General features: G+C 33.9%; 2 pseudogenes; one reads left to right on the top strand and one right to left on the bottom strand.

The window, feature by feature from the left end:
• Positions 1-50733: 50733 nt before the first annotated feature.
• LOC137223622 (NF-kappa-B-activating protein pseudogene) lies at positions 50734-52628 on the top strand (annotated as a pseudogene).
• A 3293-nt stretch (positions 52629-55921) lies between these two features.
• LOC137223149 (short/branched chain specific acyl-CoA dehydrogenase, mitochondrial pseudogene) lies at positions 55922-57089 on the bottom strand (annotated as a pseudogene).
• Between the last annotated feature and the right edge of the window lie 15000 nt (positions 57090-72089).

Here is a 72089-nt window from a genome sequence, read left to right as displayed (position 1 = left end):
TCTGGAGATTTATTCAGGTTATGTGTGCATCAATAGTTAGTTCCTTTTTTTGATAACTAGTATTCCATGGTATGAATATATCATCGTTGGTTTAATCATTAACCTGCTGAAATAGTTTGTTTAACCATTAACCTGCATCTGGATTGTTTCCAGGTTTGGGCTACTACAAATAAAGCTGCTTTACACATTCATGTACAGTGAACATGAGTTCATAAGTTTTCATTTCTATGAGATAAATCCCCAGAAGCACATTGCTGAGTGGTATAATAATAGCATATTTGGTTTTTAAGAAATCATTAAATTGTTATTCAAAGTGACTGTGTGATTATACATTCCTACTAGCAGTGTATGAGTGATTCAGTTTCTCTGCATCCTTATCAGCCTTTGGTGTTGTCACTATTTTTTAATTTTAGTTATTCAGATAGGCACTGTAGATTATAGTTTAAACTTGCAATTCCCTAGTGGCTAATGATGTTGTTATTTCATTGTGCTTATTTTCCATCTTTATATCCTTGTTGGGCATATTTGTTTGGGTGTATTTCTGGGTTCTCTTCCATTAATTTATCTGTTTACCCCTCTGTCAGTACCATATCATCATGATTACTGTAGCTATATAAATGTCTTGAAACCATATAGACTGATTCCTCCCCCTTCAATCTTCTTTTTGAAAATTGCTTTAGCAATTCTAATTCCTTTGTTTTCTATATAGATTTTCAAATTATATTTTTTATATCTATGAAAATATCATGCTTGGATTTTCATAGGAACTCTATTAAATTCATATATACATTTGGGAGGATTGACATCTGTTCTATGTTGAGTCTTCTGATTCATGAACATAGTTGTGGTAGACATTCTAATTACTAGAATTTGTGTATTTTTCAGTTATAAGATTTCCCTTTGGTTTTGCTTTGTATCATCAATTTATTTACTGATAGTTTATTTTTTGCTAAGACTATTTTCCATTTGTTTCAAGCAGGCTCCTAGTTGCTTGTTGAAATATTTTTTAAATGGCTGCTTTAAAAGCTCCCTTAGCTAGTCCTAACATTTCTGTCATCTTAGTGTTGGTATCTTGATTGCCTTTTTTTTCATTCAGTTTGATATCTTTCTGGTTCTTGGTATGATGAGTGACTTTCAAATGAAACCTGGACATTTTGAGTATTACGTTACAGACTCTGGCTTTTACTTAAACCTTCTATTTTATCTGGCTTCTTCTGACACCACTTTGGTAGGAAAAGGGAGTTACCACCTCTTTACTGCCAGTTGGAGATGGAAGTCCACGTTCCCCACTTGGCCACATCTAATACACAAGGGAGATCCTCATTATTCCTGGGACATTTAGTCATTTTGCTGTCCACTTGTCCTCCATTATACTGCCCTGGTTGGGAAAGGCATGTATGCCTACTTACTGCTTCTCATGTGGCCTTCAATGACACATGGGAGGTGAGGCTTCATTATTGCTGGATGGTGGTGAAAGTTCTGACTATCCCCTGGGCTCCCTCTGATACCACTGGGGAAAGGGAGGGGAATTCATTACTGTTGGATGAAGGTTGAAGTCCAGACATCTCACACGGTCTTCACTGATTCCACAAGGGAGAGGGCTCATTAATGCCTGATGGGGATAAAAGTCTTGGCTCTCTTTGTAGTCGTCTCTGCTACCACTCTGGCAGGGAGTGGAGAGGGTGTTGGCTGCCTACTTTCAGCTGAGCCAGTGTAGTCTAGGCTCTTCTCTTGGCCTTTGTTGGCATGCATGGGGATCGAGCCATATGTTTTTCTTGTGACTTTTGCATGGAATAAACTGGTTGTTATCTAAAAGTTTTCTCTTTAACTCATCACTGTGTTCTTCCTTTGGTTTTGAGGTCCCTAGTTGGTCTTTCTACTTATCCAGCTTTCAGAGTCTTCATATGTTTGTTTCATATATATCATCAAGTGTCTATTTAGTGGGAGGATAAAGAAAAGAGCCCACTGGGACTTCCCTGGCAGTCCAGTGGTTGGGACTCTGCACTTCCACTGCAGGGGGGGCACGGGTTCAATCCCTGGTCAATAAACTAGGATCCTGCATGCCGTGTAGCATGGCCCACTGAGAGCCTGTTGCCATGGGAGCTACCAGTGGCTATGGGAGCCTGCTGGTGCGGGTGAAACAGAAGTGTGGTTTCACAGGAGTCCTCTCAAAGCTGCCTGGAGCCATGGGAACTACCTGTGACCCCTGGAGCTGGACTGCTCCCAGGTGGCCTGAGGGCCTCCAGTCACTGTGTCCTCTAGGAGCCTGGGACCAAGGAAGCCCCATGAAGCTGCACGAGCTTCCTGGAGCCGCTGGAGTGGGCACACTGGTGTGAGACGGGAGCCCTTTGGGAGCTACTGGGGCCACTGGACCCAGCAGGCACAGTGAGCCAGTGGTCTGAAGTCACTGGGAGCTGCCTAAGACTGTGTGAGTCAGCTTGGTGCTGGGACAGGTCAGCTCTGGAGTCCAAGGTGAAGTTGGGTGCTCACCACAGGAAGGGTGTCTCCGTGCTAGGCTGCCAGCCCTTTGGGGGCCAGTGATGGGGGTAGGGTGAATCCATCTTCTACTCTCTCAATGTGTCTTTTCTTATTTCTCTGTTTCACTCAGGTGCTATCAACTCTCACCTGGAATCCTTGGCTATTGTGAAGGTCTTCTCCTGCACAGAGAGTTGTTCAGCTTGAGGTTTCTGGGTTCGGGGTGAGTGCTAGCAATTCCTCTTTTGCTGACCATCACCCAAGTGTCTAGTCATATTTTAAAGTAAATCAAATTCCTAGTAGTGTTTGATTAATTACCTTAGGTTTATAAGTGAATTTGGAGGACTTTACCTTTTTACTATATATAATATTTTCCTATCTATGTCGATTTTTTGCAAGTCTTTTTTTCTGACATCATAGTAGTTTTAACATAGTCTTTTGGCATTTGTCAAATGTATCTAGGTACTTCATATCTTTTGTTACTATTGTTAATTGGCCTTTTCTCTGGTATATTTTATGAATGTTTCTACTCATATATAAAAAATATAGCCAATGGTTATGGGGTAATTATTATTTTTCCAATAGCTCTATCATATGTCTGAGTGTTTAGTAGATGATTTAGGAGTGTTATTAAGAAAGTGTTATTATGAAAGATGCCATATAATTATCTGTCCAATCTGTGAGTCTTTCACTTTTAATAGATGAGTTTATTGTTTTTATACTTATTATTAACATTCATGTTTACTTTTCTATTATGGACCTATTTCACTTTTCAAATATATATTTAAAAATTTTTTATTCCCCTCTATAAGGTTACATTTTTTTCTTTTATATTATAATTCTATTATATGGCCTTGCTCTACTACTATCCTCTGCAAAGATCTTGAAGAAATGGCACATTTCTTTTAATTCTGTTGACGACTTTGGAGTTCCTTTCAGAGATTCTCTTATATTTATCAAACTAAGCGCCTATCAAAGACGATATTTTAAAAGGTAACTTTAATGCTTTTTCGAGATATGTTTCCAGGTTTTCATATATCTACTTGACTTTGTTAATTTTATGTGGAGTCATAAATTATGCTATTTGAATTTTTTCTTACATTGCAGATTCTAATTGGTTTTGTATCCAAACTAAAGAAGGTTACATAATTGATGCATTTTCTGATATCACACAAGTCTGAGAATTTCTATGGCTATGCTCACATTGCTTTGGAATCACAAACTTATTTTCAGCACTTTGCAGTTATTTTTAAATTTTTTTCTTACAGTCTGGCATTGCAGAAAAATCAACAATATTCCTTAGATTTTTGTTCCTTTATGGGTAACAATATTTTCTTTCCTGATTTTTATAGATTCTTTCATTTTATTTATAAATTATCCTTGAAAACTTCAAAATGATACATCATATAATACAACTATATTATTTACATCTATCTAAATAATATAGTTTTTGATGATTACATAAGACTGCTTATGCACTTTGCAGAAACTATGAAAATATAGAAAGTATAACGTGAAAATCAAAATCTACCATAATTTCAAACCAAGAGAACACTTGGTCAATAGTATATCCTATGATTTATTTAGATACACTGCTATAAAATAGCTATAACAAATACTGGTTGATACTATCATCCAGCTTGTATTTGATGTTTTTTATAGATCAAATAATAGTTTGAAAATTTCTTTTAAAATTATTGAATAAATAAATATTTTTCAGATATAATTTTATTGTTTAATAATTAAGGTGATTGCACTAAGCTTCAGTGAACAAAGATGAACCTGTCTTTTTCCATACTTATGATTCTGTTCTTAGATTAATTTCATAGAAATATAAATAGGTTAAAAAGCACATTTAAAATATTTGTATGTATGACTGAATTTCCTCCCTGATGGCAGAGACAATATAGAAATATACAAGAGTATCCATTTTCAGGAGTGTTTCTCTTAAAATTAATTTTGAATGCACAACTTACTGTCAAGTTTTGGGCAATATGTTAGGACAGTGTTTTACTTCCTTTCTTTGGCTTCATTTGTATTGCTTCAGCTGCAGTTTATTTCCTTTGCTCTAGAACTTCTATACTGAGATTTTATTGATCATTTGTGTAATCTAAGAAAATACATCAACTACGTAACTTTATTTAATAAATTTGTTGGCTATTAACTGAAAGTATTAAAACCAACCATACACATCGTATAATTATAGTTTAAATTTAGTTTCAAAACTTCATATTTATTTTTCTCTCATTGAAAAATCAAAAGACTTCTCTATTATTTTTTTGTCAGATTTGGGAAATTTTTCCAACTTTCTTTATGGGTAACTTAGTAATCTCTTTCTTAAAATTTTATCAGTATCTGGCCTGCTCTTCACAGACACCATTATAGTTTTAACTCAATAATTATGTTATTTACCTATACAGTGTTTCCTACTTTTAGAAATCTTCCTTTTACTGTGTAGATTTTATAGATAGAATTTTCTTTGGAATTTTGTTTAGATTAGGTGTATGTTTTACTTCATATTTTCCAGGAGTAAATCCATTGCAGATCATGGCATCTTCCATTTTCTTTGGGTCTTCAGTAAGATTGTTTGATGGGTGGAAACGACTAAGCTTTGATGTTATCCGTTCGTACAGTGTGGTCAATACCTGCACTGAACTGGTTTATATATGTATCTAAGGGTCGAAAGGGTTTTTCACTACTGGGTGACATTCCTGACACATTTTATCTAGAGGACCTCGAGCGATGGGGATGAAAAAGTAAAAATTTGACGGTAAATTTCTAGTTCAAAGAGGGAGTATGGGAGTAATAAACAAAAAGAGCTGAATTTATAGGCAACCATGAATGCCTTGGGGGCCCTCTTTTAAAACTGAAAATATCTTTGTGAAATACACAGAACCTGATACTTAACTTCTATTATAAATCCTGAGGCTTTTTTTATTGAGGTTTTTCTTTGCTCTTCACAATACCAAGGTGCCATAGGTAAATTCAACTGGCATGACTTTCTACAGTAGGGGGAAATCTTCGACCGCTGAGAACCTTCTTTAACCAGTCAGAAGAGATGACAGCCCAGACTCCTTACCTCCATCTGTCATCCTTTTAGTTGGGCAGATCAGAGAGCATTTTCAAAAATATCCTCAGTCTTTATTTCGTGAAAAGCTGTTCTGTTTTTTAGATGGTAGAGGGAGAGGGCATCAGATGTAGTGAAATACTGGAGATGGGGTTAGACAGCTTCTCAATGGTTCTATCAAGCTCTTGTCATTGAAATTGTATCAATCACACCAATAGCACCTATCCTAAAGGTTTCTTTTTCCATTTTGATATAGTTTTCTCTCTTTTATTTGTTTCAGTTATTTCTGTCAGTGGGAGTGCCCAGTGAGGGATATAACTACTGTGTTCATTCTAACATCTTGTCTAAAATGCCTATAGATGTTTCTTCAAATGATTATTTGAATAATAAATAACAACAATAAATAAAAATAACATTGTTGGGGACTTCCCTGGCAGTCCAGTGGTTAAGACTTTGCCTTCCAATGCAGGGGGTGGGGGTTCAATCCCAGGTTGGGGAGCTAAGATCCCACATGCCTTGTGGCCAAAAAACCAAAACATAAAACAGAAGCAACATTGTAACAAATTCAATAAAGACTTTAAATAAATAAATAAATAACATTGTTAACAAAATTTACCTTGTACTTACTTCTTAGCTCTCTTTCATATTTTTTATTTTATAACAATTAACATCAACAAATATTACTAAGTTATTATATTTGTGGGTATAAGCTACATAATGACACATATTTTATTGTTTTATTCTTTGTCATTCAAGAAATAAGGAGCTTTATTGGGTGAAACAATTTTCTCAGTTTCTTTTTTGCATTTTCTAAATGTATTTTACTGTTTATTAAGATATAGGAATTGTACCTATTCTCCATATCTCATCATCTGCTTTGCTTTATTCTGACTCATTTTTAAAATCCTGCTAGTACAAAAAGTGGCTTGGTGTCCATACATTTGTTTTCTCCACCTGTGTCTCTATTTCTGCCTTGCAAACCGGTTCATCTCTACCATTTTTCTAGATTCCACATATATGCATTAATATACGATATTTGTTTTTCTCTTTATGACTTACTTCACTCTGAATGACAGTAGAGAACAAACATATGGACACCAAGGGGAGAAAGTGGAGGGGGGGCTGGTGGTGGGATGAATTGGGAGATTGGGATTGACATATATACACTAATATGTATAAAATAGATAACTAGGTAAGAGCCTGCTGTATAAAAATAAATAAATAAAATGAATTTTTAAAAAAGTGGTTTGGAATCTTTAAGTTGTCTCATGCCTGAAACAGGTTAAAAATTAATCTATTTTTGAGTATGGATGACCTTGTTACAGAACACCCTAGTCAATTGATATAAATTAATATCTTCTCTGAAGTTAAGAAAAATAATAGTTAAGAGAAAGCATTAAGCTTAATCAAAGATAATTCTCCTCTAATAGCTTGCTTTCCTGACAGTTATTCAAGTGACCTACAGAGTAAGATGGTGAAGGCCGTTCTAAGTGGACGGTCTGGGGTTATTTATTATTCCTGACTATTAAAACCTTCTGTAATCTATGAAAAGCCTAATGTCATAATTTACAATGACAATCACACTTCATAGAATCAATCTGAAGACCTCAGGTCCTTTCTGAAAATATAATTTTTATTCACCATAAATAAACTAAGATGGGTTAAGTAGCTAGACCTGGATTTCTTTTTTTTTTTCCCAAATGCAGGCTCAGAGTTTAGTAGTAGCCCTTAAAGTAGGTTTATGGGTCTACAGAACTGGCTTCCAGTGTTTGTTAGAAATAAGAACAGCTGAGTATTTTAAAGTGAGACTCCCTAGTGGATATAGTTGCCTGAAAACTCACAATATCTTTGTCTCAGTGTAAATACCACATGGGATAGACATGGTTGAGGTCGAAGATTTACTTTTATTTTTATTCCTAAGCTAAAACAATAAAGAAAATCCATATGCAAAGGATAATTTTAATGACATTTTAAGTAACATTAATTTGTAATATAATTTACCGTGCAGTTTAATATATCTTTGATTCCTTTGTGACTTGTGCTTTTGATGACCATATTTCATTCATGATATAAATGAGAATGATTACTGGTAAGGGACATACATATAAATATAGATTATAATTAAGAAATAAAACCATTCTGCCCAATTTTTTCCTACAGTATAAATATCTTTACCTTGGCAAGAGTGTATAATCTTATTCTGAAGGTTTATGTGACTCTATGTAGATGTGTTAACTAAACCAACGTGCCTCAAAAACAATTCCATGAAATATTAATTCTGTAAGACAGATTATGAGTGAAAAGCAAATTTATAGGAAATTCAAGTTTGAAAAACATGAGATTCAATCATGTGTAGTAGTTTTTGCACTACAGCAAATTTCAAAGACTTTAATCCCCTAATATGTGTTTTTAATTGATAAGAAGGAGAGATGTTTGGAGCATTTTCTAAGATGATTTTATCGTGACATATGACATCTTATTGGACTATATTTGAGAATAAGGATTTAGGCTTGCTGAATGTGTTTCCTCTTTTGAAGAATGCATATATGCCAAATGATCTTTTTGAGAGTCTTCTGTACCTCATTATACCCTTGGAAGAAATCATTTGTATTTTGTCTAGTTTTATATTTAGACTTTTCTTAGTGATTTCTCAAGATAAAGTTTATGAATAAGTTAGAGTATGAACATCAGGGCAAAACACAAATTGGTTTGTTTTGTTCAGAGATGCATTTGCTCCTAGAACAATGCCTGGCACAGAGTAGGTACACAAATATTGTTGGTTAGTGATGGAAATAGTAAGCTACTGCTTTTCGAGGAGGGCTTTGATTTTCTTCATCAACTTCTAGAAAACATTGCCTTCTTGGTCTGCTGATGCCATAGCTGTGCCATGCTGATCTGAAAGCATGGCAGCCAGTTACCTTCTTTCTGCTGCTCCTAGCACTCAGTGTGACCAGAGATGGGGGTGGCCATTTTGAACACATTTGGCTGTGGAAGAATTACCTCTGTCAAAACTGGAAATAGTATGTCCATCTACACTTTCATAACATCGATAACAGCAGCTCTTATTAAATCACTTCATGCCCAATATAAGATGACACAAATAGCATCTCACTGCATTAGCCATGGCCTAGAGTGTCAGCAAGAATGGAACGGTGGAAAATATCACAAAAGTCAGAATAGTAGAAGTCAGTGAACATAAGGTTAACCACTACCTTAAGAGAATTAGTAAGACAATAGAGTGACTTCAAGATTCTCACAGTTACCAAAAATTATATATAAGAAATGAATTTATGCATGTGTGAATTTCCCTGCTGAAGAGTTCATAGCTGTAGAGGTTGCCATGCTGTCTCCTTCTCTTCCTCTCTCCTCTCTCTCAATGCCTGTACATCAGTATATATAAAAAAATATTCACTGGCACTGTCATCCTCATTACATATATATCTCTCACTAGTGCCTTAAAAGAAGATATATATACTAGATATATATGTGTGTGTATACACATTTACATGTATGTTGGTTACACATATATGTATGTATGTAATGTACATATCTCACTTCTACATTCCTAGAGCCTAGCACAATGTTTAACACTAGTAAGTGAAGAACAAAAGTGTAAGTAGAAATTCTAAATTTTCCTGAATTTTCAACAAGATCAGTTACATGTTCTTTAGTTTACAGTTTTCTGGGATAAAATTAAATTTAATTTTAATCACACACACAAATGCATACACACACTCTATCATATGCATGAGCAGAGTATTTATCTCATGGAGATAAATTTCCTCTGTGTTTTAAGTTGGAGATTTTCAACTGAATGTCTCCTTGGCTGTTTTAATGAACGTTGTTAGAAATATGCATCCATAAATATACATAGGAAGGAGTAATATGAATATTTATAAGGAACTGAAAATTTTCTGAATTGGAGGACATTTATTTCTTGGAAATCCAGTATTAACAATAACAACTACTGTTTCTCTTACCTCTTGTTATCTTGTTAAGGGCATTATATAAATATTTCAGGAACTTCTAGGCAAAATACATCTGAAGAAGCCAAACTTTGTTGCACTGACTTTTTTTAAATGAAATATTTGAAATGCTTTTTTTGTGTGTGTGTGCCACAGTACAATGCAATAAAACTAATGTACGTACATAAACCAATTTTGCTCTCAAATATGCATATGTAGAAAATTTGAAAATAAACCAAATCTATTGGAACAGTGTACTTTCAATATGAATTAATTGCTGAATGCTTGGAAATATTCATTTCTCTTGAATTCTTGGAGGATATATACTTAAATCTTCATATTTGAAGTCATAAAATTATTGTTACCTCAAAAATAACTGACAAGTAAAAGCATACACTGGAAACCTCAAGAATTCCCCTATTTGGGACTTCCATGGTGGTCCAGTGGCTAAGACTCTGTCCTTCCAATTCAGGGGGCGCTGGTTCGATCCCTGGTCAGGGAACTAAGATCCCACATGCTGTGTGGCATGGCCAAAAAAATTTTTTTTTAATTAAAAAAGAAAAGTGTTCCCCTATGTGTAATATCACAGGACACATTATTTTTAAAAATCACTTTAAGTCATAAAGTAGAATCCAGGTACTGAAAATTGTACCATAGCTAGAAAGACATAACTTTTATTTTGGGTTGAGTATGGCTGATTTAATCTTTATTTTCAAAACCAATGGCCCACGAAACTGATAGTTAAGAGACATTATTTTTTAATGTTTCTTCAATTGATCTTATAGTTCATTAATTTTTCATTTAATAACAGTAATAGAACAATGATAAGGAACATCTGTGGAATACTTACTATGTGTCAGACACCTGTCTAAGCGTCCTTTAGAAAGTAGAGTTCTTATTTTTCACATTTTATAGATAAGAAAATGAAGACTTGAAAAATTTGATCAGTTTGTCTAACATACCTCAGGAAATTTGGTGTTTTGAGTTGAGATTCAAACCTCTACTTTGGAGTCAGCCTGACTCTGAAACTCTTTTCTTTTCAATTCCTATAACGTGCCTAGATGGCACTTCTGGAAAAAAAAATGTGTTAATGCAAACCAAAACCGGAAAGTCATAAGGACAGATTTCTAAGTGAAAACTAGATGCAGTGAATGAAAATATTTGCACTTATCCCAAATGCCAACTCAACATCTATTTATTCATACTTTTCTATAGTTCTCACAGATTACTTCACTCTGTATGATAGTCTCTAGGTCCATCCACGTCTCTACAAATGACCCAATTTCATTCCTTTCTATGGCTGAGTACTATTCCATTGCATATATATACCACATCTTCTTTATCCATTCCTCTGATGATGGACATTTAGGTTGCTTCCATGTCCTGGCTATTGTAAATAGTGCTGCAATGAACATTGGGGTGCCTGTGTCTTTTTGAATTTTGGTTTTCTGTGGGTATATGTCAGGTAGTGAGATTGCAGGGTCATATGGTAGTTCTATTTTTAGTTTTTTAAGGAACCTCCATACTGTTCTCCATAGTGGCTTTATCAATTTACATTCCCACCAACAGTGCAAGAGGGTTCCCTTTTCTCCACACCCTCTCCAGCATTTACTGTTTGTAGATTTTTTAATGATGATTATGTAAATTTAGAATATTACATTTTCTTTTTCAGTTATATATTCGAACAAGTAAATTTGTCCCAATCTTTCATTTTACTATAATCTAAAATCTCTCTTTCTCACTCTTCATTTTGGAGCTGTTAAGCATGTTTTATTCCTTTGTTAACCTCAAAGGTATAAAACATTTTATGACAATGATTTATTATATATTTATTATATATTATGTATATATTATATATATTGATTCTAATATATCTAGGTGATTATTAATATATTTCCTGGATCATTGTACAGAGTAAATTATTGATTTTAAATGATTATTATGAGTGTTCCATGAAGCAAAAGGACTTACTGGTGTTTATAACAAGTATAACATTAGTAATATGATGTTGGTAAAAAATATGGACCACATTTTAGAAGAAATGTTTCCTTTGAAAAGTTAAATAAGTATATGTATATATAAGCACATACAGTTATATATTGCTATGTATGTATACACATGCATATAGATATGTATGTGTATATACATATAAATATATACAAATGCACATATATGTATATCTAAAATAAGGTGATAACCCTACAAGTATGGTAACTCCTTTGTTTGCTTACTGAGTTATCAGTATGAGGAGACCAAAGTGATCAGGTGCCAGCTGCAGATTCATGTTTAGTGGGGATCTTATTGTGTCTTGTAATGAAAGATTCCTTTCTCTGGAAAGCAGGATATCTAGACCTACAAGGTAAGAAATTGTGAGATCAGAAGTAGAAATTCCTCAAGGGTATCTCTAGGAGTAATGGGAAACTAGATGCATGGAGTCTAACCATTGGTGACACAGTACAATATAATGCCAGATGGTTAAACCATATACCAGATCCTGACACTTTCTTAACCTCATAGTATGTCATCTTTATTTAGCTCCTTAGCTGTACCTTCAAGAGGCTATTCCAATGTTTCATCAGGCTACCATTCTTCTCAGGAATGTGGTATATGGTAAGAACAGTGGATCCATAATCATATGCCTTTGGCCACACTTTCTTAGCCATATAATTGTTCCTTAGTCCATGGTGGTCTTATCTGGGATCCCATGTCAATAAAACACATACTTTGTGAGTTCTTGGATAGTTAGTCTGGCTGAACTGCTGTAGACATGAAAAGCTAACCATATCCAGAATAACTGTCAGTGGTGGTCAGAAAGAACTGCTGCCTTTTCCAGAAGGGAAGAGTGTGATACAAACTATTTTTTTCACAAGTGGCTGGTTATTCTCTTTGATGACAAGAATTCAAAGATGTCTCCCCAAGATGTCTACTCCTAATCCCCATGACTGTGAAAATGATGAGATATCATGCCCGTGATTGTTCCATTGCATGGAAAAAGGAATTTTGCAGAGGTAGTGAAGTTGCTAAATCTTAAGTACCCATGTGTAGTTAATTCATGTGGATATCAGTTATTTACATCCATCAGTTGACTTTGAGTTAATCACAATGGAAGTGATCCAGGTAGGCCTAACTGAATCATGTGAGCCCTTTAAAAGCAGACATTTCTCCTGCAGGTTGCAGAAGGTGGAGTCAGAGAGACTTGAAACAGGAAAACAACTCACATATTTTAGCTGTCTTTGAAGTTGTAGGGGTCAAGTGCCAGGCCTTGAGAACGGCCTCTAGGAATTGAGAAGCTTGACTGACAGCCAGCCAAGAAAAGGTTAGACTCCTACAAACACATGGAACTGAATTCTGCTAACAATTTGCATGAGTTTAGATGTGGATCTTCCCCAGAGCCCCCAGATAGGACCTAAGCTTGGTGGACATCTTGATTTTTGCCTTGTGAGATCCTATAGGGCCTATATAGGGTCTCACACTTGTCTCATGCTTCTGACCTACAGAATTGTGAGGTAATAAATACTTACTCTTTTAAGTCACTCAGTCTGTGGTAATTTGTTATGCAGGAACAGAAAAATAGTATCAATACATTCTCCTTGAGACATGGTGCCATGTTGAGAGCTGTGTTTCCCTTGTCTCCTAACTGTCCATACAAACAGAATGGTCAGTAACTAGATCAGTCTTGGCAAACACATGCTGTTAGGCCTGTACAAGGCTTCCATGACTGCTCCTTGCATGGGGTTTTGGACAATCACATGCGTTGTCAGGACCAGAAAGTAGTTCATATCTCTGAATTAGTTACGTTTTCCACCTGGGTGTTTGTTGGTTATTTTGCAGTTGTTTTATTGTGGCTATTAGCTGAAAGTTAAAAGTAAAAATCTTCAGTTCAAGATGTCCAAGGGTAGAGAACATTGGTAGAAATTACTAATGATACACACACTTGGTTATGAAACATTTACATTTAGTTCCTCCTATAAGCTAGGCAACCAGTGAGTTAATGAGGGTGAGAAGGACAATAAGGACACTGTTGTATTAACAATGGTCGGTCTGCCATTGACTCAGATGCTCTGACTCTCCTGCTGGCAGGTCAGTGACCTCTGTTAGGAAAATTTTTTCTTACAGTCTGCATAAGAAGGTTGGAGTTTTCTCACAGTGTGTGCATCCAACAGAAAACCCAGTTCAGCACAATCCATGAAAGTCCCAGGGAGACTGATGCTTAATGCTTACTCATTGTAGGGCTGGCTGAGTTTCTGTGCCACATTTTTTTCCTGGGGGATCAGAGGTTCTGGTAGCTTGGAGTATTAGCAGAGATCTCTATCAGGGCTTCCACAGGCTTTCTTTCAAACACAAACAACTGGCTTACATTACTTTGTGTTATGGACTGAATGTCTGTGTCCCCCCAAAATTCATATGTTGAAGTATTAACCCTCAGTGTGTTGATATTTGGAGGTAAGGCTTTTGGGAATTAATTAGGTTTAGATGAGGTCATGAGGGTGGCGCCATCATGCTGGGATTAGTGTCCTTATGAGAAGAGAAAGAGACACAAGTGTGTCCTCTCCCTCCAAGGCGTGCACTGAAGAATGGCGGAGCACATAGAAGGTGGTTGTCTACAAGCCAGGAATGAGGCACTCACCATGAACCAAATTTGCCAGCACCTTGAACTTGCGCTTTCTAGCCTGCATAACTGTGAGAAATAAATATCTGTTGTTTCTGCCATTGAGTCTGTGGTAGTTTGTTATAGCAGCCTGTGATGGTTACTTTTTTGTGTCTACTTAAGTGCACCATGGGATGTCCAGGTTAGATGTTAGTTCTGGGTGTGTCTATGAAGGTGTTTCTGGATGAGATTAGCATTTGAATTGGTGGACTCAATAAAATAAATTGCCTTCCCCAATGTGGGTGGGAATCATCCACTCTTTCGAGAACTTGAATAGAACAAAAGGCAGAGAATGGAGGAATGCATCTCTTTTTCTTCCTGCTTGCCGACTTGAGCAAGACATTGGTCTTCCCCAGCCCTTAATCTAAGATTTACATCATTTGCTCCCCTGCTTCTCAGGTCTTTGGACTTGGACTGAATCATATCACCAAGTTTTCTGGATCTCGGCTTGCAGATGGCAGATCATGGGAATTCTCAGCCTCTGTAATCATGTGAGCCAATTTCTCGTAATAAATCTCTTTATCTCTATACTATGTATCTATCTATGTATCTATGTATCATCTATCTATCTATCATCTCCTATTTGTTCTATTTCTCTGGAGAACCCTGACTAATACACAGCCTGATCTAAGATAATTTCTTTTTAGGTAAAATTTTTTTTTTTTTTGCATTACGCGGGCCTCTCACTATTGTGGCTTTTCCCGTTGGCAGAGCACAGGCTCCGGACGCGCAGGCTCAGCGGCCATGGCTCACGGGCCCAGCAGCTCCGTGGCATGTGGGATCTCCCCGGACCGGGGCACGAACCCGTGTCCCCTGCATCGGCAGGCGGACTCTCAACCACTGCGCCACCAGGGAAGCCCTAGGTAAAATTTTTATCAAAATGCTTTCTCAAAAATAACAGGTCCAAAATAAGTTTTAAAGAAATATGATCATGAAATTTTTAATGACAAAATTTTTACAATTTAACAAAGTAGGGGTGAAAATGCTAGTAAAACAAATTCACTTTGCGGGCAAGTGAAGCATAATCCTTTACAAATTCTAATACAAATTACACACATAACAGCAGGGGATGCTCCCTGGCGAGCATTAATGTGTGATGAACCAGTCCTCACACTTCCTGTTCACTTCTTCAGTTCTATCAACATTCCTTTTACCCGGCACCTTGTTTCTTCCAAGCCTTGATAAAAGTCAATCCAGGGATCCAATTGTACTTTTACATCAGAATACTTCTCACTGTCCACAAAATGACTGACCAGATCCGCTGCCCAGAGCTCTTCAACTGTTCTTTTCTCATAATATTCCGTCTTTTAGGGATATCTTTGAGTAGATCTCTAGTGTACCAGCATTCTATCTGTGCCTTACTCCAACTGAGTCAACCCATCTGGGAACTAGGCTCAGCAGTTTTCTCCTCTTCTAGCTCTTTATAGGGAACCACTCATGAGACCATAGGTATAAGTTGAGGGAGAGGCATTGATGCAATAGTGATAGGTGATTTGTAGGTAGAGACGACCTATTTATGCAACTTATTTGTGTTCTTTGGTTTTCCTAGAGGGTAATTCTGAATATGTCATTTCCAGTGATATAATCTTCTGAGGCTGCCCAATTACTTATTTGACTTAGTGTCTCTGCCCAAACTGAGCTAATAATGGGAAGCTTTGGTTTCTCAGTCACTTGATGTTAGTTGCTTTGTCTCAAATAAGACTCTCTATCCGAAGCTCCCAAAGATCTGGGTATTTCTATCTCCCCAGTATGAGTTAGTCCTTTTGGGCCATATGTCTCTTTGGGCAGGACTATGAAAGAACTATACATTCACTTGCTATATTAAAGCGAACAAATAATTTTACTTCTCCTTTAACACTCACATGCATAGATACCATATACTTTTATAATTAGGAAAAAATTATTCTGCTTTATGTATTATTTGGTAGTAATTTGTTTTCCTTAAGTAAATGATATCTGAAAAAGTTTTAACTATAAATAGGTAAAAAGATTTAATCTTAAGGTAAACAATAAGTAGTATAATTATTCTTAAATTGTATAAATTGAATAAGTTACTGATATAATTTAAATAAAAATATTTTGAAATTTAGCATACTAATTTCCTATTGCATAACATTCGTTTCTATTGCTGCTAAAATAAAATATCACAAACTTAGTTGCTTGAGACAATTCTAACTGAATATCTTACATTTCTTTATGTTATAATTCAATACAAGTTTTACTACGCTAAAATCAAGGTGTTGGTAGGGCTGCATTTCTTCTGGAGTCTCTAGGGCAGAATCTGTTTCCTTGCCTTTTTCAGCTTCTAGAGGCCACTTGCATTCTTAGCTCATGGACCTCTTCCTCCATATTCAAGCAAACTAGAGCAGGGAGAGTCCTTCTTATATTGCATCACTTTCCCACTGAATCTTTTGACACTCACTTTTAAGGACCCTTGTGATTACATTAGTTTATATAAAGTAAAAGTGAGTGTAACCGATTGTACATTAGGTTATCTAATGTAAAAGTGAGTGTAACCTAATGTAATCACCTGGAAAATCTAGGCTACTTTTATGTTCTAGGCTCTTTTATATCAGGTTATTAGCAAACTTAATTCCATCTGCAACCTTAACCTCCTTTGGTTACCTAAAGTAATCTATTCACAGATTACAGATATGAGGTAGACATTTTTGGTGGGGAGGAGTGTCATTATTCTGCCTACTACAAACACACACATGATACTGTATAAAATGGGAAATATTTACTCCACAATTATTTTCCTTGCTAGGTTTATTTTACAGTGGAACAAAATCCCATCTGTGACTATATCTGTGAATATATATTTATATATTATATATATAAATGTAGGATATATGTAAATGTAATTCATATATATATGGATATAAAATAATTTTATCATGATCTATGTAATGTTTTATAACTTTGTTTTATTATTTTAAATTAATGAAAATATTATTATATATTCCTAGAGCCTAAATTCAGCACTGAATTTATTTAGACTATAGAAATTGTTGCTCTGATTGCTAAGCATAAACTGTTAGATGATGAAAAAAGGGGATAATTTTGTAATGAAATTCAAATTTTCCTTAGTAGACATGGTTCATGACACATACACACTGTGTACTATTCAGTCAATTGAAGCATCACAATACTTTGAAATACAAGCTTAGCTTGATATGCTAATTGGAATCATCACCAGGTGATACCCATAATATGACATCTTATTATAGAGATTTCTTCTGAACTTGGTGGTTTGAGGCATACCAAAGAAAAACTGAACATATCTTTCGTTGTTATCAAATGAGAAATAATTTCAATTTTCAGGCATTTATTAGTAAAGTGGAAAAGTGTAGTTTCTTATTGGACATAATTATTGAGAAATAAATTTGAGACTAAGCTAAATTGAATGATAGCAAGGTTACAGTGAACTAATGTTATTTTATTCCTTTCTCTTCTCTTGGTTCAAATGATTATGGGCCTAACATGTAGTTTATCCTTGATGGATGAAAGAAGACAGTAAGAGAGGGGATGAGCTAATAATGGTAAAGTCAGTATTGAATCAGAAATATATTGAGATTCTGAGAGAAATCAAGATATGTGTTCCAGTCATTAGAGTTTGTCACTACTGAGATTTGTTGGTTGATGAGCTGTCAATGAACCAAGAGAAAAAGGTTTTATAAGAAGCAACTAGACTTGCAGAAAAAGCAGTTTAATATCCAAAAGACTCTGTATAAAGAGAACTTATAAAGTAAAAGTGGCAATAAAGTTTGTAGACCAGAAGGGATAGAGTTTAACTTAATTCAAAAAAAGACAGCTTCTGTATTTCCCCTTTAGTATGTAAGTTTTTTATAATGACTTTTAAATATGATAATGTCCTTTTTCCTTTTTCCTCTAAGTAAGGAGGCATGTACATGCAAAACATGATAAACTACAGGATGTAATTTTGTCCTCAAACCAGTCCATTTTAGTATCATTAGTCTAAATATTTTCTATGGTCAATTTAAATCAAGTCTCTATTATCCATGGGTCATGAATAATTGAAATTCACAGACTTTCCATGGATTTAACTCTGTTAAAAGTTCTGAAAAATGCATCTAGTGAAACTTACTAGAGGGGCTAAACATGGCTTTGGGTATATACTAAATATTTTTTTAACTTCATGAATAGAGAAATGGATTATTTTTGGTCATCCCACAAAACACTGAAAGTGTATCATCCCCATGACATTAATCAAGTACTAATTCCTGATGTTTCTCTAAAACTTTCTATTATGTCTACTGTTTACTTCACTAAAATTTATGATAGATTCTGAAGACTTGTGTCTTTGTTCACAAAATTATCTGCATGGATCCCCTTTTCTGAAAATTCTTAGAAGTCAGGAACAGACCTATTTGACTGATGTGATTTACTTGTTAGTCTGCGTATCTGAAAGAAAGATGGATTGTTGAAGAACAATCTACATTTGAGATTCTTTGATTTGGGGAACTTTCATTTTGGGAAAATTGGTCATTTTCTTTATTGAATAATTTGTCTTGGAGTACTCTGGGGAGACCACAAGGCCAAGGTTTCCCCAGAATTCATGCTGTTTGATACTTTCCAATGCTTGTTCACAGGCTCTCAAGAGGGAAATATTCTGCTCATCTGGGTCCTAGGCCTTACTCACAACCTTCAAACTTCATGTTTGGTCTGTTTGCTTCAACAGAAACAGTAAATATTTTGATAGGCACTGGGAGAGGATAGCCACAGGGATATGTTGAATCTGCCATCTTTCCAACATTGTTAGCTAGTGAGAGTTGTATAAAAAAATGTGTTTCCACTCATTCTAATAGTAGTTACTTAAGCTATACAGAGGGTCATCTATTTAAAATGGAATTTTGTTTTGGTTTGTTTTCCTCTAGAATCAATAAAATTAGTTAGCTGAAACTTTAAATTTTAGGGTATGTATGACATGGAAAAAGCAATCTCATTAGCAATTATATACATAAAATATAACTTAAAATCAATTTGTTAAATTGTAGCACTTGGTACCTGGGGAAAAAACCTTCCCTTATTTAATGTATGAAACAAAAGTACACAAAATAATTCTGAATAGAGTCCACTGAATAAAAATATCTAATTCACATATATAGTAAAATTTCAAATATTACATTGTGGCAGAAAGATGTAGTAGAAAGGAAATGGAATTTGGTGTCAGACATGTTTGGATTTTATTCACTAACTAGATCTTTAAAGTGTGTAAGGTGTTTAAAATATGAGAAGCTTAAAAATATCTGAGTGAGTGTTACTGTTCAGAGACTAATTTGATTAGGTGAAGTCTACTCTGTGCCGAAGGGTAGTGCTGCATTTGATATCTGGTCAGGCCTAACATTTTGGTCTATTTGTCTACTGAGCAGGTAGTATGGACTCGTCAACACACTAACCATTTGAGATATAAGGAATGAGACTAGGAAAACCCTGCCATTGCAGAGTCTACAATCAAGTTGACAAGAATGGCATTTAAAAATCATATTGATTTGATCTGGATAATTTTATTGGCTGGAGACATAGTTGATTTCCTCCTAGACTTCTATAGTCAGTTTCTAATTTCAGTGTTTTCTTTACCTTTTATAAATCAAAAGTAAATTTTTAACCTAGCTGTGTATGATTTTGAGCATTATTTTGTGCGAGGTATTTGAAAAATGTTGCAATATAAAAAAACTTTTGCGATATATTCATTTTGGCAAAAGTGAAATGAGTTTGAAATAGCTCTTTGGTTACTCCCCTAATGCTTCTTATACAATATAAATAATAATTAAAACTCTTAAGATTATATATTTATGATAATCTTCACAATACTGACAAAATTCAAAGACATGACTTTATGCAGAAATAGATAACAATGGTAAAGTTGTTCAGTGAAACTCAGTGAAATAATACATTCATCTGTGAAACAGAGTATGATAATAAATTTCCTGAAGGATTGTTTTACATTTAAAAGAAATAACCCCAGTATAGTAACTAACACTGTGCATGACATTTTGTGAGTTTTCAATAACTATTACTTTTCTTCAATTTCCACTTATTGAGTAACTGCTGTATATGTGGTGCTATATGAAAATCAGGAAGGTAGCCCAAAGACTATTGAATAGATTGACAAATGGAAATTAAATTATTAGAAAAGTAAAGAGACAGGGAATAAAATAACTAAACTAGTGGCAATTTGGAAAAATTATCATCAAAATTATCATCTCCTTTTCTGAACCAGCCTCGGAAGTCACATAGCATTACACATAACACACTGGATTAACTGAATTCCACCCAGATTTTTTTTTTTTTTTTTTGTGGTACAGGGGCCTCTCACTGTTGTGGCCTCTCCCGTTGCGGAGCACAGGCTCCGGACGCGCAGGCTCAGTGGCCATGGCTCACGGGCCCAGCCGCTCCGCGGCATGTGGGATCTTCCCGGACCAGGGCACGAACCCATGTCCCCTGCATTGGCAGGCGGACTCCCAACCACTGCGCCACCAGGGAAGCCCTCCACCCAGATTTATGGGGTAGGACATAAACCTCATATTTTGATAGAAGTATCGAATAATTTGGGAGCCATTGTTATAAGCTTCCACTCTTTTTTTCTCTTCCTTTGAGTCACCTGCATATTGGTGTCCAGCATAACATTGGAAGTCATATGTAGAATTTGGAAAAGATTACCTTAGTTTAAGTCCTTGAAGAAAACTATGTGGAGGAGGAACTGCTCACTCTTTCATTCCTATAATATAAGAAAAGCATAAATTACCATTATTTGTTAGATAGAGTACATTTTTATTGTATTCTTTATGACAGCCTTTTCTAACACACACACATCTTTTTTTTTTTGCTTCTCAAGAAGTACTCTTTAGTATCATTTTTTTCTAACAAAAAGTTTCAGGTTTATAAACAACACACACTTTTTGTGAAATCCAGATTGAGAGATATGACATACTTAAAATGTATTTAAGTAAACACTATAGCTTTTTGTTAAAATTTAGAGAATTAAAATAATTATAACATCAACTATTTTTATATTATAATATTGATAATTGATGATAATTAACAATTAAATTCTATGAAAGCTTTACTCATTTGATTGTTTTTTTCATTTATGCAGTGACCAGTGTTTTGTTGTTTGCTATAAAATGTACTTGAAAACACAATATACTTGAATGAGATAGAAAATATAAAACACAGAATCTCTATTCAATAGTATAGTATAAAATCAATTTTTGATTCATAATATAATTTTTTCATTTAGTGTTTTGGCTGTTTTACTATTTATATTTCTTTTTAAAAAAATTTTATTTTATATTGGAATATAGTTTATTAACAATGTTGTGTTAGTTTCAGGTATACAGAAAAGTGATTCAGTTATACATATACATGTTTCTATTCTTTTTCAAATTCTTTTCCCATTTAGGTTATTACAGAGTATTGAGCAGAGCTCCCTGTGCTATAAACTATTTATATTTCTATTCAAAAATGAGTTTATATTAAATAAGATGCTAAAATTCAGACATGTCTCCAGTTTTACTTTTTAAAGTGCAATTAAAAATTTTCTGCTTTATTCAAAGAGAAACTATTAGTTAACTCTTATTTGAGTGACTTGGGAAAGTTGGTTAGCCTCTCAGAAGTGTTTCCTTATCAGAATAATAAGGATAATTTAATTAATTTCCTCATAATTTTTGTGAGGATTCAGATCAGTGATATAAAAACAACATGGGTCTAGCACATAGTCAGACCCAATAATTAACAGTCATTTTCTTATTATAGTTCAACATTATTTTATATTTAGTGAGAACCTAAATTATTTAAAATCCTTTGCATATCTCATACACCTATTTTAATTCAGACAATAACTTAGAAGTTAAAAAGCTGTTTTAATCACTAAAAGATAAGTAAAAAAGTCAGGGAACTTAAATCACTTTCAAAAGCAGTAGAAACATGGCTGAAACATAAAATTATTTTTCATTTGTACATTCTAGATCTGCTTCCATTTTGTCAGTTGAAAACATACTCTTTTCTCAAGACCTCTGAAAAAAATAAACCACCCACTAATCCCACAGCAAAATGATTCCTTCTTTGTGAAATGGTCCATAGTAAATAATGGTACCTATCACGTATTAGATAGAATTCTAATTGTGTGTGTGTGTTTTGTACTAGTTTGTAGCCTCTCTGAGATCAAAAGTTGTGCTTTACTCTTATTTTGACTACTATTCTTCCTAGCATGTATGTTCCATATATTAAGTGACCAATACATATTTATTACTTACATTTCTGAAATATGAAGTCAGTCTCCAAAAGGAGAGAGCTATGTGAGGAGAATCCACTCTTAGGAAGTTCTAAGATAATGGAAGGAACACTAAATGAATGACTTCTCTACCTACTTAGACAAATTCGCTGTCATTATTTTTGTAGTGAATATCTGCATGAAAATTTGGAGAGCTTTGTAACAAAACCTTAATTTAAAATGGTTAATTATAGTCATTAAATTCTTATCTGTTTGCTGTGTAATATGGATAACACTTTCTTATGTGTTATGGATAAATGAAAATGTTTGTAAATAAATGCAACCAGAGGGAGTACTCTACTCCGCTGATGATACCCACGAGGATATATCAGGGAGGGATTATCATGCAGAGCATGATATTTTCCAGGGGTCTCTTGAGAATTCTTAGTTATAATAAATTTTGCACAGGAAAAATTCAAGTGCCTTAGTACCTCCTTGACTGCGCTCCCACTTTTTTTCCATATTTAGTCCCTCACTCCAAAGCACTCGCTGCTTAAGCTAGTTATTATTTCTCTATGAAAAGGCTAAACTAATCAATCTACTGGCAGATAATCCTGTGTTGATGAGAGGGGTATTTTCTTCCAGGTCTTTCCTATATAAATGGGTAAGCACTAAGATTGAAAAAAATGCATGGGTCAGTTTTCAACTCTTCTCACTACTCTTATCAACTTCTTTATGATCCTTTCCTCATTAAATTAAAAGGCTCAATTTCTGAAGGCTTATTTAGCTATGAGGGAAAGAAAATAAATTAACTAAGATACTGTAAGGGATAACTCACTTAGTTCAAAGATAATTGCCTCATGACTGATATTTTGCAATCCAAATAGAATTTAACGATGGAAATAAGTGAATAAGATAGAAGTCAGCATAAACCTATAGCCAATTAAAAACAATTAAAGGAATGAATAAGGCATTAAATTTATTCTAAATAAAAGTAAAACTGAGTACACTTACAACTGATAGAGAGGAAGTTGCTCTATTTATTGAACAGAACAAGACATATTAATGACTTATGCATACTATTATATTAAACTGAATTAATGTGAAATTACAGCATATATGTTAATCAGCATCCTTTTCAAACTATAATTTTATAGGAAAATATTTAGATTATTTCCCTTTCTTTTCTGTTTAATGGAAATGAAAAGGATGATTTTTTCTTTTTCTATTGAGGGCTGGTTCAGGCATAGTTGGTCCCCAGTGTAGGTTGTATGTTAAAAATAAAAAATAGTTTCACATGGTAAACCTTTGCCTACTCATTAAATTATAAGTACATTCAACAACAAATTTTTTCCTAGGAAAATTATCAAATTTATGTAAACTTCCTATGAGGAGTTAATAAATACTATCATAATTTTTCTTGATATATTGACAGATAGAAGAAAAGGTTTATGGGAACCATAAGAAAAGATGGTTAAGAAAAAGAGGAGGAAAGTACTAACTTCTGACATTACACAGAGCAAATTTACCTACAAAAAAGTATCAGCTTCAAATATTACAGCTAGTACTATATTCCCAACAAACATTTAAAGTAAGTTAGTCTTCTCTACTTGGGGTCACTCTTCTCAAAATACATTCTGAAAGCAGTGATATCTGCTATAAATTGTAAAAGCCTAAGAGTATCACCATTATTTGGCAATCAGAAAACTGACATAAGAGAAACGATTATCATTAGAATATATATAGTATATGTTATTTAAGGTGATGAAAAATAGGAAGTTTCTTTAATCACGACTTGGACCTTTGAGATTATATTCTAACAATAGAGATATACATAGAAAATGGAGAATCTAGTTATTATCATGATACTTCTGCCTAGACGCCCCTCCATTGTTGAGAACTGGGCAGTGATAAGGGAAAAAAATCAGAAGCAGATGGTGACTCTGCCATAACGATTAACAAAAGGGAATCTATTCTATAATCAACCTATTTTCCTCACAAGTATATATATATATATATATATATATATGTATATATATACATATACAAATACATATATATTTTAAAAATTTATTTAATTAATTTATTTTTAGCTGCGTTGGGTCTTCATTGCTGAGCAGGGGCTTTCTTTAGTTGTGGTGAGCAGGGGTTACTCTTCGTTGCAGTGCGCAGGCTTCACTGCGGTGGCTTCTCTTGTTGTGGAGCACGGGCTCTAGGCAGGCTGGCTTCAGTAGTTGTGGCACACGGGCTCAGTAGTTGTGGCTCGCGGGCTCTAGAGCACAAGCTCAGTAGTTGTGGCACATGGGCTTAGTTGCTCCACGGCATGTTGGATCTTCCCAGACCAGGGCTCGAACCCGTGTCCCTGAATTGGCAGGCGGATTCTTAACCACTGTGCCACCAGGGAAGCCCTCATATATTCTTTAGTTTATTACTTTCTTAATTTATTGAAAAGAAACATTAAAGTACACTTAATATGTGCTGAAAACTATTATAGATACTGAGGAGGCAAAGATGAGAAAGAACCACTTTTTGGTTTTGAGGAAATATTTTCCAAAAGGTGGACAATGAAAATCAGTGGTCCCTGTTGGTCTCTGAAGTGGCTCATAGGTGGCTTAGTTTAAGAGGAAAGGCAAGTAAAGGCAGTTGTTTTACAAATTTGATATGTAAGACTTATCTTAAGGATATTTATGCTTTTAAAGGTGGAACATATGCTACAAAAATTGAATGTATTATCAGTTGAAATTTCATCAATAAGATACAGTTCATCTTAACCAATACAGTTTCATAGCATTTGCATGCTAGAGTTTACACTTTTTAAATTACCATTTTTCATGTATACTATTGTGTTGCTCTAGCTTCTCAATTCACAAAATATTTAAACCACTCCAAAGGTGTTCAATTAAAAATAAAAATACATTTCTTCATTGAGTAGTTATGAATACTACAATTTAGCCATTAAGAAAGTAAAGTTAATGGAGAGCTTAGTGTGTGCCCAGAGGTAAATATTCAACAGTGAACAAGACAAAGTTTCCAAATTCAAGAACCTTATATTCTAGTGGGAAAAACCACAATAACTAGTTAAATAAATAAATATGCAACAACATCTCACATAGTATTTACTGTAGAGAAATGTAAAGCAAGGTAAAAAGATGGTGAGTGATAGAGAATGATTATTTTAAGTAAGGTGGTCATTGGAAGATCTCTAAGTAAAGGTAGTATTTGAGGAAAAGACTGAATAAAATGGAGAAGCAAATCAAATGAGTTTTGAGGTTAAAATTGTTCAATGAATGAAAAAGATTAAGTGAACCATTCTTGAACAGAAACCTGTAACTAAAACATGAATTTTGATATGCTAATGATAAGAAGTCTTATCAGGAACTAAAAACGGAAAGGATATAAAAAAGAAAAATGTCAATAAGATGAAAATAAATATTTTTTAAGAAATGTAACCCATTTAAACATCATCTCTTGTGTTACGAAATTATCTCTAGTAGTCATCAAAATGTTGAGTCATTTTACATATAAGGCATAGAGTGCCCTTTCTAAGAAGTCAAATGAGTTTTTCTCCAGAATACACATAATATATTGCTTTCCAATATTAAATTGTTTAACTTTGTTGTAAATTGTTTCACCATAGTATTATCATTCAAGTATGATATGGAAAGGTGTTAAAAGTCACATTTTTCTTGAAAAGTTTATGAAACTGATCATAACAATTATGTTTGGAGTGAAAAATACAAAGAGCTCCTGGAAATATTTGTTGTCAAATAACACAGTTAGAAGATACATATTTTATTGTCATCAAGAACACAACGAAATGACAATCACACGTGTGTTCTGCAAAATAGCTCACTAGAGAGTTGGAAGAAATTACTAATGACCAGATTATAAACCAGTTTTTGACCCTGACAGTACAGTGCCCAATTAATTATCTCTGTTCACCATTGAAACTTTATGCAATATGGCTTTGAGTTTCTTATTCAAATAAATTTTAGAGCCAAGATTAATTCTCTCTCTCTTTCTCAACTCTGACCCCACAATTTTTAACATAATCATACTTAGACTATAGGGAATTGGTTCCAGTTATATGATCAGGTGGGTTGAGTTAGCCCTAATATATCACATGATTCTTATTCAGACAAGTAATTCCCACCAACAAAGTGATGATAGGATGAATAATATGCTGGGCAGAACAACTGATGTTCTCTTCTTCTACCCCATGACTGCCCAATACATATGCAGCCATCAGTGTGAATGACTGATGTGGTACTATGATAGGTCATCAGTAGGTTGTATAACCACACAATGGTACTTAAAGAAGAACTGCACTTATAGTTCTCAATACTTACATATAATTTTAGTAGGGAATAAGTAGTTTCCCTCAAGAGTGGATAAAAGCAGTATAGGGCAAAAGGGCAGATAGGAACATTAGAAGCCTACTGAAATATTTAGTAATGGTTATTGATATGTATTTGTGAGAATAGTTATCATCTTCTATTCACAATTTTGGGGAAAAAATCCCTGTAATAGTTTTATAAATCTTGAAATCAAATGCAGTAAAGTAAGTATTCTACCTGATATTGTGTATCAATTGAAATTGTAGGAAATTAAAATGTGGCTTCTGAGGAAATGCTCTTTTGAGATGTTGTAGAATAGCAAGAATTCTGTATAAAAATATGTTTAGAAGAGACTGCATGTTTTACTTCCCACTTCTTTAGTGATTAACAAAACCTCTTCATATGGTTCTGCTAAGTAATACAGAAAAGCAATTTATTTAGTTTTTTTACCTAGAATTTCCTAAATGTATTTGCCTAAAAAAAAATCTGTTTTCTGGTATTAAAAGCCTGTGTAACCATGCTCCTTGGCACACAGTTTGGGAAAGACTGTTTTAGGCAATCTTTTGCTTTACTGTAAAATAGGAAATTTGTGTCATCTGTTTTTCTTAACAGTGAAATTGAAATTTTGAAAGTGAAAGCACTATTCAGTAGTGCCAACTGAATTTGGCAGCTAGGATAGTATTTTCATGATGACTTTTGAAGCTAAGAGCTGAGATTTCGCTTGGTAAAATCTTATTTAATCATAATCTCTTAAAGCTTCAAAAACATCTATGAGAGCAAACAAATAGCCACGGGGATTGAAAAATGAATGCTTTCATGTGTGGGGTCTCAGTGGATCCTGTAAACTTTTACAGTATTTTCTTTCTCTAGATTTCAGTGCTCATTGCATCCGAGGAGGAGAAAGAGAGAGAGAGATAAACACATACATATATTTCTAAAATCTGCGACTGCAAAGTCAATTTTCTTTACTCCAATCTATCAGTAGTCTCAACTGTTAAATCTGTTGTTTAAATCCCATATCAAAAATTAGAAAATTAAAGGGCATTTTTTCTGAAGCTGTTGACTAGGAGCACAAACTGGACAGATTGATAAAATCCATTTTAAGTGTGAAGTCTTATTTAGGTACTTTATTCATGTCATTTTTGGTTTTTAGCTCTTTTACTCAGGTGGTAGGCTATAAATATAGGATGATGGCATTGGGGGGTGAATACTTGTGGATACTTTTATACATATTTCTTCATCTCAACAGAGAATACATTATCGCACTGTTTTAGCAAATTTGGACTTTGAATGATTATGCATTTGTGTCATGCATGTAATCACATTAGAGATGTATGTTCTTGGAAAGAATGTACAGGTAACCTTCCTATACATCTCTCTTGCATTACTCCTTTCTAAAACTTCCTTTGGGGCTGGTTATCTGAGGTCACCAGCAAAACATTGTCCCACATTTACTAAGTGATGACTCTGGTATTAATGTCCAGAATTGAGTGCTGATTCAACATTATCACTCAAGACAATTTACTTCATAATTTTGATTCTCTGTTTATATATCAATAAAATGGGTGTGATAAAGAGCACACTATATTGCATTGTTACAAATAAATGGGATAGTATATATAAAGATTTTGAAGAAGTGTATTCAAAACATACGTGTTCAAATAATTGCTGACTATTTTTATTACTGTCTAAAATACCTTTCCCTCTAGCCCCTTCTCATCCTTTTAAACCCTACAAAACTAAACTACTAAAAAGTCTTCCAAACTTTGTTGTGCATCAGAGTCATAAAAAGGACTTCTTGTTAAAAAAAAAAAAAAAAGCACAACAAAGCAAAACAATACAAAAACAGATTCCTGATATCTATCTATAGTCTTCCTGAAGCCAAATATTGAAGTGGGGTTCCTCGCCATATAGATTTACATCAAGCTTTCCTGGTGTATCTTACGCAAGAATGTGAAGTCTGGTTGTATTTTAAATATGTTTTATTGCCAAGTTATTCTCCTACTTCTACCTCCAAATACCTTAAATATACTTCCTTATTTTCATATCCCTGGCCAGTAGTTTTTCTTTTTATGGATTCTTTTGTTCCCCTGCCTTTGCTTAAAAAAATGTCATAGCAGGTATAGTTTTAAAAACACTTAAAAATATTTGTTATATATAGTATATAAACTAATATATTTACCTATTTTTATTCAATAAAATTTTCTCTCTGATCAATATAGATACTATGAAAATTTTCCCATGCTGTAGGTTGACTCTTACTGTCTTCTGTTTCAAATTTTTATAGCTTACTGTGAAGGCTTTCTTTGCAGAAGTCATCTTAACATTATTTCCCATTATCCTTAGGTATAGATTTTGTTTGTTTTTTCTTTTTTTAGCAAAGCAAATCTTTGCTTTATCTAGAGCATAGATGATTTACTTCATCCTCCCAAACTATACACAACTTCTTCTTCTTCTTTTTAAATTAATTAAACATATTACCTCTTTAAAAATATGACTGAAGATTTTTCTTATTGAGATGTATGGCTTGCAGCATGAAGCTTCATGGAAGTAGAAATGATTTCGAGTACTCTGCTTGAGTATGGTGGAGTACATAAAAACTTATGTCATACTTTGGTAATATAACTTTAATAAAAAAGGCTGAGGTGTCACATGTTATTGGGTAATAGTCTATGTTAATTTTTAACTTATAAGTATTTAATCAAAAACTGGAAATATCAGATTATGACTTGGAACTAATCAAGGTAGAATCATTTAAGTGAGATGCAAAGAGAAGTTGCTGAAAGAAGAAATCACAAGTGAAAAAGTATGAAAGAGCATAATATGTTTCAGATATTCTCATTTTTTCTGAAATATGGAACACTGAAATCTTACAGAAGAGTAGGGTAGAGGGAATACAAGAGATCGGGACAGGTCCAAAATTCTGTTTGTATGCTCGACTAAATAATCCTAATCCAAGAATTAGAGCAGAATATGAGGTACTGGCTGCAGAGATTTTACTAAAGTAACCCTATGGATAAGTCATCCAGTGCAACTGAGGTAGGAAATGGTACAGTGAACTTTGGGACTCTTAATTCACCATAAAGTAGAATGATGGCAGTGGTTGGAGATTTAAATGAAACTGAAGACCAAGGATTTGTAATAGCACCCACCAATACAATCATAATTTTTCTCCAGCAGTGAAAACTACCTGGATTTTCGTAGGATGACTAATGGCCTCCCAAAATATCCAGGTCCTAACCCCTGGAATCTTGTAGCAAAAGGAATTTTGCAGATGTGATTAAATTAAGGCTCTTGAGATGGTGAGATAATCCTGAATTATCGAAGTGGGCCATAAATATAATCAAGAGTGTTTTCATAAGAGAGAAGCTGAGGGTGATTTGACTACAGAGACAAAAGACAATGTAGGAATTGAAGCAAGATATTATGCTGCTGTCTTTGAAGATGAAGAAAAGAGCCATGAGCCAAGAAATGTAAAAAATGTAGCTGAAAGCTGGAAAAGACAAGGAATTGATCTTCCCAGACTCCCCAGAGGGAAACTGGCCCTCCTGTCACTTTGATTTCAGCCCAGAAAAACTGATTTTGGATGACCCTAAAAAGTGTGATTGTTTTCAAGAGAAGTATGCTTGTTTTAGGTACCAAGCTTTGTGGTAATTTGTTAAAACAGGCATGAGAAACTAATGTACTTTTTTTTTTTTTCCTAAATAGAATAAGAACGGGTATTGATTGGATTCTGAGGAAATAAGGCCACCCACTAGTGTGGATGAACAAGAAGCTTAGGTATTTGAAGTTATCAGTGTGAGAGAATTGAACTGATGGCAAAATAAGGTAGTTTATTCAGAGTAAGTTGAGACTAGTAGCTAGTGCTGTGCAAGTGAGACTCAAAGAGAAAGGAAAGGCCATGCATTAGAAGATTTACTGAGTTGAAAGGAGGTTAAATGAAAGTAAGAATTGAGAGATCTGAAGGAGTAAATTTTTATAGTAAGAGTTATTAGAATTTTGGAACCCACAGATGGAACACAACATGAGGCAATGGAGAAGTGCTGAGGCTCTCAAATGGAGGAAGGTCAAGGTACTGAGAAGTGAGTATTCTATTCTTAATTCTTTTCTCTCTTTTTCCTTTCAGTTCACCCTCAGATAACCTCAAACTAGCAAAAAAAAAATTGTTCAATGACTAAAAAGTGGAAGCTGTGCATTTGGCTCTATTTATTCACTTATTAAATGTTATTTAAGAGTCTTTGGGAATTATCTATGTTTTCTCATGATAAAAAATGACTGAAAAAAAGTATTTGGGATAGTAAATTCATAAATATACTAACTCTATCAATTTGTATAGGAATACAGAAATAACTGTTGCTCTAATTGTAGGTATAGAGTGTGGTGTTACTTTACTAATGCAATTCATTGTATGAGCATTCATTTTCCTAAAGCTGGAGTGTTCTCTTTTTGTTCCTTAAGGCAATAATATCAGAAGAAAATTGGCATCAGTTTCCCTTTCTTAAAATATATTAACATATGAAAAAGAGATTGAGAGGAGACTAAAGATTTATGAGACTAGAAAGATTTATAAAAGATCAGCAGGAAGTAAATAGTACTAAAATAAGCCATTTAATAAAAAGAGTCCTCTTAGTCTTTCTAGCCTTTTGAGTCCAATTCTTTGTGACTCATCCTAGTGATTCCTTCAAGGGTAAGTTATTGTACCCTGGACACACAACTGAATGGCTCTGGGTCAGGAAGTTCTCATAATATAGAAAGTTCTACGCCACATGTTATACATTTCTAAGTTTTTAGGTAGTCTTCTTCCGGTCATATAGGTATCTACTATATTGCAGTTCTCCTCAGGTTATGGAACTTTGCCTATAGATACTGTGGGGTTATTTACAAAATATCAAATAGAATAGTAAAACTTAGCAATAGTACTCCTGGAAAATAATAACACATTTCCTGATTTTTTTTTTTAACAAATGAGGCTTACATTTTAATTTTCACAATAGAGGGAAATAAGCTACTCTAATTTAACCCATTCTTAGGTTATCTTTCCGTATCTAGTTTGAGAAGGAATTGCTCACCATATACAATTAGCATTGATTTCAAAATTGGGAGAGTTCCTGTTGTTGACACATTTCACAGGGAATCTGTAAGAATTTATGTATGAATTGGTACACAAGTTTATGTCCTTGATGAATGAGTAGGGAATAACTGGAAGGATATTGAAAGACAGAAAAGTGGAATAGCAGAGAGTAGTAGAGAGATGACAAGACTCTCAAAGAAAGATATTTTGTAGAAAATGTAATATTCTGAATGTAGGAAGTTAAAATATTATAAACCCTACTCTACACTTCATGACACATAGGGTACAATATTTAATATAAGCATAGAGAAATAAGTTTAGATAAATAATAATAATGACATTAATACTAATTTTACGCTTGGCACTGTGCTAGGAGATTAGCGCTTATCTCTTAAATTCACCAACACTAATGAATTAAGTGTTATCATTATCTGTATTTACAGATTAGGAACCAGAGGCTCTTAGATTCTGTTGGCTGCCAAGATACAAGGGCAAAAAAGTGACAAACTTGACAGGCAAATGCAGGAAGTGTGCCCACTAGCTGATTTACTTACCTTTATGTTACTACTATCAGTCACTATGCCAAGCATTCCATTTAATTACCAGTATTTGAAATAAAAATATGTAAAAATGTAAACATTATGTAGATAGATAACTAAAATTATAGACATATGACATTGGTCCTGAATTTATATTATTTCTTCTTGGCATAAGATTTGAAGGAGATTAGGTATTAAATGTTCCTTCTAGATTTGCTCAATATCCACATTGGTGGGATGGCTTTTTAGAGATAAGAAGTGCAGTTTCATAGACTGATTCTCTGACTGATCTTGAAAATCCATTAATGACATAAATTCTATTAATTCCACATACTCATTGAATGAGAAAACTGGACCCAGACACATTTTAGGTTTGAAAAATTCAATAAGAATAGAATGTTTTCCAATTTTGCCAACTGCATTTTATAAAATCTCTATACATGTAAATACACACACACACACACACACACATATATACACATATGAAAGTAAATTTAGATTCTGTTTTTTCCCTTGCATTTCCATTCTCACCCTTTGATTTATGGATTGAAAAAGAGCCACAAGGACATTGCAAGGGAAAATATCCTCTTGGTTTTCCTGGTTTGGAACAGAAGTTAAAGTATAGTAAATCTCATGAGAAAGTCTGCTTTGTGACATTTACAGCTCAATTTTACTGATTCAGAAGGTTTGAATAAGCTTCAGATAAGCATCCAAACTTATCCAGGGTGAACTTGAATTCTGAAACTTCTAAAGCTCCATCATTGGTAATCTGACCTTACTTGTGAAGATGCCAGCCATAGCATCCCAGTGGAAATCCTGGTTTGCCATTGTACCTCACAGTCAAGGATGAATAAGGTCATGTATTCACCACTTTATTAAAAATATGACATAAGAGCAGGCTGAGAGGAAAACTCCTTAAGAATCAATGATGGAAAGAAGTGTGAAGATGTCTTAATAATGACTAGGTAGTATAAGGTCGTGCAGTTCATCTAGTACATTTCAAAACTATTTATTAGATAAAGTAATAATGATACCAATTAGTTAAATGTAATTTTGTCAACAGAATTGATATTTTTATGTGTACAGACCAATAATGTCAGTACATCAGTACTTGGAAGAGCAGATATGCAGAATAATAAAATAATATACACACTAAAAATTATTTAATTTTATACATGCAGATAATTTCAATGAATATTAAATTAAAATACTTAATGGAGCCTCTCTCTAATATAAATGTATATATGTAATTTACAGTATCCTTTGCATAAGAATGTTTCAGAACAAGTTGAGGGGCAGTTTGGTTAGGAGTAATTAAATATTTGTATAAAATTTGAGGTTTATGTCCACCTTTGTAATGGTCTTCACAACTGAACTTATTTAAAACCCTCTCAACAGAGAAAAGTCAACAGATAAAGCTGTTTCAAATTTAAGTTCTTAAACTTTGGTACAGCTGAATGAAAAATAATTTCTTTATTTTTGATTTTCTGTCTTTAAGTTCATGTAAGAGTAAGAAATAAAAAGAGTAAATCATCCACAATGGCTTAGTATGTCTCTTTTAATTACATTTTTCCCATATACTAATTAGTTTTCTAAAAGTTGCTTAGACTAATCTCAGGAGCTCAGAAACAATTTTCAGTCCACACTTTTATTAAGCTCAATCTACTGTATGCAACTTTTAAATAGATTTATAGGAATTATCAAGTGAAGAACAACTTAATGTGTGCATGTTCTTGTCTCTTTATTTTCTCTTTGAAGGAAAATCTTAGAATCCTGCTATTGTTTTCTTCCTAGTGTAGCAGACTAACATCTATGCAGTTACACAAACCTGCAAATTATTTTTTTTTTCTTGTGAGCTAATTGCTTCAAAATTATAGTGGAAAAAGATTTCAAAATCTAAATATAAAGCAATGATGGGCAAAATTAAACAGTAAACATTCTGATTAACCTATAAAATTTAATGAGTGTGTTTTGATAGAAAATCTTGAAAATAATGCAAGGATATAGAACTGTTGGCAAATATTTACTTTAATTAATGAATTTCTGTAATTGATAGTTGTATTTCACATTAAATGATTATTATTTAACCCACATTCATTTTCTTTTCTGCTTTATAAATGAGAATACCCTTAGGAATCTGAAGAAAAGTAAAACTGAGTTGAATTATGCTCCTTTCACAGACTAAGGGAAAAAATGAAAACATACAAGTTTAAATAACAGTATTATTTTGATATATTTGAAACAGAAAAAGTCAGCAAAAAACTGTAGTCCTTGGAACAAACTCACTTGTGGGACTTTTACTGTCTGGACCATGAATATTAGTTAGATGTCATCTTCTATCGTTTCTTGTCTCCAATTTCAAGTTTTCAATAATGAACTGTTTGTACTCACCCACACAAATGTGCCCATACAGAAGTATTTTTCTAGAATGTTCCTTTGCCTTTCTGTCCCAGCTAGTCTTACTGTACATATTATTTCCTTCCAAATGATTTTTTCAAATCTTTAAGCCACTTTGTAAATAATTTTTATACAGCTGACTTTTCCTTGTTTAAGATTTCCTGTCTTCTGGATATGGAGTGGTCTTTTTAAAACACAAGTATAGTCATACCTTTACTTATAATTAAACAAAGTGGTAACAAACTGGAAGCCACTTGAATATTCATAAAGGAATGGTTTAATTAATTATGCTAATTATCTAATATGGAACAGCATGCCACTATTTAATAAAATGGTCTAGACATTTCTTAAGTATTAACTATTTACCTGGAATGATAGTTATAATATTTCATTAAATGATGAGCACCAAGTACAGAGCAATAAGTGTAATATTAACTTTTTAAAACAAGCATATGTGTGTTTATGAGCATAAAAAAAAAGTTAGAAAATATATTCACCAGGTGGTGGTTACCTTAGAAAACAGAGTGTGAATGGTAGGTATGGAGTTAGGGTATTATTTTGTCTTCCATGTACAGAAGACAAGTAACCTCTAAACCTAAAGAAAAAGTTCTACATAAATTATTCAAAGACTACAACTTGTGATCTGAGATTTTCAAGGCACCATTACAGAATAAAAACAAAGAAAACCATACCTGGGCACATCATAGTCAAGTAATATAAAACTCAAGATTAAAAAGTAAAAATCTTAAAAGCAACCAGAGACAAAAAGACATTACATAGAGGATGTAAAGATAATGGCTGAATTTTCACTAGACAACATGTGTAACAGAAAATGGTAGAATCACAACTTTAATGTGTTGAAAGGGATCAAAGTCCTGTCATTGAAAAATTCTATATCCTGCAAACATATCCTTTGGAAATGAAGGTAAAATAAAGGCATTTTCCTATAAAGGAAAAGTGAGATAATTCTTTGCTGGCAAATCTGCACATAAGAAGTACTAAATGAAGGGATTTCGGCTAAAAGAAAATAGCCAGGTGAAAACTCAGATCTATAAGAAAAAGTAAAGAACACCCAAAATGGTAAATATTACATAGTGATATGCATAATGTAGATTTTTTCTCTATTCTTAAAAATATAGTACTGCTTTCAGAAAGAATTATAATATTGTATTAGGTTTGTAACATATGTTGATGTAATATGTATGACAAAGTACTATGAATAGAGCATATTAAAACTGCTTTTGCAAGTTTCTTACATTTTACATGAAATAGTACAGTACTAACGTTAAATATATTATGATAAATTAAAGATGCATATTATGATTCTGAGAGCAAAATCTAAAAGAAATTGCCCAAGTGTAAAGCTAAGAGATATGAAAATGAAATAACAAAATTATGTTAAGCTCTGAATATAAGTCTATAAAATATCTTTTTAGTATCAAATAAGTAAGAGATATATCATGCTTCTCATTAGAATCTCATGAATAATATTATGTACCATTCATTGTGATGTTTCATTAATATTTCCATAAAGAGCCAAGAAAAACTGCATAGAAATTTAAAGTACAAAGGCAAACTTTATAAAAATATTCCATTTTTCTCAAAGTAAATATACTGTATTATTTTAAAATAATATAAGTATATAAATTGTATAAAACAAAGTCAAAATTAAAAATTATTATTTTTTTCCAATCTCCCCCCAGAGATCACTGCTTTAAATGTTTGGCAAAAGGGAGGGTTCCTTATGACTTCACAATATACATGGTAGAAGATCCACAGAAAAGACTGGGATAACACAAGAAAACATACGTGTTTAAGAACAGAGGGAATATTATGGAACAAGAGAAGGGAAACACAGGTTGTCATTCAGGATATGATGAAAGAAGTTGCCACTTAACACTTTAAAAATCAGCCATTTGGCTCATAAGGAGATATGGTTCCTATTGGATTTCAAGGGATAGTGTACTTGCCAATAAAGCAAGAGCAGAAGGCACCCATAGACTGATCCTAGGAAAAGGTGAAATAACCAATGTGTTATAGTTATGCTCTATCTGTGGGACACCATATCATGAATTTAAATTTGTTGGAATGGTAGCTAACTCAAAGGAGTTACTCAAATTAAATATAGGTTGAAATAATGTGATTTTGTCAAAATGAAATTGTTTCTTGTTAGCTTGTTGTAAATATCAAATATTTTTAAAAAGATAAGTTCAAGTCTCTTGATTCTGTCTCATCTCTCCATTTGATTTTTAAGTGTTCTTATAATCATAGTGCCTTATTGACATTATTACTAAACATAAGCGTTTTAACTTAAACATTCAACCCTTAGTAGTTATATTTCTTTTTTTTACAATAGCATAATAATAAATAAAATGTGCTTACTCAATTTAAATTGATAATACCGGAATAGAGAGAAATTGAGTGATAAGATTGAATTCTAGAGGAATACATACAAAAATAAATTTATTTTATTACTTTAAGAATCCAAGAAGTAGCAACAAAAATGGAATAAACTATGATAATAATAGAAAGATTAACAGCTAGTCCCACATTCCTTCTTATCAGACATATGATCTCTCTAGGTTTCAGTTTTTTGTTTTCTAAGACAGAGGTGAGAAGTTTCAAAGGAGAGAGACCCTTACAAGAGATTGGGATTGGTAAATCCATAGTACACACACCTTCCTATCCTGTGTCCAGGACAGACACTGTTAATTGATGATTATATTTTTCATTGTTAAGTTTCAGTAGTGACTCAAACTTTCCATACAATGCTCTGGGCCATCAGTATCAATTATTTAGAGTTCCCAATAAAGATGAAACGTGTTATTTATTGCTGAGATGACTTTTATAGTCTCTTTATTGTCTCTTCAGTAAAGGTGTCAGTTCAAACACTTTATTATTCTCATTTTATAGAAGCTACCATCATTATTGTTTAAAAGTGATCTATCGAGATGTATTCAACTGGCCAGCATCCCAGTACCAGGACATGAGTTCGATTCAGGTTGATCCAGATTAAAAGTCTATGTTCTGACTTAACTACCTATGATGTGATTTTATGCGTCAACCTGACTGGACTGAGAGGCACCCAGGTAGCTGGTAAAACATTTCTGAATGTGTCTGTGAGGGGGTTTCTGGAATAGATTAGCATTTGAATTGGTAAACTAAGTAAAGAGATCACTCTGACCAATGTGGATGGGCATCAAACAATCCATTCAGGGTCTGAATACAACAAAAGGTGATAGAAGGGCAAATTCGATCTTTCTTTGAGTAGAGACATCCATCTTCCCCTGCCTTCAGACATAGGCATCTTGGTTCTCAAGACTATGGTCTCAGATTTAATTACACCACTGGCTTTCCTGGTTCTCCAGCTCGAAGACTGCAGATCACGAAACTTCTTGGTCTTCATAATTGTGTGAGCCAATTATAAATAAATATATTTATTAATACTTGGAGATATCTAGACAGATGATCCCTGACTTAATGATCTTTCAACTTTATGAAGATGCAAAAATGATATGCATTTAGTAGAAACTGTACTTTGAATTTTGAATTTGATGTTTTCCTGGGCTAGCAATATGCATTATGCTACTCTCATGATGCTGGGCACTGGCAGTGAGCTGCAGCTACCAGTCAGCAATGTGATCGCAATAGTAAACAAATGATACACTCAAACCCATTCTGTACCCATATAACCATTCTGTTTTTCACTTTCAGTACAGTATCCAATAAAATATGTGAGATATTCTTTTCTATGAAATAGGCTTTGTGCTAGATAATTTTGCCCGACGGTAGGCTAATGGAAATGTTCTGAGCACGTTTAAGGTAGGTTAGGCTAAGCTATAATGTTCAGTAGGTTAGGTGTATTAAATGCATTTTTGACTTACAATATTTTCAATTTATGATGGCCTTATTAGAATGTAACTCTATCATAAGTCAACGAAGATCTGTATATCTGCTATTGGTTCTGTTTCTCAGGAGAATCTTGACTAATATACTATCCATTTTACCTTCTTTAAGTAATATAAAGTTTAGAATGACCCAAGATAAAATTAAAGTCATGATGCTATTTTTTTCTTATGTCTGAAATCATGGAAATATTCATGGTAATCTTTGAATATGTACTCTCTTTAAAAAGAATGTCCTAAGTAGAATTATATTTCCTTCTTTTTAAGGGTTGTTTCTGTTTACAATTCAACTCTATTACTGTCTGTTCACAACATTCTAATATTCCTCATCCTTTCCAGTTGACCTTGCTATATGTCACTTGAGGGTTTGGAGCAACACAAAACTAATCCTCGTTTTCATTTTCTGCAAGTGTTTACAGGTAATAGCACTAATAGCCTCTATGCTTCATTAAGTAATATATTATATTTAATTTTCTCTACAAATTCATGTGATAGGAGCCATTAGCTGTCTTCTGAGTCTTTCATAATTGGGAGTTCGAACCATCAATAATACACTAACATGACTGATTTTCACAAAGCTGTGATCACAATTCAGATTTCCAAATCAGGGGACATGATTATTTTTAATGACTTAATAATTAATTTAAATAACATGAGCACTTTTGTTGGTTTTCCTGCTGTAAGTCTTTTCCTCTTAAAGTTTTTTTCTATACCCTACACAGACATTGATATTCCAGAATCATTTTTCATTACTGAAAAGTCAATTTAGAAAGGCATGAAGTATTAGTGTTAATTTTCTATTCTCAACTCTTATCTAAAGCAGGTATCTACTTTAAAGGTTCCAGCCAGTTTCTCTGGCTTCTGCATGAATATTTTGGTTAGCTGGGAGTATGAATTCTGCAAAGCAATTTATTTTCTATTGTAGAGTTCAAATTAATAGTTTTGGTTTTTATTAATTTGAATCTCCATGTGCTTTCGGAAACTGCTTTTGAGTATTCCATTTTTATCAATCCTTCCTCTAGTCAAAAATTTTCTGACATTTGTTTAGAAGTCTTTTCCACAGTGCCCTCCACCATAGGTTTCTTTTTTAAAAGTATTCACATTTACATGGGATTTTTGTGTAATTTATGACTCACGAGTTCTTAGTATTTTTAGGTAAATTATAGTTGGTCTCAGTTTAAATTTGGATTAGAGAGAATAAATAATTCATAATGATATTCAGATGATTTCTTTTCATACGTGTATACAAAACATGTTAAAGAAAGGGTAGGTAATTCTCAAACTCTATCTTCTACAAGCCTGGGGGAAGGTGGAGAGAAAGAGATGCTGATTGATTTTCAATTCATTTTTTTTTTTTTTTTGCAACCCATTGCTCCATTTCAATAACAAGCTTTTGCAGCCATTGCCTTTGGTGCAAAGTTTCAAGCATTTTCATAATTTTTCTGTAACTCCAATAGTAAACATTAAACCTTAAAGGTAAGAAGAATTATAAAATATTTTGTTTTTGTAAAAAGCCTTTTTAGTATTTAATGTATATAAAGGAAGGTGTACTAAAGAAAACTTGATGGATGGTGAGAGTTTCTAAATGTGTCTAGGTTTTTTTTATTAATTGATATAAGATTAACATACTTGAATAATACTCTTCACTATAAGGGCTGTAACTTCTAAGTATATACACATATATGTTATATACACATATATTTTAGTACAAAGTTGTTAAACATATGGGCTAGAATGAAAAGAAGTCAATTTTAACCCATATTTTAATATTCATTTGCTGTGTCTTTGTGTCATTGTATTGGACAGTTTACCTGAGAAGATGAGAGAACACTGAGAGAAAGTAATATACGAGGAAAATTGGTTCTACTCTAAATTAATGATTAATGACTCCAATAGACTATCAAAAATGTTTGGCAATCCTACTATTATTTCTCATTTAGTTTAATCTCCCATTTTCCATAACATCTATTTCAAATTTTATTTACTAAATTTCCCCTTTTCTCCTCCTTATTCCCAATAGATAATTGAACCTCTGAATTTACAAAAAACATTATTTATGTAAGACCTAATTTAAAGAAGCAGTGAGATGAGGGATATTTACCTATGTTTGTATCCATCTTAACGTCCTTCTCTCCTGCCTTAATATTGCCTTCACTCCAACTAAATTAAGTCCATTAATATATGGCATGCCCCATGCCCCTTTTCTGCTTTATACAGTAGCTAAAATGTCATCAAAGTCAGGGAGAGAATGAGGTTTTTCTCTTCTGAAACGGCAAAGAGTAGGCATTTAGGATAGGTTGTGAGGCAGTATACATAGTAGATGAAGGGCTCCAGAAGAAAAAAATGTGAGGTTTTTGATCAAATTTTACCCACAAATGTTATGCAGAATAAATGCAGTAAAAATTTTCAAGATGTTACAATGCTAGGAATTCTCACTTTGGTGTACTCCAGTTACTAATGTCTCCTAATAAGTGATACACAGATCTCAATCCATATATCCAACTGGGTTCACAGAGTTTGGATAAGAGCTATATTCTAGGCCTCCCTTTTTCTTATTCCACCAACTTCACTAGAGGGATAAGTCTCCCACTTGCATGTTCAAAAACTGAGAGTATTCCTTTCTCCAACACTCCCTGAGAAGGTATCTCCTGTACAAGACTCAAACTTTCTAATGTGTTTTGTGAGAAATCCCTATAAGTCTTCATGTCTTGCCTTGCATTAAAAAAAAAAAAAAATTCCTCTAGGAGAGAATTACCTAATTTCCTGGCCTAGAAGTTGCAGTGGTGGTTCTGACAATTTTCGGGCAATGACTCCCTGCAACTTGTTAGAGAAATTGAGCTTTACAGAAAACAATAATAAACTGATTTGGATGTCCAGGTGGCCCTGAACTGCTCCTTACTGAGAAATGAAACTTCACTTCTTAGCAATTAAATAAACTTGTAATAGTAAACTGCTAGAAAATGGCACAACTTGTTTACTTGGTAGAAAAATCTCACACTGTGAGGGATATTTTGATATGATGAATTTGTTTTTATTCTCATCTTTGTATTAATAGGAAGTAGTGGAAATATTTTTAAATGGGTTATTCTTATTTAACCTAACAAATAATACAGATTAAAAAAAAACTTTATCAATACATTGATAAAGACATTCAGAAAATCAAAATTACAGACTCTAGCATCTAATCAAGTATCAATAGATATAACAAAAAGCAAAATCATCGAGATAAAATTCAGTCCTTAGAAAACTAGGAATAAGAAATTAGCAGACACAGATGTTAAAACTGCTGTTAAAAACTATTTACAAGTACTTAAAGGAAAAAATGAACATAATGAGCAAATAAATGGAAAATATAAAACAAGACTCAAGTAAAACTCCTAGAGGTAAAAAATATGATGTCTGAATTTAAAATCTTACTGCATATGACAGTGGATTAAACACTACATAAAGAAAGTATCAGGGAATTTAAAAACATAGCAATGAAATGTATTCAGATTGAAACAGAGAAAGAAAAATGACTGAAAAAACTTTTAAAAAAAGAGCCTCAGTGATCTGTGGATTGATTTTGAGTGATCTAACACATGAGTGTAGGTGCTTATAAAAATACTGAGTGAGGGCTTCCCTGGTGGCGCAGTGGTTGAGAGTCCACCTGCCGATGCGGGGGACATGGGTCCGTGCCCCGGTCCGGGAAGATCTCACATGCCGCAGAGTGGCTAGGCCCATGAGCCATGGCTGCTAAGCCTGCGCATCCGGAGCCTGTGCTCCGCAATAGGAGAGGCCACAACAGTGAGAGGCATGCGTACCGCAAAAAAAAAAAAAAAAAAAAAAAAAAAAAAATACTGAGTGATACTTTCCCAAATTCATTGAAAAATATGTCCACAAATACATAAATATCAAGGAACTCATTCAAAAAAGAAATTAAAAAATTCTTCAACAAAACATATCACAATAAGATTGCTTTAAAAACAAGTGATAAAGTCTTTAAAGAAATGAAAAATAGATTTTTTTTTTGTACAGAGGAACACATATAGGGATGACTCCAGACTATGCAAACCAGAAGACAATACAACAAGTTCCTTAGAGTGATGAAAGAAAAAAAAAAAAAATACTGTCAACAGAGAATATTATATCCAGTGAGAATATCCTTTAAAGCAAAGAAAAATATTTCCAAAAATAAAAGCAAAGAGAATTTGTCACCAATAGTTCTGCAATTCAATATATGTTAAGGAAAAGTAGGATTTTAAGATTTTTTTAATAATAAATGTTGAAAAAAAAAAAAAGATTCTCAGGCCAAAGGGAAATGATACCAGATAGAAATAGAGATTGACACAAATAAATGATGATTGGACATGTTGAGTATGTTAATAAATATAAAATAATTGAAAAAATTAATTAAAATGATTTATAGAACACTCCATTAAAAAAGCTAACATATTATTTTCAAATATTAATAGAGCATTCAACAAATTAAACCATAAAATGAGTCATAAAACATGTATCAACAAATTTTAAACATTTAAAAAATCATATAAAGGATGTTTCTCTCCATAATGTTATTTAATTACAATTTCTAGAAAAACCTGAGACATTTTAAAACAAATAAACCTTTACCACCACCACAACCATAACTTTTAATTGCAAAATCACAGGGAAATTAAAGTATTTTGAAACTGAATGAAAATGAACACATAACCTATTCAAATTTAGGGATGCAGCTAAAGTGGTTTTCAGGGAAGATTAGTTACTTCAAATGCCACAAATTATTACTCTTATTCAAATGCTTTCAAGTTAGAGAGATAAAATTATTAAATACATTGTGTAAACACCCATCTTAATATGTCAGAAGAAGGAGACAAATTAACCCTTAATTAAGGGAAAAAAAGGAAATAGTACAGATAATAATGGAAATCAATGAAACAGAAATAGTAGATAATGTCAACAAAATCCAGCTTTCATCTGAGCTTTCATATCAACTTGCATAGATACGGGGCAGAAAGCAAAGTGAGAGGGTTGAGTTTTATAAGCTATTAGACCAAATTAGTGTTAGCCTCTCTATTACAAATGGACAACTTCCTTGAAAGAAAGAAATTACCCAAAGTGACTCAAGAAGAAATAGGAAGTCTGATTACCATTATGGCCCTAATATAATTTAAATCCTAATTAAATCTTTCCCACAATGAAAACTCTTGGCCAGATGGTTTACCTTGTCCACATAAACATCTGTTTTCCACACAGATTTATTGAGAAAAGCAAAGGATTTTATGATTTCCTTTAAGTAATACCAAAAAGGAAACAATAGGAAAGCAGCCATTTAACTGATCTCCTATGTCTCAAGTACTATTCAGAATAATTTGCTCTCCAATCCTTTTAAACTATACAGATTTGCCAAAATTGAAACCCAGCAGTCTAGATATTGTAAATGAAATTTCTGCTGAGATCAGTGTAAGCCTTTGGTCTGATTAAAAGCACTGTGGTTTTAGTCCACTTTATTTGCTATCAACAGACATAGTTATCAATTATGGACTGCATCTGCTTGCTTCTTTATCAGTCACTACATGGTGAAAACCTTGGCTTCTTATACTCCACAGTAACTGAGGTGGATTCTAGGCCTCACCATATCAAAATTTGACCTCTTTTGATCAAGAAAATAGAAATCAAGACAATAGAAATAGTGCAATAATCAAAATATTGATATCAGATTGCATCTTGGATACCATTAACTCCAACGCTTTCAATATTGGGCTTTCAGTTAAATTTAGGTCCAGATGTTTTTGCTCTGATAATAACAAAAACAAAACAAAACTTGGAACAATTCTAGTTAAAGTAAGTTGAAGGGGTGTTTGTATTTCATTAAATTCTTCATGAAAAATATGTGAAGTTTTAAATGCTAGTCTCAAGTTTTAAAAGTAATAGAAATAGTGAAAAAGATTTCCTGGAGGGTAAGACATTGATATGATATTTGATTTAGTCATGGATCTAGGAGAAGTTCTATGTTCTATTACCAAGAAGTGAAATTCACCTTTGTGAACTGGAAGCAAGAAAAACAGATAAAGAAGCCATCATTAGAGGATTTTTCAGGAATCCAAGATTCATAGTATGACCCCACTAAATACGTATCTCACAAGAGATTATTAAATCTGCAGCGATTTTCTTACATAGTAGTGGAGTAATAAGGAAAGACTAAATTAAGTTCCACACACTCTGTTTAAGAAACAGAGAAGTAATTCAACATAGTTTTGGAAGTTTTAACCACAGCAATCAGAGAAGAAAAGGAAATAAAAGGAATCCAAATCAGAAAAGAAAAAGTAAAGCTGTCACTGTTTGCAGATGACATGATACTATACATAGAGAATCCTAAAGATGCTACCAGAAAACTACTAGAGCTAATGAATGAATTTGGTAAAGTAGCAGGATACAAAATTAATACACAGATATCTCTTGCATTCCTATACACTACTGATGAAAAATCTGAAAGTGAAATTAAGGAAACAATGCTATTTACGATTATAAGAAAAAGAATAAAATACCTAGGAATAAACCTACCTAAGGAGACAAAAGACCTGTATGCAGAAAATTATAAGACACTGATGAAAGAAATTAAAGATGATAGAAAGATGGAGAGATATACCATGTCCTTGGATTGGAAGAATCAGCATTGTGAAAATGACTAGACTACCCAAAGCAATCTACAAATTCAGTGCAATCCCTGTCAAACTACCAATGGCACTTTTCACAGAACTAGAAAAAATTTTTTCACAATTTGTATGGAAACACAAAAGACCCCAAACAGCCAAAGCAACCTTAAGAAAGAAAAATGGAGCTGGAGGAATCAGGCTCCCTGACGTCAGACTATACTATAAAGCTACAGTAATCAAGAGGGTATGGTACTGGCACAAAAACAGAAATATACATTAATGGAACAGGATAGAAAGCCCAGAGATAAACCCACACACATATGGTCACCTTATCTTTGATAAAGGAGGCAAGAATATACAATGGAGAAAAGACAGCCTCCTCAATAAGTGGTGCTGGGAAAACTGGACAGTTACATGTAAAAGAATGAAATTAGAACACCCCTAATGCCATACACAAAAATAAACTCTAAATGGATTAAAGACCTAAATGTAAGGCCAGACACTATAAAACTCTTAAGAGGAAAACATAGGCAGAACACTTTATGACATTAATCACAGCAAGATTCTTTTTGACCCACCTCCTAGAGAAATGGAAAAAAGAACAAAAATAACCAAATGGGACCTAATGAAACTTAAAAGCTTTTGCGCAGCAAAAGAAACCATAAACAAGAAGAATAGACAACCCTCAGAATGGGAGAAAATATTTGCAAACGAAGCAACTGACAAAGGATTAATCTCCAAAACTTAACAAGCAGCTCATGCAGCTCAATATCAAAAAACAAACAACCCAATCCAAAAATGGCCAGAAGACCTAAATAGACACTTCTCCAAAGAAGATATACAGATCGCCAACAAACACATGAAAGGATGCTCAACATCACTAATCCTTAGAGACATGCAAATCAAAACTACAATGAGGTATCATCTCACACCGGTCAGAATAGCCATCATCAAAAAATCTAGAAACAATAAATGCTGGAGAGTGTGTGGGGAAAAGGGAACCCTCTTGCACTGTTGGTGGGAATGTAAATTGATACAGCCACTATGGAGAACAGTATGGAGGTTCCTTAAAAAACTAAAAATAGAATTACCATACGACCCAGCAATCCCACTACTGGGCATATACCCTGAGAAAACCATCATTCAAGAAGAGTCTTGTACCACAATGTTCATTTCAGCTCTATTTACAATAGCCAGAACATGGAAGCAACCTAAATGTCTACTGACAGATGAATGGATAAAGAAGATGTGGCACATATATATAATGGAATATTACTCAGCCATAAAAAGAAATGAAATTGAGCTATTTGTAATGAGGTGGATGGACCTAGAGTCTGTCATACAGAATAAAGTAAGTCAGAAAGAGAAAAACAAATATCGTATACTAACACATATATATGGAATCTAAAACGAAAAGAAAAAAAAGGTTCTGAAGAACCTAGGGGCAGAACAGGAATAAAGACGCAGACATAGAGAATGGACTTGAGGATACGGGGATGGGGAAGGGTAAGCTGGGACAAAGTGAGAGAGTGGCATGGACATATATACACGACCAAATGTAAAATAGATAGCTAGTGGGAAGCATCCGCCTAACACAGGGAGATCAGCTCGGTGCTTTGTGACCACCTAGAGGGGTGGGGTAGGGAGGGTGGGAGGGAGATGCAAGAAGGAGGAGATATGGGGATATATGTATATGTATAGCTTATTCACTTTGTTATAAAGCGGAAACACCATTGTAAAGCATAATTGTAAAGCAATTATACTCCAATAAAGATATTAAAAAAATTAAAATGAACACAGAATCCAAAAAAAAACCCAGAGAAATCTAATAATTTAAATATATTTCCCTTAAAATGTTTATATTTAAGAAGTGGCGTTTAAACAGTTAAACTTTAGTTGTCAAGCAATGAAGTTTTCTTAGAGACCCAGGCCATGACAAAAATAGTAATAAAAAAAACACTAGTGAATGATTATGTGCATAGAGTATTTATAATTTATATGTGATATATAGCCCGAATAAAGTAGGTTCCAGAGATGGCAAGGCAGAGTTAAGAGTGAGAAAGTTCAGAAATGTGTTTCTCAATTGGCATGCCCTATAGGAATGAATATGGAGCGTCTGTCTAGGAGAAGCTGTAGTTTTTCCTTTCTGTCATTGAACAAAGCACACTCTGCATAAAGCCTATAGGACTCCTCTGCTGCTAATTGTGCTCGTCTTATTTGCAGTATGACAGATTATTGGCTTCTGCGGAAATGGCTGAAGTCTCTATTTTTAATGAAAGCAATCTTATTATTTCTCTAGAGTTTTATTAACTTTCAGACATAGATAAATGTAAAGATTTAATCACACAGTGTATCATGTTTAGTACATGCTTTTGATTTCAACAATTTCTCAGGGAGGATAAATTATTTTAAGAAAGGCAGCCTATAAGCAATGATTATCAAAAACCTATCTTTAATCATTTGTTACATGATATTTAATATAGTAATAATTCATGTCAAATTGTATATGACCCCAATTGACAGTTAATGATAATGTGATATATAAATATATTAAATAATATTGAAACTAATACCTGAGACTGGATTTTTTTCTTATTAATTAAAAATTCCACGAGGACACATGAATTACACAGCTTTGAATCTAGTACATTCGAGTGTTTCCTGGGGCTAGATCAGCCTTTAGTATGACCCTGATTTAATAACCATATTGACAAAAATCTAAATTATTTTACAGAACTGTTGAAAGTAGAAGCAAAGATGACTATGATAGAGCTTTTAACTCAGGCGTGTGCTCAAAATTTGAAATGTAGCAGGAAGAGTTGAAGGAGCAGTTTAAACGTAACATTAGGCAACTGTATCTAATTAGGGCATTACTAAAATGTAAGTTCAAATTTGGATAGAAATAATTTTCTAAATGCTTCTTTCAAAAATATAATTTATTTTTTTATTCTGTGAAAGAAATATTTGTGGCAACATGTTTTTGAGTACTGATTTTAATTGCTTTGTAGAAACAGCAGTATTTGTTCTTGCTAGGAAGTTTGCTGTGCTGATGTTGTATTTAAAACATTATTAAAATGTCAAGATTTTGAAAGTGAATGTACCAACACTAATGTAGCACACTAAAGAATGTTTTTTCCCAAAGAAGGGATATTTAGAATAGATTTACTAGAAGTTGTTAAAACCAGTGTGAAAATTAAAATATGATAAATATGCAACAATGATTATTATGATTATTAGTGCAGAGGATGGCCTGATTAAGCGAGTAAATGCAATGCTTTAAATGGATAATGTACAGGCAACAACCTGCAAAAATGATGATGCTTACTTCTTTTTATTTATGAAAAAAATTGATTAGGTGAAAGAACAGATTCCATATTAGGTAATGATTTATATAAAATGGATATAAGTATGTTATACAATCTTGTATTATATAATGGATTCCATTAATATTTCACATTCACTTAACACATACTATATATGTCAGACATTTTACTAAGTACTAAAACAAGATGAATAGGAGAGTTTTTTCCCTTAAGATGATTACTTTTTGATAGGAAAGGTAAACCTAAATCATATAAATAAATATGTATCTATTCACTCATATGATAAGTGTAGAATTAAATATTTGAATTATTATAAATATTTACATCATGGAAAAGTATACCAAAATAAAGGACCTCTGAATCAACAAAATTCAAAATTTTCTGTATATTCATAAAGAATAATATAGACCTACATTTAATCAAATTGCTACATATATAGCCATTATAACTACAATTGTCTTTTAGTGTTGATTATCAGTCTCTTTTTTACTCCTCCTAGACAGAGGTTACTGCGGACTGTTTGGGATGATGTTGGTGTTTTGCTCCTTCTTTTCTCATGTCTGTTCATGTGTTTCAAGTCTGTGCACTGCCAATATTGATTTCTGAATATCCGTTGGTGTGTAAATGACTTGAATCATAGCAGATATAATTCTTAATTATGTTTAGAGTTGCTTAACTTTCAATCTTTGCAGTGCAAAGTTTGTATCACACACTCACACACAGACACACTCATATTTCTTTCCTTCTATTTTGCTGATTTTAGGATGGAAAACTGGCCCATCCTCTTTTGGCCATAATGGCTGGATTGAAAGTAGATATTACAGTGTTGTGCTTTGCTTTGTTCTGTTTTTTGTTTTTTTAAAATTGAATTATTAGATGTTGCTCTTGAGGATTTACATACTGGGTATATGGTTCTGAGGAGATCTCTGTAGGAAACAGATTTCTGCTAGGATTAATTTTAAGCCCACCAAATTTCATCATAGAATAAAAGGCTTTCAACTAATACTGCTTTTCCATGAACAATTCAACCAAATTTTTTTTTTCTACTTAACATCCCTTACATGTATCTCTTTACTACCTGACTTTAGGTTTACTAATTGAATTAGCTGTAATGATAGAATCAAGAACATTCAATTTAGAAAAAGAGGAATAAACTTGAAATAATACATCAGAATCAAATGAAGCCAAACTTCATTTTAAATTATTGCTTAATATTTAATTTTTAGTATAGGCCTCCCAGAGGGCTTCAGTTTGGTTCAAGACCATCGCCTACTTGTGGAGTGCCTTTTGTTTTTCTCTATTTTCTTAGTACTTGTTTTAGGTGTTTCAGTAGCCTATGTGGATTTGGAGTCTCATGGGAATATGTTGTGATCTCCTGTAAAACTTGCTTTCTATTTTATTTTATGTTCATTTTAAAGATGACGTAGTAAAGTGCTATTGAAAGTGAAGAAATTCACATCAGGGTAGAAAGTTATTAAAGTACCAGACTTACGTATTTGCCATATATTTCAGATGTAATAACAAAAGAACAGTTTTCCTTCCTGCTTTTTAAAAACTAATCATTGTTGATTTCTTTTGTACCACTTAACTAAATAATTGTCTTTTAAACTTAATATGAATTTATCAAAGCCAAATTCAAAATAAGTATACCAATGTCAGACCAAGTCTAAAATATTTGAACACTTTTAACACTTTAAGAAGTTTTATTGACTTTGTTGACTCTTGGAAGATTGGCATGTATGTCAGGGTCCAGCATCATGACCATAGCAATTTAGGATCAGGATTATTTCCTTATTTTTAGCATTAAAATGAGGGGATTGGAGGATGTAGGCTATATGTTCTTCTGAAAATCTAAGCTTTCTCTCTCTTAGTCTTCAAAGTTGATTCTGACTCTGCTTCTGGTTTTCCAAAATATGTCATAAAATACTGCAGCAGGAGTGCTCTATAATTCTTTTTTTTTTCCAGTTAGTGCTTTATTTTTTCATTCTCCATAGAATGCTGATTTTGTAACATTGATTACAGTCTGATATGTACCATTACAACAAAAGTTTCACTTTATGAAAGATCAGATACGGATACACACATCCCGTCCCATTGGCAGGACCGCCTAGGTCCGGGGAAGGAATTTGCCGACGTACTCGGAACTGTTTCCAAGGTTTTCTCGGGCTCGGGTTTGTGTCGCGGCTGCTGGTCCTGGGAGCCAAGGCAACGGAGATTCTCCCAGCTCGCGAGAGCGGCCCCTTCTCCCACGGCTTCGGGGACCCAGCAACAGCTATGGATCCGGTGTCTGGCTCCCGCAGCCCGGAGTGGGAGGTCTCGGGCTCCGGGGGGAAGTGTCGCAGTTCGTCGAAGAGCCCTAAGCCTAGCAAAACCTCTCGCTCCCCGCGGGGCCGCCGCTCTCGCTCGCACTCTTGCTCTCGGTCCGGGGACCGGAATGGCCTTAGCCATCAACTGAGTGGCCCCAGCCAAGGCTCCCAAAACCAGTCCTACCGCTCTCGAGAGCGGCCCTCCGCGCCGCCGAGCGCCCCTTTCGCTTCTGCCTCCTCGTCCGCCTGTTATGGCGGCTACTCACGCCCCTGCGGGAGCGACAAGCCATGGCCTAGCCTCCTGGACAAGGAGAGGGAAGACAGCTTGCGGCAGAAGAGATTAAGTGAGAGAGAGAGGATTGGAGAATTAGGAGCTCCTGAAGTATGGGGACTTTCTCCAAAGAATCCAGAACCAGACTCCGATGAACATACACCAGTAGAGGACGAAGAGCCAAAGAAAAGCACCACTTCAGCTTCTACTTCAGAAGAAGAAAAGAAGAAGTCTAGTCATTCAAATGAAAGGTCCAAGAAAAGGAGGAAGCAAAAGTCATCTAAAAGAAAACACAAGAAGTATTCTAATGATAGTGACAGTGACTCTGATTCAGAAACAGACTCCAGTGATGAAGATACAAAAAGGAGAGCAAAGAAAGCCAAGAAAAAGGAAAAGAAGAAGAAACGCAGATCGAAGAAATATAAGAAAAATAAGTCTAAGAAGAGCAGAAAAGATTCCAGTGATTCATGTTCTGAAGAGTCCCAAGAAGAGTTTCTGGAGAATCCCTGGAAGGATCGATCAAAGCCTGAAGAACCCTCAGATTTGATTGGTCCAGAGGCTCCCAAAACACTTGCCTCTCAAGATGATAAACCTTTGAACTATGGCCATGCTCTGTTACCTGGTGAAGGTGCAGCTATGGCTGAATATGTAAAAGCTGGAAAACGTATCCCACGAAGAGGTGAAATTGGCTTGACAAGTGAAGAAATTGCATCATTTGAATGCTCGGGTTACGTAATGAGTGGTAGCAGGCATCGCCGAATGGAGGCTGTGCGACTGCGAAAAGAGAACCAGATCTATAGTGCTGATGAGAAGAGAGCCCTTGCATCCTTTAACCAAGAAGAGAGACGAAAGAGAGAAAACAAGATTCTGGCCAGTTTTCGAGAGATGGTATACAGAAAAACTAAAGGGAAAGAGGACAAATAAGGATTTTCTGATTGTTCATCAGACATTTTTAACAACAAAAAAGAAAGTTTGGGTTCCATATATACACACAAAAAGATTACCATGATCTGAAAAAGCTTTACAGTGCTACTGTGCCTTCTATTTAATTCTTTCAGTCCTTCTATAAAAAGCTGCTTATTGATGCCTCCACCTCAAAACCAACAAACAAACCAAAAAGCAAACTAACCCACAGACTTGTTGAATTGAAAATGTGAACATTAGTTTTAAAATTCTTAATAGGCTTATTAAAAATGGTTATTTCAAATATAAAATATTGGGAAGTCTCCTGTTGTGCCAATGTAAGTACATTATTTCTATCTGAGCTGTGTTTAGATCATTATTTGAATACTAGAAATGGATGGGAGTCAACAATGATCAGGAGTTTAATAAGGAAAAATATAATGAGTCATTGTTTTCATTGTTTTAACTTGGTTGCTTCATAAGGATGAAGCTAAAATGATGTTAAACGTTTTTAAAGTCTGTCGTTTGTAATAAGCAGATTTCATTTTAAGCATTGTTAAACTTTTCAGTTTATTTTTTACATCTGTCATTCAGTTTAATCTGTAACTTCATATAGAACCCCTCACTTTCTCACTTTTTTATGGCTACTGTTGGCTTTTAAGTTTGGGGGAAATGGAAAATTCTGGGACTGTGAGATCGTGATCTTTTTCCTTCCCTCCTTTTGTTAAAGTTTAGTTGTTAGGACATACGAGTGAAGGGGGAGGGGATAGTAGAAGTTTTGGCTGTTTTTGTTAAGGTTGTTTTGAGCTGCATTATTATGTGCCTAGGATAAATTTAAATTATCTGAGTGATGGGGAATTTCTGACTTTGCTGTTATAAAATGCCCTCTCTCCTTATAATAGTTTTAAAGGTTTTTTTTAAGTGTTTTTTTGAAGAGTACACTGCATTTATTTAACCCCATAAATTATAACATCTTAACACATGTAAAATTTTTGTATTTTTAAAGTGCTTTGAAAGATATTTATTTTTTTTAACAAGTGGAAAATAATATTCTTTAAAAGACATCAAACTTTTAGTGGAAAATGATATTACCAGAGGCATGTAAGGATTTGTTCATCCTCTTCAAGAAATGGGATTTTTATGTAAAATATATATGTAGCACTGAATGCCAAAATGATGGGTATGTGTGATTGGAATTAAAAATGAGATTTGCTAATAAAAAAAAAAGAAAGATCAGCAAAAATACATCAGCAAGGATATAACTAGTGCATTTACTAAAACACATCATAATCATAAAACCAAGTGATCACACACAATAATCTTTACATTTGACATACCAGTTACATCCTAGCAGAGCCAGTGTGTTTGGCAGGTGATTAAAATATGTAAGTAATGACACTGATCAATCTTAACACTTCTGAAGTGTTAATTCTTTATCAGTTAAACTTAAAATAAATCAATAAGAGTATTGAGACATAACAAGGAGGAAATCCAAAATTTGTTGAACAGAGACAGTAGTAAACAGTAGGAAGAGCACTGAATTGGGAGCTAGTACATTTGGATCCTTGTCTTATCTTTGGCCCTGGATGGATGACCTTGGGCAAGTATTCTGGGCTATATGAATCATTCACTCTTAAAATGAGAGAGTTGGCTGGATGGTTCTCTAAACTCTTTATAGATTTAGCTTTCCATAATTCTAAAATCTTTGACACCGATTCATTTTTGTGTTGTAAAGTGAAATGCTAACAATACTAACTTGGCAGTTGGGTTGAGTCCAGCTCTACCACACAAATACAACTTGTTGCTTGTGTTCAAGTCTCTTCCTTCTGAGCCCCATGACAGCCCTGTCCTCAAATTAACAAACAGTAATGACAAGCTTCAGGAGGTAAACAAGCTTGTCCTCCACTAGACACAAACTCAAGACCCCCAAAGTCATGGTTATTAAGAAAAGCTATAATGGAAGAACTATGCGGGAAACCCACAACATCCTCTTTGGTAAATGGTATAATAACACAATTCACTAATAGAAGAAGGCAGGTACAGATATTAACTACAATGCATAGTTTTCAACTGTTATTTGTGAACCTGCACAAAAAATATACACACAATTAGAACTGTATCAATATGAACTATAAATTCACAGTCTAGATGTACATGGGAGCCTCTCTCATGCTGCTAATCTGAAGGAGGCTTATTGTAGTTTCACGTGTTTGTAACTCTACAGGAGGAAGCTGGGATTCTTTTACTAACATTGGCTTCTATTCCATTATCTGAAAAGCCCACCTCTCTCACATAATCACAGAAATTAAAGATGTCCAAGCCCCCCTTTAGGGCATTTCCTCCATCTCCTACTTTCCTTATCAGATTACTGTCTTTTTGTTCTAAAACACTGAATGACTGGCTTCCATCAGCTCCCTATCTGAAAATCAAGTAGACTTTATCTTTTTTAATCTAAGGAATAAATTTGTCCATATTTCTTCCTAATATTTTAATGTAATTCCTATCTCAATTGTATTTACACAATTCTGAATATTTAACTACAGTATCCATTATAGAAATTAATCCAATTCGATGAACATGAATGTGCAAAGCAAAATTACTTTGAAAATGTCGTTTCCTTAATAAACATTATTCTTTCATTAAAGTGCTTCCCCTTTGACAGCAGTGATTACTTTAAGCAACTCTATGAGCCTTGAAACATTTTCCAACATCTCTAACCCGTGCCCCCTTCCAGAAAATATAAAACACCCTTCACTCTCCTCCTCCCTCCTGAGGGGACTGAGGATTTTTACCCTACAAGGTCTCTTCTCCTGATTGAGAATCCCTGATACTGAAGAAATGGCATCACCAGCCGTATATTTGCTGAGCTTTGCCTTTCCATAATTTGACTGTAAAACAACAGATTTATTTTTGCCTTCCCAGAAACGTCATTTTTTATATTACCAAATATGCTTTTCGAACTCTACAGCTCCCTTCTATCCCTCATTCCTTACAAGATTTTAATACACTCCTTTATGGGGAAAAGACATCCCCCCTTGAGAATCACTGAACCAAAATATAATTTCTGAATTACTATTCATGATACGGCTCAATAACTAAGTTTGACAAAAACAGTATTCAATTTAAAGACGGAAAAATACTGTATCATTGATAAAATGAATATTATAATATTGAGTATATTCTAATTATTAAACCAAATTATTTAAACTTCATTCTTGAAAACTAATGTAGAGACTTGTTTTTAAAATGATCTACTGAAATCATAATGAAATGCACCTTTCATACTGGTAAATTATAGTAACAAATTATATTGCTTTCCTTTGTTGAAATGTTTTCTTCGATTATATAATCCACTCATTTTCAGATATTCAGAACTAAAACTTTTAGATTTTTCTAAATAATTTGTTATCAGTTTCACCTAGTTTAGTAACTTAGAATTGAATCTATTTCTTCTATAGAATTGCCAACTAGCACAAACATCTCTCTGACTGATGCACAATGACAAGAATATAAAATAGCCATGTCTGCAAGAAATACTTATATTGTCTTTATTTTTCCAAATTCTAATAGAGTGAAATTCTGTATACCCTGAAGCTAGAATGATAATGCATATAGAGTTTTAAAAATAGTTTTGGAGAAAATATGGATGCATTTCTTTCCAAATTTTAAAAATGATCTTCTGCGTCTAAGTTAAGCAGATTGGAAAGAGGAAACAGGAAAGGTCTACCTCCAGATCCAAGGTGAAGGGCCTAAATAAAATCATTCAACACAGCCCCCAACAAGACACAATAGTTTAAAATTTTACACCAGTGACACCAGGGAGGGGTCCCACTCCCATGGCTGTCAGTATTCCGAATCAATGCGCTTTGGGATGGTGTTCAGCTAGATGTTTGAAGTTCCTTCATATATTGTACCAATCTTCACATCTCGGAAGTATTTTTCCACAGGGTAATTTTTGGTGTAGCCTACTCCTCCCATCCACTTGATACATTTGCCAGTTATTAGGCCCTCAATCTCTGATGCATAGTACTTGGCCATAGATGATTCTTTAATGAATGGCCTTCCAGTTTCTAAAAGCCTTGCAGCGTTGTATGTGAGTAATCTTGCAGCTTCTAGCTGGGTGGCCATGTGAGCCACTTGGTGTTGGCATCCCTGAAAATCAAATATTCTTTTGCCAAACTGTTCCCTTTCTTTAATATATGGAACAGTGTAGTCAAAACATCCTTGAGCCAGTCCCAGCATCTGTGCAGCCATTCCTATTCTACTTTCATTAAGACCCCCAATGGTTTACTTATAGCCATGTCCAATTTGTCCCAGGATATTGGCTTCTGAAACCTTGACACTTTCAAATGTTAATGGGCAAGTAAAAGAAGCTCTACTTCCCATTTTGTTCTCTGGTTTCCCTATATGAAGGCCCTCAGTATGACAATCTACCAAGAAGCAGGTAATTCCTGTATACCCAAGAGTAAGGTCTACATTTTCTATCACCATGAAGAGCTTGGCATCCTTGCCGTTGCTAATCCACATCTTTGACCCAGTGATGACATAATAATTTCCCTTTTTATCAGGTTTGGTCTTCAAAGCAAATGAATCGCTACCTGCTCCAGCCTCTGAAAGGCAGAAACTTCCCATTTGTTCCGTAGCTAGCTTGGGCAAATAGATAGCCTTCTGTTCTTCTGTTCCATATTTTCCTAATGACTGTGTTCTGGATGTCACATACCAGAGCCAAAGACGCATCAACTTTGGCTAATTCCTCTATCACTAGGATAGAGGAAAAAATGAAGCTCCTGTTCCTCCATATTTTCTGTCAATTTCAATACCCATCAACCCTTGTTGAAATAATCCTCATATTACTGATTTTTCCATTTTTGAATTTTCATCCATTTTTGAAACCAAAGGAGCAATTTGTTCCTGGACAGATTTTTTAACCGTGCTCTTTATCATCCTCTCTTCATCTGTAAATGTTTGCAGAGGGGCATAGGATAGGCCATTATTTGTTGCTTTGAGTCCAGCTTCTCAAAGCTGGGAAGATTTTAAGACATCAGGAGGATTTTTCCAGGAAGACAGGCAAATTGGGAAGTTTCTTCTTAAAAGTGCGCTGCCACACAGCAGCCGAACCGTGGCTCCCTCCATCTGTGCCCCAGGACAATCGCCCTATAATTCTTTTCATTTTAAGCATATTTATGTTTTTAAGTTTCTGCAATTTCTTTAGCATAAGATATATTTTTAAAGATATATACTATTTTAAAATCTAAAAATCACACACATTTTCAATAGTGACAAAGCTATTTTCCTATTATATCTCCTGTTAAGGTTTTGTGACTCAGAATTAAGTTGGGACCAGGGTAATATTACTACTTGATACACAAATTATTCCTTTGACTTACTGAATGCAAACCCACAGTCAACACATTTATCAGGAGAGGAATAGTTAAGAGCATTTGTTAGGTTTGTATATGTACTCAGTAAATAGAAAAATATTAGGTTTATAGGACAGAACAAGATAAGCGAAATGAAAATTAAATGTCTGATAGTGTATTTCTAGTCTGTTTCAGCTGCTCTAACAAAAATATCATAGATTGGGTAACTTTTAAACAAAATAAATTTATTTCTTATACTTCTGGAGACTGGCAAGTCCAAGATCAAGGTACCAGCAGATATGCCTGGTGAGAGCCAGCTTCTTGGTTCATACACAGTCTTTTCATTGTGTCCTCACATGGTAACAGGGGAGTGGGAACTCTCTGGAATCTCTTTTGTAAGAGTCTCTTCAGAGTGTCTTTTGATCTCATTCAATGTGATGGTATTTTGACATGGGACCTAATGACCTAATCAAAGGTCCCATCTCTAAATACCATCACATTGGGTATCAGGTTTCAACATATGAACTTGGGCAGTGGGGAGGGGGCATACATATTCAGTCTTTAGCATAGTGACTAAAGAATAACATAATATATCTTCCATACCATTCCACAGAAAAGGATGTAATGCAGAGGAAAAGAAATAGTGGAAAGTTTGAAGGTCTGGGTTCTAGTCTTTGGCCTGCACATGCTGCTTTCCTTTTGTTGTAGACAAGCTGTGTAGCCTCTATTAACCACAAAGTCCTCATCTAGGAAATATACTTGTTAGCCCCTATGAAAATCCTTAAGGTCTCTTCAAGCCTTAAGATTTTTTTTGTTAAATTAACAATAGATCAAAGTAACAAGAACCATGAATAGTTAAAATAACATGAAAAGTTATGATGTATATAAAGATCTGTGGATTGTTCTCATCATAAATAAATTGTAAATTTTGCATTTTAATTATCCTTCCTAGACCCCCATCTAAAAATATATCTATACTGTTATTTATTTTGTAGTGTTGGGAGAAATGAACAAAGCTTGAGTGCTACACATGGTGATAAATTTAAAATATGTTAAAAAACCACGTTCTGACTTGGCAATCATTCTTTTGTGTATATAATGAACCTGTAGTATTTTTCTTTCAAATTTTACTTCTGAGCTATAGTTATCTACAAATACATGTGCATACATGCCTAATCTTTGGGTTTCCAAGAGTGATTGTAAAGAAATTTAAAAATAAATCACTTTACAATCTCTCATGCAGTAAGTATGTGCTAGAGCAACTTATTATGGTGAGCGAAAGGATGTATCACATTGAGGTTTCACTAATTCCATATTGTGCTAAAGCACTGATACAAAAGAAGGACATGAATTAACAAACAGCACATCTTACTATTGAGGTATGTTAGATAATACAGTCAGATATTATAACCTAATTTCCAACTTAGAAAAGTTTTAATGAAAACTGTGGATAGTTGCTCAGATAAGCCAGAGGAGGAATGAAGAGCACAATTGTCCACCATTAATCCATTTCATTAAATTCAAGAATTTGAGCATATTAAGATAAATCAGAATAAAGATGAACGCTGAAAGCCATATACCTTTCAATCAAAAACAGGATTAGGAACTGACATTGAACGGAGAGAGAGCCTAATTTAGACATGCTAGCCTCTGAACTTTTGGAGCCCCCCGAGAATGAAGTTTTATTCACATGAAGCACTTGTTCTGAATAATAGCCATGTTCCTTTGGCACTTATACCTAAAGAGTTTAACTTAGTCAATCATCACTTCTTTCCACTGTTTTCTTACAGATAATTGTGTCTTGGGGCTGCAAATAATATCATTATTAACTCTTTGAGATAGCCACTGTGTCTTCTGAATAGTGGCAAAATCCATAAAGCAGTTGAGTGGATTTTTACATCACTGGAAACTCATCAGTCAAGAGATGGTAGTCCTGTTAAGCAGGTGACAGACATTAAAGAGATTCATTACATCTGAAAATGCCAACTCCTTGTAACAGCTTACTGAATATGCCTGCCACTAAAAAGGTCAGTGTGTAAGATGTGACTAATACTGTTGTCAGAAAGCTCATACCCTTCAATGCCAGTTTTCATTGCACCTTTTGTTTGGCACATATTGGGTGAAAGTTGTATTAGTTTTCACCCACTTGAAGAGGTAGATAATAGCTAGAGTTTATGATCACAGTGCTTCATTAAATGCATTCTGCATTGAATGAATCAAACTTATTGCCTTTATTTCTGTAACTTTCTGTTGAAGTGTTTAAGGTTACACTATGAGTGATCAAAAAATACTTCTTGAGTAAGATGCTATGTTGACAGCTTTGACAGAACTAAGAATGACTTTTAATGAGTCTGTATCTAGGTAAGTGTCGATGCTTCAAATATGAAGGTTCCAATACCCTGTTTGGATTAGAAGGGGAAAAATGGTATTTTGCCTATAGCTAGCATTTCCTAAAGATCCTTTCATAGGCAATTGTATTAACACCAGAACAGTTCTCTATATAAATGTTTGTGGTATTGGCACAATTCCTGGAATACTATGGTTGTATATATACATATACATATACATATATATATATATGTGCGTGTGTGTGTGCATGTGTGTATAAAATACTGACCAAAAATAGCACCAAATAAAAGTTATGGGCTCCATTCTTCCTCTAAATTCTGGGGAATATAGGCTCAAAAATACTAAATCAATATACCCTATTTAATTTTCTCAGCTTCAAAGTCTCCAATTCACATTAACCAAAGAGTGTGATTATTGGTGCTATATGATCCTGACATCACTTACAGTGCCTGGAAGTGTTGCCTTGGTAGGGAACAGACAATGATCTTATAATGTTTCTCTGTAGTTGGGTTATATATTTGATTCATATTTAAGTATGCTTATTCTTGAGAGAAAGTATAACATTCTCTGAAGAAAATTTTTTCTAACATTCGTACCTGAAATGTCTTTCCTATACTCTACGCTGGCCGTTTTCCTATCTGAATGTAACTTTAAAACTTTTAAAAATATGAATGGATCACCCTACCGTAAAGTCCAGTACACTGGCTTCCTATGAATAAATTGTTCCCATCCGCTTTAAGGAAGTCATCTGACCCAGAAATCTGACAGATTAAAGTATGCCAGAATATGGCAATTTTTTTTTTCTTTAGAAGAGGTAAATCATATATCCTAGGAATAAAGTGTCTGCTACATTAATGCAGTTGACTTCTGGTCATAGTCTGTCCTTACATAGTGACTACTATATCATTTATATCAAACAAAGAAACATTTTAAAGGAGGCAAGGGAGGTGAGTGGCATTTGTCACACAGCTGTGCAGAGATATCTCAGGTAATTTCTTGAGCCTCTGATGTATTGTGCTATCAGTCTTAATTTTCTCCTGCCATTTCTTCATGAACCAAAGAAAAGAAAAAATTATTTTCTTAAGATCTCAAGGGAATGTGAAAATAAGATCAAATAACCTATATTTAGCAAAGAAAGTTTAAAAAAAAAAGGAAAAATGAAGTGGCTTAAATTTTAGAAGATAGGCCTGACATATTATGTCCCCTTTAAATGTTTCCTCATCAGGTTACATGTTCTGCTAATTTTTAAAGAAATCTGAGCTAGAGATTTTATATTACTTAGATTAAAATAAACTATTTTATGTGAAGTAAAATGTACATAATATGGAGCTTTAAGTAATGTTTTATTATGTCACTGTATCCCTGCCGGTGAGAGGCAGTATTATTTAATTCTGAAAGGATGGTATGGTAAACTCTGTACATATTATTAGCTCTTTCTAATGCACACAATATGAAGAAAGAACTGAGATTTAAAGCATGAGACTTTAGTTCTAGACCAATCTGCCACTATCCAGTTATGAAATATTAGTGAGTGAACAAGTGTCTCTGGACATTGATAAATCTTCTTTTAACTGAATACATGCAATGAACAATATCTGAAATTCTATAATCAGTAATGTCTTTAACTTTAATCTCTTGAGAATTAAGACCAAAATATAGGCTAAAATCACATTTGGGAATGATTTTTTCATTATATGTATACATGTATATATGTTTTATATGTATATGTACATATGTTTTTCCTATTTCTAATCCCATGTCCCCACTAATATAAACATATATTTTGGGGAAGAAATTTAGAAAGGCATACGTGCACAGATTTTATTGGTTAGTGAGGTACCTGAACCTGCCAAAATAAGCATTTTATTAAAATATTTGGTTGAAATCAAGTAAACACAGGTTTCTTCTTTCAACCTAACAGACTGTCATCATATGTTTTGGTATTGAAATGATGCTAGCATGCCTCCAGATTACTTTAAATGAGGAACATAAAAGGTACAATAAATGGCAAAGTAAATGGTAGAATAAAGCACTGATCTAGATTCCCTCTCCGGTAAGCTCTAGGGATAATAAGTTCAATTTTTTTAAGGCAAGGTGTTCAGTGATAAAAGATTGGGCCAGCTATCATTTATAGTCTCTCCGCTCCAAACCCAACCTTCTTTTTCCCAGTTTTGTGGACCCTGTACGTATTTCTGTTTCTCTAGCTGGTACATTGTTGGGCTTTTGTTTCAATAACGAGTGCTGGAGTGACATAGTGAGGTGATAGTGACAAGAAGCCACTTCCCTCAGGTTGGGTGCTGCCTCCATATTTTATCTAGTGCAGGAGGTGAGGCTTGGTGGCTCTCACTTCATGAGACTTTATAGGCAGTTTCTAGCCTCACTGTCTTTCACAGGAGCTGTGCCCTTACTTTTAAGCCATGCTCTTCCTACCTGGCTGGCTGCTTTTACAGATGAACTTCATCCATCATCAAGCAACTGACTATCCTTTATGAGGTTGCTTCTAAAGAAGGTCCAGCTGAGACCTCAGGCAACTGCCTCACCAACACGTAACTTACTTCTACAGACCAGCTCACATCTGCCCACTTCCTCTGGCAATGGCAGACCGTTTCTGTAGATCAGCACTGGCCTGCATCCTCTAGAAAGCTTTGTTGCCACTGGAAAACTGCTTGTCTCTCTAGCCATGCCTTCTGCAAAGAGTTTGAAATCTCAGCCTTGGGTGGAGGAACCTCTCCTAAGTCTTCAGTTTCTTTCACTGTCCAGTATCCTTCAACTTAGTAATAGTATAACGTGTTTATTTGCACTTGCAAATTCTGGACTCCATAGAGTTCCTTATATCTCTTTTAGTAGTGAAAGGCTTTGTATAAGTTAATGATTCTTTATAATAAAGATTCCTTGTTTAAATTACTAGTGTATTTTTTGTCTCTTAACTGGACCCTCATTGATATAAAAGTATAATGGAACTCATTGCTTTTGTTTAGCAATTCAACTTTCATATTTTTTGGAAGTAAAACAAAAAAAAATGCAGTGAGTATATGAATGTTAGGAAAATAATTTGAACTAAAGTTCACAACATTATTGTCAGAGGAAATATTTGTCAGAGGAAGAAAATTAATACTCCTAGGCACTAGACACTCTCATGGCTTCCTGAGATATAAACACCTCTTTCACCTGCCAAGATCCAGGATGCCTATATAGGGCTTAAGTATTGGACAAATGAATTATCTGTAATTCATGTCATCTGTATCACAACTAATTTCATCTTTCTTAAAATGTCCAGGTAATTGTAAATTTTTTGACCATTCCACTTAGCAACATTTTAATCTTTTCTTCTGTCAGTATAGTTTGCCTCCTTTTAGAGAGGGGAAGAAAAGAGGGTGGAATATTAGATTGAGCTATGGTATATAAAAGAGAGACAGAGAGACTTGAGAGAAAAGAGAGGGAAAACTATTAAAATAAAGCTTGGTCTTTATGTTTCATTAACGGCCATATTTGCCAACAAAATACAACAGAAAAGAAATTGAACTGAAACAAACTACCATGTGGTTATTCTGGGAATTTTAATTGCCCTTACCTTTTCTTGTTCTCAGCTTGCTTTTGTTAACACGCCTACCCACTTTTCCTTTTCCTTTATCTCTGCTCCGTGTTAAAAGCTAGAATGTCCCCAGTAGATGCTTAAGCTGAACCTCTGAGCCAACTGAGGCAACAAGTTGTGGTTAATAAAGTATAAGAGTTTAGAACTAGAAGCGGCCTTAAAGATTGTCTACTCAAACCCTTAATTTCACAGAAAAGGGGGATAAAGCTAAGGGAGTTAAGAACTCAAAAATAAAAAAGGATGGTCTGACATAAGAATGGGTAGTTTGGGTTCCTGGGTTCAAACTTGGTTCTATGAACTTGGTTCTCTATCTATCATATACTCTTGAGGTTAACATCAGGCCTAACTTTCAAAGTACATCAGGATTTTGCTCAGAAAACAAAACATTATCCAGAAAAAATAAATTTTTGTTGATATTAGTAATTATATTCTTAACTCTGGCATTCCTGGAAGATGCTAGTATAATGTTTTTAGGTCAAAAGGATACTCTCACAGTTTTCTAGGCAATTCTCAAATATTCATTCTTTCTTTCATTTAACAAGCAATTATTGAATGTCCTTAATGTGTTCTTGGTGTCGGCTAGGCATTCGGGGGGAAGAAAGAAAATTAATAGAAAAAGGCAGAAATGTTGATCCTTGATTTCAAAAATCCTAAAACCTATATTTTAAACAACATAAGCACATTTGATTGGCATTAGTACATTTAAAATACTATAATTCTAAGTAATAAATTATATGGGTCATACATTCTAAACAGAAAGAAAATAAAGGCATAATCATGGTAAGGTACATTTAATCTAGAAGTTTTTTGAGAAGGCTCAATAATGTAATGAATACAAAGGTGAAGAGGAGAAAAAGTAGGGAAAGGCTTTTTAAACGGTAAAACTCGCACAAAGTCAGGAAGAGTGAATAATAAAGGAAAGTAGCAGATGAACTAATGTGGATGAAATAGTAACTAGTTTGAGAAAGTAATTTTAAATGGCAATATTTATCTGCAGTATAATAAAAGAAACTTGATTAAAAGTAGATATTCATAACATGGACAGCAATTCTATTAGATAAGTAGGTAGATAGATAGATAGGGAAACAGAGCTACATCAGAAATATAAAATCATTAATATAGAAAACAGTATAATGATGACATACTTGTATTAAAATGAGGAAAAAAAGAAGTGGTTACCTGTGTGTGTGTTTCCGGAAACTCTTTATTAAATGGTTAATTTGTATTCTTGTTCACTTTTACTAGTTGTGTTCAAGGAAAGAATAAATTATATGAAGATCTGACCAAAAGCAAAGAAAAGCCCAGCAGGCTTCATTGAGATTAACTGTTTCTCAGAAGCTCATAAGTGAACAAGTCAGATCATTGTGGTCATTTATCTATAGTTGATTGCATCCATTTATCAAACCTCTTTTGTTTCCCCCACTTGTTTTTTTTTTTTTTTTTTAGTAGAAGTCCAGTTCAGTGATAAAGTAACTTTACATGATGCTACTTTTTTAAAAATAATTTTCTTCTCTGACCATTATTGCTTTCTTCATTTCTTATATCATTGCTTCTGATCATTCATTAAGCAGTTAGCAGTTTTAATGATGAAAAAAAAAAAAGAAAACTAAAACTAGAGAAGATGGAAGAAAGGAAGGAAAGATATACATTGTAGTAAACTCATCATCTTTATACCACGTTTGTCATACTAAGAAAGGAGAATTTCTTAAAGCATGTTTGGATGTCACCAATAAGATTACTTGTAGGTTTTTCTAGGAATGATGATAGTCTTACCTGTATATTCATATACAGAGTTGAACTATGCCTATATGAAGATTAATCACTCAATTTTTATTGTAAGAAGGGATTTAGAATTTATATTTAAGTCAATATAGATATTTGAGATTATAGATGAATTTTCTATTATAATTATTGTATATTTATGAAAAATGACTACAGATTGAATGTGAAATTATAGGGATTATTATAGTGTAGTTATGGAAAAATATGAACATTTTATGGGATAGTCTTCATTTAAAAATAAAATTTCATATCTGAGAGTTTAGACACTGGAGATAGGCTTACTCATACCATAGAATATCGAACTATGCACCTTCATAATAGTAAATGCTACCAAGAATAAGCCTTTACTGAATTAAGAAGACATAATATTTCTAAGTTGCTAAGTAATATAAAAGAAATTAAAGCACATGCAATAATTAATACTGGTTTTATAATTCTGTTTAACTGTTTGTAAAATGTCTAATGTATACAGTGAGTTAACTATAAAAATAAAAATATGTGCCATAATTGAGTAAAAGTCAGTACATATCATAAAAATAATTTGAAATATGGTGACTCGAACGTAAATTTTTGCTGAAGATGTCTAGCCTTAAATATGATACAACTTTTCAATATACCTATACTCTTTTCCAGAGTTTTCACAGCATAGTCATAACATTAGCCTGATGTACATGTTAAAAGCATATTTGAGTAAACATTTCAACTTGTACAATAAGTCAAAATAAACACAGAAATTGATACTTTATAAACAGATCAGGATTGAACATGAGATAATTCCATGTATCTAATAGATTGAATGATTTTACATTTTCATGGACAAAATTACAAATATGCTACAAAAAATACTGAATTTGAAATCAGAATTTTGGGGTTTCCATTTTCATATGTCCAATCATTAGCTTTTTACCTACTTTAGCTCTCTGAGAAACTTTCTACGCTGTGACTGCTTTCCCTACTGGTCCATTTCTCTCATTCTAAACATGTCATTATATTTCCCATCCTTAGGAAAACAAAACGAAACAGTAACAATTATATCTACACTCCAAAAATAAAACCGTTCTCAGATTCACCATCTACACTTTGGAATAGACTATCCTATTGTTCTCTTCCTCTTCCTCCCTAAATTTATTTTTAGACCACAGGTATAAAAGATTGAGTAACCATTTTCATTAGTGTAAAGCACTTTATCACCATCAGTAGAATGTCCCTCTTGTTATAATATTTAATACTAATTGTATTCCTTTTATATCCATGGATACTCTGATCCCCATTGGCATTTACTTAAACACATATGTATACATTTGAAAAACGATGTGCCCTTGCAAAATGCATACTGCTGTTTTATGTGTATACTACACATGTTAAGTATATGTGAATGGCATTTTGCTATTCTGCCCTTGTTATTCATTCAACACTATGTTGTTAATGTGTTTTTTTTTTTTTCCCTTTTAATGACATCTTGGGAAGATTCCAGAGCTTTCCAGTTGAGAAACTATAATAGCTTATCTGAATGTCATTCATTCTGTTAAACAGGGGGAGCACCTCCAGAGGAAAAAATACATAAAACAGGTCAACCAGACTAGTTTCCTTGTAAATGTATTCTCAAGTAAATAGGAAAAAAAAAAAAAGATATCTGCTGAGGGGAAGAGAACTTATCATTAAAATGCGCTTCATAGGATGACTCTGCCTAAGAATAACCTGTACTAAGTAGAACTTAGGTTCTCTGAGACTTGATACCCTGGAGAATTCTGTGTAAGCTATGCAATCTCTGATATAAAATGGAGGTGTGTCATAATTGCAATTCTTGCTGTGTGAAGCAAGCAAGCACTCTATAAACTCATTAGGAACCTCATCTCTCCTGTGCCAGAGATGCATATCTGACACGGAAAGGTGAGGGCCTGGGGAACTGCCTCAGTTTCCCTGACCTCTTTCTGCTTCACTGCACCTTCTTGCTTGCCTATGTCCTTGAATTTATTTAGTAAAGCTTGACACCCAGTGAGATCTCTGATTTTAACTGACTGAACAGTCTGATCCTGTATTTAGCCCATTAGTCACTTTCTGTTATTAAATGTCTCATTTGATAATTTAAGTACATTCTCAAGCATTAAAACTTTCAGTCTAGTTCAATTTAAGATATCAATCTCACATCCAATTCAAAGCTTCCAAATCCAGTTTGAAACTTGATCTTAAGCTCAAGAACCTGCATCAGGAAGAGAAGCACAAGCTGCTTTCTCGTTATTCCTTCTCTCTCACCGCCTCCATCCATTCCCGCACTAGTGGCTCTTCTATAAGTTGGGATGAAAGGTTAAGGGATGATGTAAACAGGTAAAATCCTTATAAGACTGCCGCTACTTTAATTTAGACTTCAATAAGAGCTCTATCACAGGCATTTAAATGTTGCTGTTTCTAGGATCCCCTTCTTCAATTTACATTTTTGGGAGGACTTACTAAGGCATAGAAAGACAGATTCCTTATGTGGGAAGTGCATTTTCATGAAAGTTGACTTCTTGTGATCCTACCCCTCAGGGTTCTTGCTACTGGCAACTCAAGCAAGCCTCGCACAGGGTCTGCGAGACAGCTCCTTGGTGAAGTCTGCCATGACTATGAAGAGAGGAGACTTAGCTGATTATCTGCTGAACCTTACAGGCTTATCTGAATGAGCCCTCAAATTGTATCACACAGGAAATTGTATTTCCTGTTCACAAAGAGCGTCAATATCCACAGAAAGAACTACTACTTACACCACATAAATGAAATGCTTTTTCCCATTTTCTATTAACTACACCCATCATACAACTCTGTAAGAAACACAAGCTTCAGGGTAGGGAAGGGAAGATGACTGAAAGCATATAAAGAAGAATAAATCATGCTCCCATACTTTCTCTTGGGAAGGATGCTAAGCCACAGTTCTACTGTGAGCCCAGAATAAAATAAGTTGTTGTATTTGCTGTTAGATTAAAGTTTGACAGAGCATTGGACAGGACTTTATAATATCTTAAGATAAATAGCAACCACCAAAATTAGACCAATTGCAAAACAAAAATAAAAGGAAATATCTGGGATTCACTGAGATCATCAAAGAGTAGATGTGAGAGAACTGGCAGAGCCTAACTGAACACAGGAGTAGAATAAAAATAAAGCCATTGCTTATTTGTGCCCCATTAAAGTCAACTCATTCAGTGCATCCATTATATACATGAGTCATTTGGGGTTCTTGTCTAAATTGTCTCTTTATAGCCTCCCTACATTTTTATTTTAGGTTTTCTGGGATTTTTGACTTCTCTCTCAGCCAAGTATTGTAAAAATTATCCAGTCACTCATTGCTTTACTATACATTTCCCACCCTCAGATATATTAACACAGCTTCTATTTCTTCCACTCTATTAAAGCTGTTTTTCTAACATGGATCCCTGCATGCATATTTTACTGAGACTCTCTAATACTGTTTAATGGTCAGTTTTTAAACTCTTTGTTCCTTCTAGTTTAATGACACTATTTTGTCTGATTTTTCATCCCCAGTCCTTTGTATCCACTTTTATACTTGATCCTTAAACACTGAATCTCCGAAGGAGTTGTAAACTAGTCCACTGTACTTCTTTTTCTTTCTCTTTGTTTTAATTTACTCTCCTGATTGAATATTCCATCAATATGCTAATGATTCCCAATGCCTCTCTTTAGCCCTCAACCTGCATTTCTAACTCATCTATTTACCTGCTTATAAGTCAGGTCTGTATGTCTCAAAGATGTCTTAAGCTTATACAGTTCAAATTATAACTGAATACTTATTATGATGTCACTTAAACTTCATATATATATTTAATGGCATATATCTGTTAATTTAATGGCAAAAATTTATCCCAGGTACATGAATCTGTAACCTAGGGTCTATCCTGTAATTCTTCATCTCCTCCCACTTCCAATCAATTATCGACACCTCGAGAAAATTTCTCTAAAATGCCCTTCCCCTCTTTGTCATCATATTACACCATACATGCTTTTATTTTAATGCCTATATTGGAGTGGACCCATTTATTCATTTGTCTCTCTCATTAAAGTATATGCTTATCCCGGACAGTAATTCTTAGACACCTCTGTAGTATATTACCTAGCACAGAGTCTGCAATCAAAAAGTATATGTTCCATATGTATTTTCTGCCCTGAACTGACTTCCAGTTTGCAAAATAGTTTTCTTTTACTTGCTTCTAACATTGATAACCTTTCACTAGATCAAAATATCATTCATGTAAAATATTTTATAAAGAGAAATATGATGTGTCCTTATTAGCTGTGGCTGACCATCTGAATTGCTTTGTGAAATGACGCATAATAAACAAACAAAAAATTGATCACTAAATTTAATTTATAAATGTTTTTTCCTTCCTTTTTAAACATATGCAGTGCCAATTTTTATAAAATTATTGATTCAATTCGGAGAATGCCACTTTATAAAGAATATAATTAAAGTATAAGAATACTTCACAGAATTGCCATAAAAGTAAATTTAACAAGTTCTTTCTATTTATTTCCATGCTGACTGCATATATACTATTTCCTTCCTTTTGCATTAACCTAAGTCCCTCTCTCACAAACAAACTTATTTGCCCTTGCTGTGCACTGTATCTATAACCAGTTTTTTACTTCTATTTTCGACAAGATATATTATTTTGCTTTTTACGCCTACTACTGCTCTCTCTTTACCTTGCTTTCACACTCTTTCTCATTATAATCTGGCAGCTATATCCTCTTGGTCTTTGTTCTCCTTAATCATTTTTGTAGGATTTAGCAATGTTGACCATTTCCTTTTGGACACCTTCTTATCCAAATATTGTTCTACTCAACTGCTCATTCTGTCTCATTTTCTCTTCATAATACAGAAGGTAATAAATTTCCATTGATTTATTCAGTCAGCCAACAAGCATGTATTAAATGGCTCCTGTGTGCCAGCACTTTGCAAATGATAATAAAACACTTATTCCCGAAGAACTTACTATTTGGATGGGAAGACAGATATATAATGAATTCAAACATAGAGAGGAAGTCATTCTAAATAACATATAAACATCTAGAGGGTTAAATTTAATTTTGACCCAAAAAGCATTAAAGGAAAAATTAGATACAATATACCAAGAAATGTGGTGAGAATTTCCTATCTAATATTTATTCCTTTGTAAGGAATAAATTCAACTATGAATCATTGATAGAAAAATCGGAAAATATAAGTCAAGAAAGACTAGCTTTGCATTCTCAAAAGATACTGCTTTAGAAATTCCTATGCTAATTTTCCACTTTTGTAATGAATTTATGTTTTAAAAATAATGTATTTAGTCAAGAATTATATAATATTTAAATAATATTTCCCCCCTCTGATACACTGTATACCTAATTCAAGTGCAGTAGTCTGCTGTAGCATAAAGTTTTTATCATAGCTTTTGTGATATTTCATACTGATAGGATGTCTGATAGGATGTCTCCTGTCACTCAGAATGATCTTGCACAGCCTTTTGAGGACTCATGCATGTGAAAAATAATCCTTCATGACAGTTTCCTATAATTTAAGACAGCAATTTCTTCCACATCTGCCTGTTTTATTGATAAGCGTCATTGGTGAAAGGGAATTGGCTGCAACCCAGTATAGATGAAAATGAATAGTACTGGAGATTATAAATGTAACCTTGCTAGAGAAATTATATCAATTTGAGACATATTGTCTCTTGAAGGTAGACAAATACTAAAGAGCTGAACCATACAGTTTATGAAACAATTTATTTTTGTCATCTCTTTCAGCAAAATCAAAACCAACTTTTTCTTCTTTCCTTCCTTTCTCTTTTTTCTTTCTTTCTTTTTTCTTTCTTTCTTCTTTTTCTTTCTTTCTTTCTCTTTCTTTCTTTTTCTCCCGTCCTCCCTCATCCTCCCTCCCTTCCTTTCTTTCTCCCTTCCTTTCTTCCTTCTTTCCTTCTCTCTCTTTCTTCCTTTTTAGTGCTGAATATGTTAACACTCTGTGCCTCAGTTTACTCATGTATAAAACTGGGACACCAATCATACTTCACACAATTATAATTTTTAAAAATGAAATGTTTTCAACAGTGTCTTTCACAGTAGTGTTATTTAAGTGTTGTAACATTATTTTTTCATATCCTTATCAACTTCTTATGAAACATTCAAGTATAAACTTCTGTACCTTATATTGTGAGTCAAGAGCTATGATTCCCTCTCTTATGCTATGTGCAGTGGGCAGAATTCCCCTTAGAACTGTCAATGCCCTAATCACTGGAAGCTGTGAGTATGTTACCTTACATGGCAAAAAAAAATTTGCAGTTGAGATTAAGGTTAAGGCTCTTAAAATAGGTAGAAGAGCATAGATTATCAAGATGAGTCCAATATAATTACATGAGCTCTTAAAACACAGTAAACTCTCTTGGTGTGGAGTCGAGTGAGGTGAAGTAGGAAGAAAAAAAGAGAGATCCCAATCACAAGAATATTGCCACCAAGACAATTTGCCCACCATCACTACACTATTGAATCTCAGAGGCAATAAGATGAGAGAAAGACAGAGGGGGAGAGAGATAGTGCAAGGATAAGAAGGAAGAAAAGGATGGGAGAAGGAAGTAGTTATACAAGAAAAACAATATTAACTTATTCCAAAATAAAGTAAGACTGTAGAGACATCACTTAAAATAGCAACAAAATTAAAAGATATTTAAGAATGAATCTAACAAAAATTACACAAAACACAGTTGAAAGAAAATTGAAAACCATGATTGAAAGACATAGTAGATTTTCATTTGAAGCAAAAGAAAACACAGTAGTGTTATAACAAATGGTATTCAAAGCTAAGTCTCTTATGAGAAACACAAAGAATGGAAGGCAGTTTTTCACATTGTCTAGAAATCAAGACATATTATAAAATATACTAATTAAAATCTAGTAG

Source organism: Pseudorca crassidens, chromosome 4 (assembly GCF_039906515.1).
Source record: "Pseudorca crassidens isolate mPseCra1 chromosome 4, mPseCra1.hap1, whole genome shotgun sequence".
NCBI classification, from domain to species: domain Eukaryota; kingdom Metazoa; phylum Chordata; class Mammalia; order Artiodactyla; family Delphinidae; genus Pseudorca; species Pseudorca crassidens.
Note: the sequence above shows the minus strand (reverse complement) of the source record. Positions and strands in the feature narration are given on the sequence as shown.